Below are 72,089 nucleotides of genomic sequence, written 5' to 3' on the forward strand. Positions count from 1 at the left end.
TTGAACAGAAATGCAATGGTTCATTGGATCAGTCTAAAACGTTGCGCATACACTGCTGCCATCTAGTGGCCACAATCTAATTTGCAGCTGGGCTGGAATAATACATTATGGCCTTTCTCTTGCATTTCAAAGATGATGGTACAAAAAAAAAAAAATTCAACAGTTTTTTCCCCCTTTGTATTATCTTTTACCAGAACTAATGTGTTATATTCTCTTACATTCCTTTCACATTTCCACAAACTTCAAAGTGTTTCCTTTCAAATAGTACCAAGAATATGCATATCCTTGCTTCAGGGCCTGAGCTAAAGGCAGTTGGATTTTGGTATGTCATTTTAGGCGAACATTTAAAAAAAGGGGCCGATCCTTAAGGGCGAAATTACAAGCCCTTGTATTTGGCGGCATGTGACAAATAACATTTGATCTCATTTGATAAATCCAGAGAGTTGTATTAACAGATGATGATGAGGGTATCATAAAGCCAGAGAGTTGTATTAACAGATGATGATGATGATGATGATGGGAGGGTATCATAAAGCCAGAGAGTTGTATTTACAGATGATGATGATGATGATGAGGGTATCATAAAGCCAGAGAGTTGTATTGACAGATGATGATGATGATGATGAGGGTATCATAAAGCCAAAGAGTTGTATTAACAGATGATGATGATGATGATGATGAGGGTATTATAAAGCCAGAGAGTTGTATTTACAGATGATGATGATGATGATGAGGGTATCATAAAGCCAGAGAGTTGTATTGACAGATGATGATGATGATGATGATGATGAGGGTATCATAAAGCCAGAGAGTTGTATTAACAGATGATGATGATGATGATGATGAGGGTATCATAAAGCCAGAGAGTTGTATTAACAGATGATCACTGTCAGGTTCCATCCGTTTCAGTCCCTGTCACCTGTCACCATATTACTATCTCTTTACTTGACATACAGTACAGTTTCTGTAGTCCTACGTTGCTCCATTGGCCATCAGGAAATATTACAACTGACGTTTTCCTGTCCAAATGCATACTTCGAACCTCCACTAGTCAATCAACACGACAAATGATGTCTCGGCTCATAAAGTAAAAACACACACTTGCATCCCTATTGGCACTGTATTTCCTGTTTAGTGCACTGCTTTTTAACCAGGGCCCAAAGGGTTCTCGTCAAAAGTAGGGAATAGGGTGCCATTTGGAAAGTAACCAACGTGTGCTTCTACTGGTGTCTCTTGGTCTTAGATGAAGTACTATTCACTTTCAAACGTCATTTGGACGACTGGGTGCAGTTGAAAAGAGCTACAGCACTGATGGGTTTTAAAGTGCTCCGTTTTCAGCAGCCTTCACAGAATATGCAAATGTTGAGTGGCACCAGCCGAGTTTAAACAAATGCATTGTCGTCATGTCTCATTAAGAAGTGCTGCATGGGGTCAATATCCTCTCAACCCAATGTCTTTCTGCTGCATGGGGTCAATATCCTCTCAACCCAAGGTTTGTCTGCTGCATGGGGTCAATATCCTCTCAACCCAAGGTTTGTCTGCTGCATGGGGTCAATATCCTCTCAACCCAAGGTTTGTCTGCTGCATGGGGTCAATATCCTCTCAACCCAAGGTTTGTCTGCTGCATGGGGTCAATATCCTCTCAACCCAAGGTCTTTCTGCTGCATGGGGTCAATATCCTCTCAACCCAATGTCTTTCTGCTGCATGGGGTCAATATACTCTACTATACAGTGAGATACGAGATCAAATACAATACCAAGATATTCCTATCATTGTAAATACAATACCAAGATGTTCCTATCATTATAAATATAATACCAAGATATTCCTATCATTGTAAATATAATACCAAGATGTTCCTATCATTGTAAATATAATACCAAGATGTTCCTATCATTGTAAATATAATACCAAGATGTTCCTATCATTGTAAATACAATACCAAGATGTTCCTATCATTGTAAATATAATACCAAGATGTTCCTATCATTGTAAATATAATACCAAGATGTTCCTACCATTGTACATGTAAATACAATACCAAGATATTCCTATCATTGTAAATATAATACCAAGATGTTCCTATCATTGTAAATATAATACCAAGATGTTCCTATCATTGTAAATACAATACCAAGATATTCCTATCATTGTAAATATAATACCAAGATGTTCCTACCATTGTACATGTAAATATAATACCAAGATGTTCCTACCTGTAACGGTTTTCTTCTTGGGATGAAGGAGAGGACCAAAATGCAGCGTAGCCAGTGCTCAACATGTTTAATTAAACAATAACCGTGAACACTTAACAAATAACAAAATAACAAACCGTGAAAACCGAGACAGTCCTATCTGGTGCAGAACAAACACAGAGACAGGAAACAAACACCCACAAAAGCCTACTGCCTATGGCTACCTTAAATATGGCTCCCAATCAGAGACAAATGAATGACAGCTGTCTCTGATTGAGACCCAATCTAGGCAGCCATAGACATGACTAGACAACCTAACAAACACTATCCCATACACATACAACACCCATAGACTAACCAAACACACACAACATACAATGCCCACCCCAACTCACGCCCTGACCAACTAAACATAATCAAAATAACATAAAAATAGGTCAGGAACGTGACATAACCCCCCCCTCAAGGTGCGTACTCCGAACGCACCACCAAAAGTCTAGGGGAGGGTCTGGGTGGGCATCTGTCCACGGTGGTGGCTCCGGCTCTGGACGCTGTCCCCACACCACCATAGTCACTCCCCGCTTCCGTATCCCCCACCCAATGACCACCCTCCAACTAAACCCACCTAACTGAAGGGGCAGCATCGGGATAAGGGGCAGCACCGGGATAAGGGGCAACACCGGGATGAGGGACGGCAGCTCCGGGCTGAGGGACGGCAGCTCCGGGCTGAGGGACGGCAGCTCCGGGCTGAGGGACGGCAGCTCCGGGCTGAGGGACGGCAGCTCCGGGCTGAGGGACGGCAGCTCCGGGCTGAGGGACGGCGGCTCCGGGCTGAGGGACGGCGGATCCTGGCTGGCTGGCGGATCCTGGCTGGCTGGCGGATCCTGGCTGGCTGACGGCTCTGGCCGGTCATGGCTGGCTGACGGCTCTGGCTGGTCATGGCTGGCTGACGGCTCTGGCTGGTCATGGCTGGCTGACGGCTCTGGCTGATCCGGTCTGGCGGAAGGCTCTGGCTGATCCGGTCTGGCGGAAGGCTCTGGCTGATCCGGTCTGGCGGAAGGCTCTGGCTGATCCGGTCTGGCGGAAGGCTCTAGCGGCTCCTGTCTGGCGGACGGCTCTAGCGGCTCCTGTCTGGCGGACGGCTCTGTAGGCTCATGGCAGACGGGCGGCTTTGCAGGCTCATGGCAGACGGGCGGCTTTGCAGGCTCATGGCAGACGGACAGTTCAGACGGCGTTGGGCAGACGGGCAGTTCAGGCGCCGCTGGGCAGACGGGCAGTTCAGGCGCCGCTGGGCAGACGGGCAGTTCAGGCGCCGCTGGGCAGACGGGCAGTTCAGGCGCCGCTGGGCAGACGGGCAGTTCAGGCGCCGCTGGGCAGACGGCAGACTCTGGCCGGCTGAGACGCACTGTAGGCCTGGTGCGTGGTACCGGAACTGGAGGTACCGGGCTAAGGACACGCACCTTCAGGCTAGTGCGGGGAACAACAACAGGGCACACTGGACTCTCGTGGCGCACTCTAGGCCTGGTGCGTGGTACCGGAACTGGAGGTACCGGGCTGAGGGCACGCACCTTAGGGCGAGTGCGGGGAGAAGGAACAGTGCGTACAGGGCTCTGGAGACGCACAGGAGGCTTGGTGCGTGGTGCCGGAACTGGAGGCACTGGGCTGGAGACACGCACCATAGGGAGAGTGCGTGGAGGAGGAACAGGGCTCTGGAGATGCACTGGAAGCCTGGTGCGTGGTGTAGGCACTGATGGTACTGAGCTGGGGTGGGAAGGTGGCGCCGGATATACCGGACCGTGAAGGAGGACACGTGCTCTTGAGCACCGAGCCTCCCCAACCTTACCAGGTTGAATGGTCCCCGTAGCCCTGCCAGTGCGGCGAGGTGGAATAGCCCGCACTGGGCTATGCAGGCGAACCGGGGACACCACCTGTAAGGCTGGTGCCATGTACGCCGGCCCGAGGAGACGTACTGGAGGCCAGATACGTTGGGCCGGCTTCATGGCATCCGGCTCGATGCCCAACCTAGCCCTCCCAATGCGGCAAGGTGGAATAGCCCGCACTGGGCTAAGCACGCGTACTGGGGACACCGTGCGCTTTACCGCATAACACGGTGTCTGACCAGTACGACGCCCTCTCACTCCACGGCAAGCCCGGGGAGTTGGCTCAGGTATCCAACCCGGCTTCGCCACACTCCCCTTTAGCCCCCCCCCCCCCAAGAAATTTTTGGGTGAGCCTCTCGGGCTTCCAGCCTCTCTTACGTGCTGCCTCCTCAATCCACCGCTCCTGGGCTGTGGCTGCCTCCTTCTTCTCCCGAGAGCGGCGATTCTCTCCAACCCTTCCCCAGGGTCCTTTTCCGTCCATGATCTCCCAAGACCATTCCTCCTGTGTCCAGTAGTCCTGTGTACTGGGCCGCTGCTGCTCCCCGTTGCTACGCTGCTTGGTCCGGGTTTGGTGGGTGTTTCTGTAACGGTTTTCTTCTTGGGATGAAGGAGAGGACCAAAATGCAGCGTAGCCAGTGCTCAACATGTTTAATTAAACAATAACCGTGAACACTTAACAAATAACAAAATAACAAACCGTGAAAACCGAGACAGTCCTATCTGGTGCAGAACAAACACAGAGACAGGAAACAAACACCCACAAAAGCCTACTGCCTATGGCTACCTTAAATATGGCTCCCAATCAGAGACAAATGAATGACAGCTGTCTCTGATTGAGACCCAATCTAGGCAGCCATAGACATGACTAGACAACCTAACAAACACTATCCCATACACATACAACACCCATAGACTAACCAAACACACACAACATACAATGCCCACCCCAACTCACGCCCTGACCAACTAAACATAATCAAAATAACATAAAAATAGGTCAGGAACGTGACACTACCATTGTACATGTAAATACAATACCAAGATGTTCCTACCATTGTAAATATAATACCAAGATATTCCTATCATTGTAAATATAATACCAAGATATTCCTATCATTGTAAATATAATACCAAGATGTTCCTATCATTGTACATGTAAATATAATACCAAGATGTTCCTATCATTGTAAATATAATACCAAGATGTTCCTATCATTGTAAATATAATACCAAGATATTCCTATCATTGTAAATATAATACCAAGATGTTCCTATCATTGTAAATATAATACCAAGATGTTCCTATCATTGTTGTAAATATAATACCAAGATGTTCCTATCATTGTAAATATAATACCAAGATGTTCCTATCATTGTAAATATAATACCAAGATGTTCCTATCATTGTAAATATAATACCAAGATGTTCCTATCATTGTAAATATAATACCAAGATGTTCCTACCATTGTAAATATAATACCTAGATGTTCCTATCATTGTACATGTAAATATAATACCAAGATGTTCCTATCATTGTAAATATAATACCAAGATGTTCCTACCATTGTAAATATAATACCAAGATGTTCCTATCATTGTAAATATAATACCAAGATGTTCCTACCATTGTAAATATAATACCAAGATGTTCCTACCATTGTAAATATAATACCAAGATGTTCCTATCATTGTAAATATAATACCTAGATGTTCCTATCATTGTACATGTAAATATAATACCAAGATGTTCCTATCATTGTACATGTAAATACAATACCAAGATGTTCCTACCATTGTAAATATAATACCTAGATGTTCCTATCATTGTACATGTAAATACAATACCAAGATGTTCCTACCATTGTAAATATAATACCAAGATGTTCCTACCATTGTAAATATAATACCTAGATGTTCCTATCATTGTACATGTAAATACAATACCAAGATGTTCCTATCATTGTAAATATAATACCAAGATGTTCCTATCATTGTACATGTAAATACAATACCAAGATGTTCCTATCATTGTAAATATAATACCAAGATGTTCCTATCATTGTAAATATAATACCTAGATGTTCCTATCATTGTAAATATAATACCAAGATGATCCTATCATTGTAAATATAATACCAAGATGTTCCTATCATTGTAAATATAATACCAAGATATTCCTATCATTGTAAATATAATACCAAGATATTCCTATCATTGTAAATATAATACCAAGATATTCCTATCATTGTAAATATAATACCAAGATATTCCTATCATTGTAAATATAATACCAAGATGTTCCTATCATTGTAAATATAATACCAAGATGTTCCTATCATTGTAAATATAATACCAAGATTATCCTAACATTGTAAATACAATACCAAGATGTTCCTATCATTGTAAATATAATACCAAGATGTTCCTATCATTGTAAATATAATACCAAGATATTCCTATCATTGTAAATATAATACCAAGATGATCCTATCATTGTAAATACATCGTAAGTTTGACATGTGTATAATGCAATCCTCCATTTAGACTTGTACCTTGGAATTAGCCGGTTGCTCAACCATGTCACCATATTATCTTAACTAAGCCGACAAGTGAGAAGTCTGGAGCAAAACAATGACTGAGCCTTGAGCAAGAGAATGGAGACAGTTGTGTTTTTTTCTCAGCTAATCTGTCAGTTATGAATTGTCAGACGCCAAACCAACTGACATTGAAGGGTTTTTTAATTTTAAACATTACTTGCTAAATAGTCAATAGTCTGTTGATGTTGATGTAAATAGTGCAAGTTTGGGCCTGGGATGAGAGCTCTACGAGCCAGCCAATGTATTCATGGTACAACTGTATTTAAGATAATCTCAGTGTGACTAAGATCCCTTCTGGCTAAATAACATCTAGGTTTCCCTGAAACCTGTGGCTGGATTTATTCAGCAGTCATTTCATATGTTTGACCAAACGTCAGAGCTTTGGCGTCATACAAAAACAATATCTGCTATTGTTAATTGTAAGTGAGCATTCCCAATCTTCCTCAGAGTTATGATTCAATAATGACTAGGTGTGAGACTACGCCACCAGACTACGCCACCAGACTAGAATGTGAATACATACATCCTAATAGAACGCTTCATTCTCAGTAGTGTTGCCTTTGTAACAGAGTCCCAGTCTATCCAAAGGTATACTGTATCTTCATTTCATTCTTCTCTGATAGAGTTCAGTGTGTCAAATCGGAGGGCCTGTTATCCGGGCCTCTGGCAGTCTCTATGGGGGTGCCACAGGGTTCAATTCTTGGACCGACTCTCTTCTCTGTATACGTCAATGATGTCGCTCTTGCTGCTGGTGAGTCTCTGATCCACCTCTACGCAGACGACACCATTCTGTATACTTCTGGCCCTTCTTTGGACACTGTGTTAACAACCCTCCAGACGAGCTTCAATGCCATATAACTCTCCTTCCGTGGCCTCCAATTGCTCTTAAATACAAGTAAAACTAAATGCATGCTCTTCAACCGATCGCTGCCTGCACCTGCTCGCCCGTCCAACATCACTACTCTGGACGGTTCTGACTTAGAATATGTGGACAACTACAAATACCTAGGTGTCTGGTTAGACTGTAAACTCTCCTTCCAGACTCACATCAAACATCTCCAATCCAAAGTTAAATCTAGAATTGGCTTCCTATTTCGCAACAAAGCATCCTTCACTCATGCTGCCAAACATACCCTCGTGAAACTGACCATCCTACCGATCCTCGACTTCGTTGATGTCATCTATAAAATATCCTCCCACACTCTACTCAACAAACTGGATGCAGTCTATCACAGTGCCATCCGTTTTGTCACCAAAGCCCCATATACTACCCACCACTGCGACCTGTACGCTCTCGTTGGCTGGCCCTCGCTTCATACTCGTCGCCAAACCCACTGGCTCCAGGTCATCTACAAGACCCTGCTAGGTAAAGTCCCCCCTTATCTCAGCTCGCTGGTCACCATAGCAGCACCCACCTGTAGCACGCACTCCAGCAGGTATATCTCTCTGGTCACCCCCAAAACCAATTCTTCCTTTGGCCGCCTCTCCTTCCAGTTCTCTGCTGCCAATGACTGGAACGAACTGAAAAAATTTCTGAAACTGGAAACACTTATCTCCCTCACTAGCTTTAAGCACCAGCTGTCAGAGCAGCTCACAGATTGCTGCACCTGTACATAGCCCATCTATAATTTAGCCCAAACAACTACCTCTCCCCCTACTGTATTTATTTATTTATTTTGCTCCTTTGCACCCCATTATTTCTATCTTTACTTTGCACATTCTTCCACTGTAAATCTACCATTACAGTGTTTTACTTGCTATATTGTATTTACTTCGTCACCATGGCCTTTTTTTTGCCTTTACCTCCCTTATCTCACCTCATTTGCTCACATTGTATATACTTATTCTGTATTATTGACTGTATGTTTGTTTTACTCCATGTGTAACTCTGTGTTGTTGTATGTGTCGAACTGCTTTGCTTTATCTTGGCCAGGTCGCAATTGTAAATGAGAACTTGTTCTCAACTTGCCTACCTGGTTGAATAAAGGTAAAATAAAGAAAATAAAGACAGATGAATGACAGGCATGATCAAAAGCTGGGTTGAACAAAGTCTCAAGCCAATATCATTCTGGTATGATATATTTAGTTGTATTGTGTTCATTGATACCTAAATTACATCCTGTTATCCTGTTCTGTTAAAAGGTTTTGACACAATTATTTTCTTTGAGTTGGTTTCACTCCAGAAACATAGGTGTGTGTTAAGCAGTTTAGTGTTGGTCTAGATAGATGATTGACACCTTGGCATACTGCCATCTCTGATAAAGGTTAAAAAAACATGCTATTGACGCACAACGTGGCATCTTAGGGCAGAGTTAGACACACCAAGGTGTGCATTCAGGGATACTAGCTAGGTTTCCATCCAATTGGTGAAAGAGTTTCATGCGAATTTTCAAAATCTGCATAAAAAGAATATGTGCATTTTCCCACCAGAGATCTGTTTCCATCAAACTGACTTTTTGCAGATAAAGATCAGTGATGAGGTAGTGCATACTAAAATATTTTTTGTATTTTTTAAATGAAACTTTATTAAACTAGGCAAGTCAGTTAAGAACACTGATTTACAATGACTGCCTACCATAAGATAAAAGGCTTCCGGCGGGGATGGGGGCTGGGATTAAAAATAAAATAAAAATATAGGACTTAACACACATCACAACAAGAGAGACACCACAACACAACATAAAGATAGACCTAAGACAACAACATAGCATGGCAGCAACACATGAAAACACAGCATGGTAGCAAAACAACAACATGGCAGGAGTAGAAGACGGTAGCAGCCTCAAAACATTATTGGGCACAGACAACAGCACTAAGGGCAAGAAGGTAAGTATGACTTCACTCTGGTAAAAACCGTGGATGGAAATGTGGTTATTGTCACTGAAATATGTTGATTGGGCACAACAGTAAAAAAATATGTTTCTCAAATGGCACCCTATTCCCTATTGAGTGCACTACTTTTGACAAGGGACCATACTGTAGGGCTCCGGTCAAATGTAGTGCACTATGTAGGGAATAAGGTGCCATTTGGGATGCAGTCATTTGTCTAAAAGTAACAACCACAGGTAAATAGACTTCTTAGGAAACGATTTGCGGCCACATCATGTCGCAACTGGCATATGTTACGATAAATGTAATGCAGCCTGCCTTCCCCCTTCCAATACCTTTCACTACAATCATCAACTCACCACTGTAAAATACCTGTCATTAAAGCGTAAAGGTATGAAGAAAATACCTACCTACCGCCAACCTAGTTTCTGTTGCTGTCTCTGCACGTATTGGGTCATTTCCATATGTCTGTAGAAACACACCACCTCTAATGGACTAGCTGGAGGTACTGTCTGTCTGTGGCCGGGTCCCAAATGTTACCCTATTGCCTTTATAGTGCACTACTTTTAACCCCTATCCTATGGGCCCTGATCAAAAGTAGTGCACTACACAGGGAATAGGGTGCCGTTTGAGTAATAGCCATGTGTCTGTGGATTTATAGGAAGGTGTCTGACTGTTAAATATATAATTATTTTCACATTTCCTTCCTGCCTGATACTACCTCTCTCTCCACACAGCTAGGCCTGGAGCAGGGGGCCGGGGGTGCAGAGCAGTGGAGCAGCCGCTGATGGTGTGTGTGTTTGAGGGTGGAGAGCAGAGGGACTGGCTGAGAGAGAGGCCTTATCTGATCCAGACCACTTTGGGAAGGAAAGAGACACCTGTGGAATTCTGGAACGATATATTACCACCTAAGTAGCCATAAACCCAGAGTTAGTGTTATACCTGACTAGGCAATCTGTAACGGCTTCAGGCATCATCCCCTCAGCTCCTCAGTGGAAAAATAGGGTTTTATGCAGCAGACGTGAGGAGGCTGCTTAGCTTAAATGGCATTTAGACAAACAGACAAAAGCATATTTGAAAAATAAATACTGGACAGAGAGACGGGAACATTATTAGTAGAAAATAATGGTAACACATTCTTCTGCATTATAACTACAATTAATAACTAGTATGCTGTAGTTGCCATGGCACCTTGGCAGAGAGCTCATGTCAATTCTGTACATATTTCAACATATTTAAGAATTTGTATCTAAATAGTTTTACATACTTCTGTTTTTTCAATAGCTAAATGAGGGCAGATCAAGTCTTATATCATTAATTGGATTCCTGCCTGTAAATGTATGAAAATCAACATTGTCAACAAGCTAGTTAATGCCAGATAATTGGTGTGTTTTTATTTGAACTACACCTAGTGACTTGAGGTTGGTTTTTACCAACAGTGATCCAAGAGGAGGCTACGCATCCAGAGCTGGCAGCTTTTTCATTGCTCAGGAGGATACTTCTAAAGTAAGGAGTGGGCTGTACTCTGTGGGGAGCTCAAACTTCATCACAGAGTGTCAAACAGAGAATCTGCAGATGAGGGAGATTCCCTGATGACATGGAGCTGCCTGTCTACCTGCCTACCTGGAGATACCTGCCTACCTGCCTGCCGGCCTACCTGCATACCTGGAGCTACCTGCCTACCTGGAGCTACCTGCCTACCTGCCTGCCTGCCTGCCTGCCTGCCTGCCTACCTACCTACCTACCTACCTACCTACCTACCTACCTACCTACCTACCTACCTACCTACCTGCCTGCCTGCCTGCCTGCCTGCCTACCTGCCTGCCTGCCTGCCTGCCTGCCTGCCTGCCTGCCTGCCTGCCTACCTACCTACCTACCTGCCTGCCTGCCTGCCTGCCTGCCTGCCTGCCTGCCTGCCTGCCTGCCTGCCTGCCTGCCTGCCTACCTACCTACCTACCTGCCTGCCTGCCTGCCTGCCTGCCTGTCTACCTGCCTACCTGCCTACCTGCCTGCCTGCCTACCTGTCTACCTGCCTGCCTGTATACCTGTCTACCTGCCTGGCTACCTGCCTACCTGCCTGCCCGTCTACCTGCCTGCCTGCCTACCTGCCTACCTGCCTGCCGGCCTGTCTACCTGCCTGCCTGCCTGCCTGCCTGCCTGCCTGTCTACCTGCCTACCTGTCTACCTGCCTGCCTACCTGCCTACCTGCCTGCCTGTCTACCTGCCTGCCTACCTGCCTGCCTACCTGCCTGCCTACCTACCTGCCTGCCTGTCTACCTGCCTGCCTACCTGTCTACCTACCTGCCTACCTGCCTGCCTGCCTGCCTACCTGCCTGCCTGCCTACCTGCCTACCTGCCTACCTGCCTGCCTACCTGCCTGCCCTCGGACATGCTGACCGGATAACCACACTCTCCATCTAGCTATGAGCTTCCAGATCCTCTCATGTCCACGGCTGCCCATCTGGAGGTTTCAAGAAGCACTCAAACAGACTTAATCTAGAAAAACTCCAACAAACTTGATCTAGAATCAAATGAAATCAAATAAAAATGTATTGGTCACATACACATGGTTAGCAGATGTCAATGCGAGTGTAGCGAAATGCTTGTGCTTCTAGTTCCAGCAGTGCAGTAATATCTAACAAGTAATCTAACAATTCTCCAACAACTACCTAATACACACAAATCTAAAGGGGTAAATGAGAATATGTACATATAAGTATATGGATGAGTGATGGCCGAACGGCATAGGCAAGGTGCAATATTAAATACCATATATACATGTGATATGAGTAACGTAAGATGTGTAAACATTATTTAAAGTGGCATTGTTTAAAGTGACTAGTGATCCATTTATTAAAGTGTCCAGTGATTAAAGTGTCGTGCTCAGTGTAGGCAGCAGCCTCTCTGAGTTAGTGATTGCTGTTTAGCAGTCTGATGGCCTTGAGATCTCTCGGTCCAAGCTTTGATGCGGTGTGAACAGACAGCGGCTCGGGTGGTTGTTGTCCTTGATGATCTTTTTGGCCTTCCTGTGACATCGGGTGGTGTAGGTGTCATGGAGGGCAGGTTGCTGGCCCCCGGTGATGCGTTGTTCAGACCTCACTACCCTCTGAAGAGCCTTGCGGTTGAGGGCAGTGCAGTTGCCATACCAGACTGTGATACAGCCCGACACGATGCTCTTGATTGTGCATCTGTAAAAGTTTGTCAGGGTTTTGGGTGACAAGCCAAATTTCTTTAGCCTCCTGAGGTCGAAGAGGCGCTGTTGCACCTTCTTCACCACACTGTCTGTGTGGGTGGACCATTTCAGTTTGTCTGTGATGTGTACGCAGAGGAACTTTCCACCTTATCCACTGCTGTCCTTTCGATGTGGATAGGGGGGTGCTCCCTCTGTTGTTTCCTGAAGTCCACAACCATCTCCTTTGTTTTCTTGACGTTGAGTGAGAGATTGTTTTCCTGACACCACACTCTGAGTGCCCTCACCTCCTCCCTGTAGACTGTCTCGTCGCTGTTGGTGATCAAGCCTACTACTGTTGTGTCGTCTGACAACTTGACGATTGAGTTGGAGGCGTGCATGGCCACGCAGTCGTGGGTGAACAGGGATTACAGGAGAGGGCTGAGCACGCACCCTTGTGGGGCCCCAGTGTTGAGGGTCAGCGAAGTGGAGATGTTGTTTCCTACCTTCACCACTTGGGGGGCGGCCCGTCAGAAAGTCCAGGACCCAATTGCACAGGGCGGAAGCACTCAAACAGACTTGATCTAGAAGCACTCAAACAGACTTGATCTAGAAGCACTCAAACAGACTTGATCTAGAAGCACTCACTCAGACTTGATCTAGAAGCACTCAAACAGACTTGATCTAGAAGCACTCACTCAGACTTGATCTAGAAGCACTCAAACAGACTTGATCTAGAAGCACTCACTCAGACTTGATCTAGAAGCACTCAAACAGACTTGATCTAGAAGCACTCAAACAGACTTGATCTAGAAGCACTCAAACAGACTTGATCTAGAAGCACTCACTCAGACTTGATCTAGAAGCACTCAAACAGACTTGATCTAGAAGCACTCAAACAGACTTGCTGATCTGGATACTTTTGTAGCCTATATTCAATTAAAAAAATACTTTCTGTTGTATATTTTGCTTAACAAGCGCTTTGAGATTTTGTCTGTAATGTAAGCGTTATATAAGTTTAATAAATAATTTATTATAATTATTAAAACATTATTATAATGCATTATAACACTTGTAATTAGCGTTGTTTTATGATAATCTCATTACGATTCTGACTAAATACCAGATATTTGGAGTAAATCAAACCTGATGTGTTCTACTATTCAGTCTCTATGGGCCTGTCTCCTACTACCAGTCTCTATGGGTCTGTCTCCTACTACCAGTCTCTATGGGTCTGTCTCCTACTACCAGTCTCTATGGGTCTGTCTCCTACTACCAGTCTCTATGGGTCTGTCTCCTACTACCAGTCTCTATGGGTCTGTCTCCTACTACCAGTCTCTATGGGTCTGTCTCCTACTACCAGTCTCTATGGGTCTGTCTCCTACCACCAGTCTCTATGGGTCTGTCTCCTACTACAAGTCTCTATGGGTCTGTATCCTACTACCAGTCTCTATGGGTCTGTCTCCTACTACCAGTCTCTATGGGTCTGTCTCCTTCCACCAGTCTCTATGGGTCTGTCTCTTACTACCAGTCTCTATGGGCCTGTCTCCTACTACCAGTCTCTATGGGCCTGTCTCCTACTACCAGTCTCTATGGGTCTGTCTCTTACTACCAGTCTCTATGGGTCTGTATCCTACTACCAGTCTCTATGGGTCTGTCTCCTACTACCAGTCTCTATGGGTCTGTCTCCTACTACCAGTCTCTATGGGTCTGTCTCCTACCACCAGTCTCTATGGGTCTGTCTCCTACTACCAGTCTCTATGGGTCTGTCTCCTACTACCAGTCTCTATGGGTCTGTCTCTTACTACCAGTCTCTATGGGTCTGTCTCCTACTACCAGTCTCTATGGGTCTGTCTCCTACTACCTGTCTCTATGGGTCTGTCTCCTACTACCAGTCTCTATGGGTCTGGCTCCTACTACCTGTCTCTATGGGTCTGTCTCCTACTACCTGTCCCCTGGGCTCTCTCGTCAGAGACTGAATCTGATCAGTACACACCTTATCACAGCTCTTCTCTGTCTCTCTGGCATGCTCTCTAGGCCAGATCATCGTTCTACAACCTGGTCTTTTAGAGTGATCTGCCAGACACACACCAAGCCCAGCCTGTCAGGAGCCGTGCCCTTTCATCTACTGGGTTTACCTGCTGGCCCAGGTTGAAAGGCTGTTTATTTGACACCTAATGTGTTGACAGGTGTCAGGGCCGTCAGGGTCTAGAAAACCGCCTCTCCCTTTGTCTTCCCCCAGCCAGAGGGAAGGAGTGAAGGAGAGAAGGATGCATCTCCTCCTCCTCCACCTCCTGAAGGCCCTAGGGTGTTCCTGTGGTGGCGTATGTTTCCAGTTCTCTCCCAGGAGGTTATGGGGCTTTAACCAGCCCAAACGGGTCCCCGGGGAACAACATTAAGCCTTAAACACCTCAGTGCTCCTGCTCTGTTTGTTTTGCAGCTGGTCTTTATGTTGATGACTTGTTTGTTTGTCTGTCTGTCCTCTCGCTTGTTTAACGTTGTTGTATTTGAAGGAAGGAAATGTCTTTTGTTTGATGAATTAGAAAAACATAAACGCTTAAAAACACATCAGGCTTAGATATCTTTTATTCTTTTGTCATTATGTTTCATAAAGTTGTATATCTTGTAATTGGCATTACAAAATGTAATTGCAATTTCTCATAATGTCAAATGTTTAGCATAACGTCATATTATGTCGCATCACTAAATGCAATTGTCATGATCTAATAACCTATAGCGTAATGCTCTATGTCAATCCTGTACCGGTGTTCATATCAATTGTCACAGAAAAAAAACACCCTACATTTCTCCTTGACGGAATGACGGTTACCTTCCAAACTGTTTCTAATGCCTGGGAGATGAAAAGCGTCTGACTGACAGAGTGAGTGAACTCAAATGAATGATGAGTCTCTCTGTGATGTTGTGCACACGGAATGATGAGGTAAAAGACGTGTCTCTGTGATGTTGTGCACGGACAGAATGTGGTCAAGCCTGGTCTGTCACTGTTCTGAGGAAAGTGCCACTTATATACACTGATTCACCCGCAAGGCCACAGGCAGGCCGGTCCCTTCAGATGACAGCTTTTCATTTTCAAAATTACTTTCAGTATCAGTACCTAATCTGTGAAAGTGGGGAGGAAACCACTGTCTACGTGTGAGTGAGTGATGGGACATATGTTGTGAGATGGTTTAGACACTGCTTGGGATTCAATGTGGAAGTTCACACCATGCAACCCACCATTGTCCTCTCAACTATCATAGTGTCTCACTGGGAGCACCAATCATAGTGTCTCACTGGGAGCACTGTCCTCTCAACTATCTGACTGCGGTTACTATGGTGTTCGAGACAGAGGAGGGTTCTCTTCAGTCACTATGGTGTTAGAGGCAGAGGAGGGTCCTCTTCAGTCACTGTGGTGTTAGAGTCAGAGGAGGGTCCTCTTCAGTCACTATGGTGTTAGAGGCAGAGGAGGGTCCTCTTCGGTCACTATGGTGTTAGAGGCAGAGGAGGGTCCTCTTCAGTCACTATGGTGTTCGAGGCAGAGGAGGGTTCTCTTCAGTTACTATGGTGTTCGAGGCAGAGGAGGGTTCTCTTCAGTCACTGTGGTGTTAGAGACAGAGGAGGGTTCACTTCAGTTACTATGGTGTTAGAGGCAGAGGAGGGTTCTCTTCAGTCACTATGGTGTTAGAGGCAGTAGAGGGTTCTCTTCAGTCACTATGGTGTTAGAGGCAGAGGAGGGTCCTCTTCAGTCACTATGGTGTTAGAGGCAGAGGAGGGTCCTCTTCAGTTACTATAGTGTTCGAGACAGAGGAGGGTTCTCTTCAGTCACTATGGTGTTAGAGGCAGAGGAGGGTCCTCTTCAGTCACTATGGTGTTCGAGGCAGAGGAGGGTTCTCTTCAGTCACTATGGTGTTAGAAGCAGAGGAGGGTCCTCTTCAGTCACTATGGTGTTAGAGGCAGAGGAGGGTTCTCTTCAGTCACTATGGTGTTAGAGGCAGAGGAGGGTCCTCTTCAGTCACTATGGTGTTAGAGGCAGAGGAGGGTCCTCTTCAGTCACTATGGTGTTAGAGGCAGAGGAGGGTCCTCTTCAGTCACTATGGTGTTAGAGGCAGAGGAGGGTTCTCTTCAGTCACTATGGTGTTAGAGGCAGAGGAGGGTCCTCTTCAGTCACTATGGTGTTAGAGGTAGAGGAGGGTTCTCTTCAGTCACTATGGTGTTAGAGGTAGAGGAGGGTTCTCTTCAGTCACTATGGTGTTAGAGGTAGAGGAGGGTTCTCTTCAGTCACTATGGTGTTAGAGGCAGAGGAGGGTTCTCTTCAGTCACTATGGTGTTCAAGGCAGAGGAGGGTTATCTTCAGTCACTATGGTGTTCAAGGCAGAGGAGGGTTATCTTCAGTCACTATGGTGTTAGAGGCAGAGGAGGGTTCTCTTCAGTCACTATGGTGTTAGAGGCAGAGGAGGGTCCTCTTCAGTCACTATGGTGTTAGAGGCAGAGGAGGGTTCTCTTCAGTCACTATGGTGTTAGAGGCAGAGGAGGGTTCTCTTCAGTCACTATGGTGTTAGAGGCAGAGGAGGGTCCTCTTCAGTCACTATGGTGTTAGAGGCAGAGGAGGGTCCTCTTCAGTAACTATAGTGTTAGAGGCAGAGGAGGGTTCTCTTCAGTCACTATGGTGTTAGAGGCAGAGGAGGGTCCTCTTCAGTAACTATGGTGTTAGAGGCAGAGGAGGGTTCTCTTCAGTCACTATGGTGTTAGAGGCAGAGGAGGGTTCTCTTCAGTCACTATGGTGTTAGAGGCAGAGGAGGGTCCTCTTCAGTCACTATGGTGTTAGAGGCAGAGGAGGGTCCTCTTCAGTCACTATGGTGTTAGAGGCAGAGGAGGGTCCTCTTCAGTCACTATGGTGTTAGAGGCAGAGGAGGGTCCTCTTCAGTCACTATGGTCTTCGAGGCAGAGGAAGGTCCTCTTCAGTCACTATGGTGTTAGAGGCAGAGGAGGGTCCTCTTCAGTCACTATGGTGTTCGAGGCAGAGGAGGGTTCTCTTCAGTCACTATGGTGTTCGAGGCAGAGGAGGGTTCTCTTCAGTTACTATGGTGTTCGAGGCAGAGGAGGGTTCTCTTCAGTCACTATGGTGTTAGAGGCAGAGGAGGGTTCTCTTCAGTCACTATGGTGTTAGAGGCAGAGGAGGGTTCTCTTCAGTCACTATGGTGTTAGAGGCAGAGGAGGGTTGTCTTCAGTCACTATGGTGTTAGAGGCAGAGGAGGGTTCTCTTCAGTCACTATGGTGTTCGAGGCAGAGGAGGGTTCTCTTCAGTCACTATGGTGTTCGAGGCAGAGGAGGGTTCTCTTCGTCACTATGGTGTTCGAGGCAGAGGAGGGTTCTCTTCAGTCACTATGGTGTTAGAGGCAGAGGAGAGTCCTCTTCAGTCACTATGGTGTTCGAGGCAGAGGAGGGTTCTCTTCAGTCACTATGGTGTTCGAGGCAGAGGAGGGTCCTCTTCAGTCACTATGGTGTTAGAGGCAGAGGAGGGTTCTCTTCAGTCACTATGGTGTTAGAGGCAGAGGAGGGTCCTCTTCAGTCACTATGGTGTTCGAGGCAGAGGAAGGTTCTCTTCAGTCACTATGGTGTTAGAGGCAGAGGAGGGTTCTCTTCAGTCACTATGGTGTTCGAGGTAGAGGAGGGTCCTCTTCAGTCACTATGGTGTTCGAGGCAGAGGAGGGTTCTCTTCAGTCACTATGGTGTTCGAGGCAGAGGAGGGTTCTCTTCAGTCACTATGGTGTTCGAGGCAGAGGAGGGTCCTCTTCAGTCACTATGGTGTTAGAGGCAGAGGAGGGTTCTCTTCAGTCACTATGGTGTTAGAGGTAGAGGAGGGTCCTCTTCAGTCACTATGGTGTTCGAGGCAGAGGAGGGTTCTCTTCAGTCACTATGGTGTTAGAGGCAGAGGAGGGTCCTCTTCAGTCACTATGGTGTTAGAGGCAGAGGAGGGTTCTCTTCAGTCACTATGGTGTTAGAGGTAGAGGAGGGTCCTCTTCAGTCACTATGGTGTTAGAGGCAGAGGAGGGTTCTCTTCAGTCACTATGGTGTTCGAGGCAGAGGAGGGTTCTCTTCAGTCACTATGGTGTTAGAGGCAGAGGAGGGTCCTCTTCAGCATTGTGTGTGTGACATAAGTAATCTCAGACACTCCTGCTGAGTAGATTAGATTTGATTAGAATCACTTTATTATCCCTTTGGGGAGATTCTTCTTGTAGTGTTGTGAACAAAATAGGACAATACAGGACATAAACAATCAAACAGGACAAGACCACACAGTGCATTGTTGGGTACTGTCTTCTTCGTCCTGTTGTAGAAGTGTATGGTGCTCTATAAGAGCTCATAGTCCATAAAAACCAAGAGGAGGAAGACCTCTGCTGGAACAGTCATGATGGGCTCACAGACTTCCAGTTTCCGTAATAATTAGCCCCTATCATTGGCCAAGTTGTAGCCTATCGTCGTTGGGGATGTCATGTAGAACGCTATAGAATCACCACATCGTTCACCATGAACCAGAAGGATTCTAGACAGAGAAATATCTTTCCAGAATAGATCTAGAAATGTCAGAAGTTGCCATTTAACTATAATATGTCATTATAGTGACATAAGTAATACGTCATGTTAGATTACATGTGATTTCTGTGGTAAAGTAACGGATACTTTACATCTTATTCAATGCAGTTTTTAGTTTAACGTCTACCTGTAGAAATAGGCACGGTTATCATTGACTATGCAGATCGTTTTGGTGGCAAAATGTCTACATTTTGAAGTATGGGGTCCATTCATTGACGACATCCCACAGACGGTATATTTTTGTTCCAGACCCCAACCAACTGAAATTAGCCAAATGGCTCTTAGTGAGGCCTCCTCAACACTTGTTGTTGTCGTGGACAAATTTCTCCAGGAGGTGTAGTACCATTAGCTAAACTCTGTTTCTCCGACATGTTTTCACCTGTATGAGAGCTATGCCAAAAATGTCATAACTCACTGTTTCCCAGGGTTTAAACTAAAGACATGGCGTTATACCAGGGATGAGCCAGTCGGTAGATGAGGGAGACTGATAGGTTTACCTGTACATGAAACAGAAACAAATAGCTCACGTTCAGGATCTAATCTACACTGTTAATCTGTGTGCGTAATAAATATGTCATTAATTGTGTCATGGCATATCCAGTGACTGGCAGAACAGTAGAAGTGTTGGCAGGTTATTCTGGCAGACAAATGAGAGTAAATATAATTAATTCATCATTGTTGTCTCCAGTTTGAGGGATTTTACAGTAAGAAATAATAGGATTGAAGTATTTATTTTCGTCTATGAGATTGATTTTAGCCATGTAATAAAATACATGATCACGTCAAAAGCTGTTAACTAATGCCATATTAGTATGACCCTAATATCAAGGTTAAAATCTGATTTGTGTCCCTATAACTACCTATTTCTATGTGTATTTCTGTATAAAACTCGGATAAAACAAATATTACATTTTGAATGTCTATATCAGTTTTTCTATGCAAGTTTTCTTCTTGTGACATATCCATAAATCCAGACCCCAAACCATCTTCATCAGTGTTACATCATCTGCTAGGGCCAGATCAGTCATAGGACTGATGTACAGACACAGACTTGAGTGACATGCACCTGGGACAGAGCGGGATTGGGATTCATTGGAAGGCAGGCAGGGCTGCCTCCAAGCCTGTTGATTTATACAGTGTAACTGACTTGTTTAAGCTATTAATCTGCCTTATTTGATGGGACGGCTGAACAAACAACACCACGGTCTCTTACGCTGATGGAAACTAACTACGACCACAAGACAAGACTCCAGTTGTAATACGCTCCGGAACTACACTAGACCTCTAGTGACTACACTAGACCTACACTAGACCTCTAGTGACTACACTAGACCTACACTAGACCTCTAGTGACTACACTAGACCTACACTAGACCTCTAGTGACTACACTAGACCTACACTAGACCTCTAGTGACTACACTAGACCTACACTAGACCTCTAGTGACTACACTAGACCGACACTAGACCCTCTAGTGACTACACTAGACCTCTAGTGACTACACTAGACCTACACTAGACCTCTAGTGACTACACTAGACCTCTAGTGACTACACTAGACCTACACTAGACCTCTAGTGACTACACTAGACCTACACTAGACCTACACTAGACCTCTAGTGACTACACTAGACCTACACTAGACCTCTAGTGACTACACTAGACCTACACTAGACCTCTAGTGACTACACTAGACCTACACTAGACCTCTAGTGACTACACTAGACCTACACTAGACCTCTAGTGACTACACTAGACCTACACCAGACCTCTAGTGACTACACTAGACCTACACTAGACCTCTAGTGACTACACTAGACCTCTAGTGTTTTATCTCAGGAACTCTCTTGAACTCATGTTGCAAGGACAAACAGTACATACCGGTATATACAAATACTGTATGTATATGAACAAATATTAACTATACACATTGTATACAACACATTTGAACATGAATATATTGAACAAAGTATACAGAACTAAAAGGAAAAAAAACATGTGAGATGACCCGTATGTTCAAAGCCTTGTGGACATTTACGTTTGAGTCATTTGTAAATGTAGAAAGCAGAAGATGGGGTTGGACAGGAGGGTGCGAGGCAGACCATCTGTACATGGAGCCCTGCCTACAAGACCATTTGGCTCTGGGTGAGGTGGTATAGTAGGACGTGCTAGTGCTGAATGGCTGGTCATGTCTGGACAGGGTTGGTGCTGGTTAATGGCTGGTCATGTATGAACAGGGTTGGTGCTGCTATATGGCTGGTCATGTATGGACAGGGTTGGTGCTGGTTAATGGCTGGTCATGTATGGACAGGGTTGGTGCTGGTGAATGGCTGGTCATGACTGGACAGGGTTGGTGCTGGTTAATGGCTGGTCATGTCTGGACAGGGTTGGTGCTGGTTAATGGCTGGTCATGTATGAACAGGGTTGGTGCTGGTTAATGGCTGGTCATGACTGGACAGGGTTGGTGCTGGTTAATGGCTGGTCATGTCTGGACAGGGTTGGTGCTGGTTAATGGCTGGTCATGTCTGAACAGGGTTGGTGCTGGTTAATGGCTGGTCATGTATGAACAGGGTTGGTGCTGGTTAATGGCTGGTCATGTATGAACAGGGTTGGTGCTGGTTAATGGCTGGTCATGTCTGAACAGGGTTGGTGCTGGTTAATGGCTGGTCATGTATGAACAGGGTTGGTGCTGGTTAATGGCTGGTCATGTATGAACAGGGTTGGTGCTGGTTAATGGCTGGTCATGTCTGAACAGGGTTGGTGCTGGTTAATGGCTGGTCATGTCTGAACAGAGTTGGTGCTGGTTAATGGCTGGTCATGTATGAACAGGGTTGGTGCTGGTTAATGGCTGGTCATGTCTGCATAGGGTTTTCCTCGCCTCACTTCAGTGTTTTTCTCACAAAGGTTTATCTGGATATACAGAGTAACATAATCAAGTGATGTTTTTTTCACGGTATGTATTGGCCATCAGTTCCTGAAATGAAACACACTGGAGAGAATGGAGAAAATTACTTGCCGAGTTGCATTTTTGTCTGAATTGAAAACAAATAAGGTAAAATAATTGTTAGGATGTCACCAAAATCGACTAAAACCCTAGGCGTGTAGAGAACAGGCAGAATACAGTGAGAGAGAGAGATGGTGGGGGTGACTACACGACAAAGGTTTATCTGGATATACAGAGTAACATAATCAAGTGATGTTTTTTTCACGGTATGTATTGGCCATCAGTTCCTGAAATGAAACACACTGGAGAGAATGGAGAAAATTACTTGCCGAGTTGCATTTTTGTCTGAATTGAAAACAAATAAGGTAAAATAATTGTTAGGATGTCACCAAAATCGACTAAAACCCTAGGCGTGTAGAGAACAGGCAGAATACAGTGAGAGAGAGAGATGGTGGGGGTGACTACACCTTCTTTCCCTCAAAGCTGTTTTCCCCAGGGTGCAATTTTCACCTTTTTTGTTCTAAGCAAATGCGATGAAAAACACCTCAGTTGCCACAAATAGCAGTTGGCAATAACCTACAGAAATGTGCATGAGGTTTTTAATTCCCCACTTGGTAATTTAAGGGGTTATCGTTGCCTGTAATAAAATAATGGAAATGATAATAAATAAAGGCTCTAGAAGGAGTGTATTTCACACGTTATTAATCAGGCATGAAGACACAGAGCAGAGGTAATGGCAACATTATTTTCAGTCGTCTGTTAATGAATATGGGGATATGCTTTTATTTCTGAGCAATTAGCAAATGATGATGAGGCAGGGACAGGTATGGCACTAAATTCACACAGCTAATAATGCACAGAGGGACCAAGACAATTCAGGTGTGTTCAAAACACGGTCATGACACCAGACACAGCTCCTCGTCTCTCTTTGTACTCCACCTCCCAGGAAATATTAATGGTAGAACGGAGGGGTGCTTCTCTGTCGAGACTCCGTTTCACCACGAAGCATTGTGGGCGTTTGGCTTGGTGATAACTTTAATGTTGTTAACCTCTAACAATAAACAAAGACAATTTATAGGAAAAATATAATAGTAAAAAATGAAAGTGAGGAGGAAGTAACAAAGAACAGGTCACCATTTCAGCATTCACAGGTTCAGCCTCCGGTCTAGGGTTAGTTGTCATGCTAGCCAGGCTGCATGTGTCTGTGTGCAGGTGGGGTTGACATGCTCCTCATTGTGACTGGGAGTTGTAATATGATGCTGCAGTGTGTGTCATTGGGGATGTAAACATAGAAAGGTGTTCCTCCCCAGTTCCTCCAGTCCTGTGAAAAGCCCTGGGAACTGGGTGACATCACAGCCAGGGGTTTGACCTGCAGTTAGCGTGGAGCCCAACCAGGTATTGTCCTGGCTTGTCAAACATCCATTGACATAGTGATCTTTTTTACATCCGCTGCGCAAACGGTTTCGCTGCCGGCCGCAAACATGACAGAGAAGGGGGTGAGAGTGCTCCCACTTTCACCTCCTCTGCTCCCCATCTGCCCCGAGCAAAGCACCGGGAAGGGATGGGGGAATCAAGCCCCAGGGTGCAAAAGCCACCAATGAATGTGTCAATCAGCTTCACCTTAGTGGTTGTTGTTAGTCACGTCTAACACCTTTTCAAATCACCTCATTATAACACACAGTGGGAGTGGATGAGGTCATGACTGCAGGGTAAATTAGTGTATAGGTTATGAACTAATGAATAGTTTATTAACAGTTTCTAAACTACTTATAAACCTTTTTCTACATTATAAAGTATACCTTGACGCATTAACAAACATTGTCAGCATCTCTGCTGCACATCCACATCTTCACATTGATTAGATGAATAGATAATGTTCATTATTTCATTATGACGGCCTTTTTCTTTCAGTGAAAACATACCGGAGAAATCAAAAAAGATGACAGTAGAGAAGATACAACGGAAAAGGACACAGCCAAAACGACACTCAACTCTTTCCACCCAACTGTCCTGTTCTGCCCCCTAGCGTTTATCACGGTGAATTACACACAGTATGGAAAAACAACCACGTGCTACTTGTCACTAAAAGCTGTTGTTTAAAAAAATATATATATCTGAGAAGAGCCTTTTGGTATAAATAGGAAGAGAATACACACTAAATAATACAGCTAGAGAATATGACTTCCCCGTTTGTCAGATGGAATATAAAAAGTAAAAAACAATTAACACTAGCTTATTACTCTCGTGTGGCGCAGCGGTCTAAGGCACTGCATCTCAGTGTTAGAGGTGTCACTACAGACACCCTGGTTCAAAACCAGGCTGTATTCACAACCGGCCGTGATTGGGAGTCCCATACGACAGTTGTCCCAGCGTAATCTGGGTTTTGGCCGGTGTAGGCCGTCATTGTAAATAAGAACTTGTTCTTAACGGACTTGCCTAGTTAAACAAATTAATGAACACAATTTACATTTTACATAACCTGCCCCCTAGTGGAGACACTGACACATTTCACACAAACACTTGCAGTTCAGATGCAACTGTTTATTGTGACTTCCTCTCTCCTAGATCTATCCGCTGCCTTCGAAGAGAGGAGCGTTAGCTAAATGATTCAAATAAAAATGTAAAACCAACAAAATGTAAACGCAAGAATAACAAAAAAAATGACATCAACTACCTCTCACATTTAGTACTAGTAAAATACTGATTAAAAGTGCTAGTGCATCAGAAAAAAAATAATATTTTTTTAAACACAGAAATGCTTCTGTTTCATTGTTACTTAAAAAAGTCACAAAAATATCCATTGTACTCATCTGCAAAAAAAATAACAAAATCAAACTGCCAACATGGCAATCTATTTTCCATATTCTATAAAACAAAAGAGTATAAACATATTCCAATACAAAGGCAGTTGTCTAAAGTAACTGTTTAAATTGTATATATTGCATTATATTCTGTAATGTCTATTCCATACTGAGTGATGTAAAACCTAGACACTGCATTTTGATAGACGTAATAGTGTCTCGGCAGGAAGGTAGATACTTAAAAAAAAATGTAGCTACTAAGTTTGTACATCTCTGTCTACAACCGCAAGTCAAACCATCAGAGTGAACACTGTCACATCCACCTAGAATATTCTCAGTTGAACAGTAACACAACTATGAGAATGTCAGTTGAGTAATAATCTCAGTTGAACAACAGGAGTCAGTTAAGTCCAACAGCCCATGGCTATGCCCACTGCCCCCCACCCCCAAAAACAGTCCTTTTGTATGAACACCATACTGCTATAGAAAACATGATGTACTGTAAAGCCACAGCAGGTACAAAACGAGACAAAAAATATTATTTGGCATCAGGTTCCATCAAACATGTGACTATAGCCCTTTGTAAAGGTACCTGGACTTTGGTTGTCAAAGTAGGAATAGGGTTGCAAAAAGTCCCGAAACATTCCCAAAAGTCCCCTGCTTTTTCAGAAATCCCACTTGAAGAATTTCAGGTTGGAGGAATCACTCATTATGTATTCCTTCACGATTCTTAGAAACCTCCAGGCAGGGATTTCTGGGAAAAAATACTTTCAGAATTTTGGGAAATTTTCTGGATTCAGGCTCCATGTTTACAACCCTAGACAGGATTAAGAGGTAACCCTGACTGCCCCGTTCAGATCAGCTGGGGGAGATCTCAGACACTATGGGGAAGGATGGGAAGGTAGAACAGGAGTCTCTGTGCTTCAGTTTAAACATGAGTTGCTCTTTCTCCTGGGTGAGCCTCTGACTGAGACCTGCCTGCCTGTCTAACGCCCCCTGAAGGTCCTGGTGCTCCTTGGAGAGCTGCCTACAGACAGGAGCACAGGGAAGGAGATATATTAGAAGAGAACACATATTTATCAACATTGATAGTTTAGGACAGAAAGACATTGATAATGAGCTAAAAAATAACACATCTGTAGCAAACTACTTTATAATCAATCTTTTGCTGACCTCAAATTACTATTCTTCACCAAAATCCTACATGCATTGTCATAAGTAGACGTAGCACCAAAAACTCATTCAGCATCTATATAAACTACACAAGTTTGGATGGTGAAATTGAATTTTTACACTCAAGTACTGTAAACTGCCATAACCTTCTTCCACTAAGAAATATCCCTTCCACTTTCTCCACCAAGTGGCGCTACATTCACATCTTATGTAAATGCCATAGCCGTTTCCTACATTTGAGTTTGCTTGAACAGAACTTGTTAACTTTGTTAATCTATTTACAGCCTTGCTGCCATGTATTCTTCTACAATGTGACTATCTGGTAACAACATTAACTCCAGGGTAACTGACTGTTCCAACAGAGAGACAGAGACGGTGTGGATATCAAATGGTCTTACTGTAGAAGGCTTTGATGGTTGTCGATACGAACCCTCAGGTCCTCGTTGTTCTGTAGAACATTTATGACCTGGTCTTCTAGAGACAGATTCTTCTCCACCTGACAGGGTAGAAATAAAAAAGTAAGGACCCAATCAACAATCAGGGTGGTGAAGACAACATGTTGACATTCAAAGACTTTGTGAAACTATAACCCAGAGTATTTTTTGGACAACGCAGAGCACCTCAGATTTCTTGTTTCTGTTTGATTTCCTCTGTAAAGTGTATTGAGACTGCGATGATGCCGTTTAAATAATGACTTGAATTAGACTATAGCAGAAATCTCAACGAGTCAGGTGCCTGGACTAGTCTGTCAGCCAGTCCCCAGTCCAAGTCCCAGTCTCTGTTCCCTACCAGACCCTGCATCTGTAGCAGTTTGTTCCCCTGCGCCTGGATACGTTCACTCTTCATCTCAATGACAAACAGCAGACTCTCCTGCTCCCGCTCCCAGAATGGCCCAGGACTGCCGTGGGCCTGGAGAAAGGGAGGGGAAAGAGGGGGAGAAGGAGAGAGGAGGGGAGAGGGAGAAGGAGAGAGAGAGAGGTGTGAGAGAGAAAGGAAGGGGAAAGAGGTGTGAGAGAGAAAGGGAGGGGAAAGAGAAAGGGAGAGAGAAAGAGAGAAAGGGAGGGGAAAGAGGGAGCGAGAAAGGGAGGGGAAAGAGGGAGCGAGAAAGGGAGGGGAAAGAGGGAGCGAGAAAGGGAGGGGAAAGAGGGAGCGAGAAAGGGAGGGGAAAGAGGGAGCGAGAAAGGGAGGGGAAAGAGGGAGCAAGAAAGGGAGGGGAAAGTGAGTGAGAGAGAAGGAGGGGGGAGAGGAAGAGTATGAAATTAACAACATACTAATGAAACCTGGAGACCAGATGTGTAAAAAAACAGTCCAACTAAGTGAACTGGTTACGGGATCATGCACACGCCACGCAGAAACAAACACACTGTGAGACACACACACACACACACACACACACACACACACACACACACACACACACACACACACACACACACACACACACACACACACACACACACACACACACACACACACACACACACACACACACACACACACACACACACACACACACACACACACACACACACCTGAATGTTCCGCTGCAGGTCCTTCTTGAAGGTAGACTCGTCAACTCTCTTCTTTAACTGATTGTACACATAGAGCTCTGTAGTCAGCTCCTCTACCTCCTCCTTTAAAAGAAGACCTGCTGGTCAGTACTGTACTTCCTATTACACAGTTAGAAGGGATGCTGTATTGACCACTGTACATCAAAACAGATGACACAAACTGATCAAGTTAAAGAGACAACTAAACACACACCGTCAACGTTTTCTCAGCTGCCTGGTGGGTCTCTGTTAGTCGTTTTGTCTCTTCACTCTGTATCCTCTGCCGTTCTGTAGGAGATAATAGGGATTCTATATGTAATTACACGGGCCGGAATTACATCAGTCAACGATTACTCATTCTAGAAGCAACAGAATAACGTCAGTCAACGATTACTCATTCTAGAAGCAACAGAATAACGTCAGTCAACGATTACTCATTCTAGAAGCAACAGAATAACGTCAGTCAACGATTACTCATTCTAGAAGCAACAGAATAACGTCAGTCAACGATTACTCATTCTAGAAGCAACAGAATAACGTCAGTCAACGATTACTCATTCTAGAAGCAACAGAATAACGTCAGTCAACGATTACTCATTCTAGAAGCAACAGAATAACGTCAGTCAACGATTACTCATTCTAGAAGCAACAGAATAACGTCAGTCAACGATTACTCATTCTAGAAGCAACAGAATAACGTCAGTCAACGATTACTCATTCTAGAAGCAACAGAATAACGTCAGTCAACGATTACTCATTCTAGAAGCAACAGAATAACGTCAGTCAACGATTACTCATTCTAGAAGCAACAGAATAACGTCAGTCAACGATTACTCATTCTAGAAGCAACAGAATAACGTCAGTCAACGATTACTCATTCTAGAAGCAACAGAATAACGTCAGTCAACGATTACTCATTCTAGAAGCAACAGAATAACGTCAGTCAACGATTACTCATTCTAGAAGCAACAGAATAACGTCAGTCAACGATTACTCATTCTAGAAGCAACAGAATAACGTCAGTCAACGATTACTCATTCTAGAACCAACAGAATAACGTCAGTCAACGATTACTCATTCTAGAACCAACAGAATAACGTCAGTCAACGATTACTCATTCTAGAACCAACAGAATAACGTCAGTCAACGATTACTCATTCTAGAACCAACAGTATAACGTCAGTCAACGATTACTCATTCTAGAACCAACAGAATAACGTCAGTCAACGATTACTCATTCTAGAACCAACAGAATAACGTCAGTCAACGATTACTCATTCTAGAACCAACAGAATAACGTCAGTCAACGATTACTCATTCTAGAACCAACAGAATAACGTCAGTCAACGATTATTCATTCTAGAACCAACAGAATAACGTCAGTCAACGATTACTCATTCTAGAACCAACAGAATAACGTCAGTCAACGATTACTCATTCTAGAACCAACAGAATAACGTCAGTCAACGATTACTCATTCTAGAACCAACAGAATAACGTCAGTCAACGATTACTCATTCTAGAACCAACAGAATAACGTCAGTCAATGATTACTCATTCTAGAACCAACAGAATAACATCAGTCAATGATTACTCATTCTAGAACCAACAGAATAACGTCAGTCAATGATTACTCATTCTAGAACCAACAGAATAACATCAGTCAATGATTACTCATTCTAGAACCAACAGAATAACGTCAGTCAATGATTACTCATTCTAGAACCAACAGAATAACGTCAGTCAATGCTTACTCATTCTAGAACCAACAGAATAACGTCAGTCAATGCTTACTCATTCTAGAACCAACAGAATAACGTCAGTCAATGATTACTCATTCTAGAACCAACAGAATAACGTCAGTCAATGATTACTCATTCTAGAACCAACAGAATAACGTCAGTCAATGATTACTCATTCTAGAACCAACAGAATAACGTCAGTCAATGATTACTCATTCTAGAACCAACAGAATAACGTCAGTCAATGATTACTCATTCTAGAACCAACAGAAAACAAAATAATCAATATGGTTATTAGATCAACAGAAGTTACTTCACATGCTCTAGACTTGCCTTCCAGCCATCTCTCGTGCTGCTCTGCAGTCCTCTGGCTCTTCTCCCCGTAGAGAACAGTCAGGTCAGCAGCCGTCTCTATTTTCACCTGGAGATGATCAACACAAGGACAGGATTGAAGCCATGTACAGCCACACTTGTCATAGGAGCTAGACAAAGTGAATATCAAATATAAGCAACAGTGAGATCTTTGTTATATAAACAAGTGTATAATACCAGATGAGCCAGCCATAACTCACTGTTGTACTACCAGGTGTATAATACCAGATGAGCCAGCCATAACTCACTGTTGTACTACCAGGTGTATAATACCAGATGACTCAGTCATAACTCACTGTTGTACTACCAGGTGTATAATACCAGATGAGCCAGTCATAACTCACTGTTGTACTACCAGGTGTATAATACCAGATGAGCCAGCCATAACTCACTGTTGTACTAGCAGGTGTATAATACCAGATGAGCCAGCCAGAACTCACTGTTGTACTACCAGGTGTATAATACCAGATGACTCAGCCATAACTCACTGTTGTACTACCAGGTGTATAATACCAGATGACTCAGCCATAACTCACTGCTCAACCAGGCCATGCCAATATGAGGACAGGCAACATTTAACAATCCAACTGGCTGCTACCAACCAATCACTCAATACACCATAAACCTTCCAAGACTTCTCACTTCTCGTTCTTACTTTGTCAACTATGTTTGCACAAATCACTGCCCCCCCCATCCCTTCTGGAAAGGCATTGTGATCCCAAAGCAGCCAAACAGGTCTAGGCTACAACCCAAACTGAACCCTATTCCCTACTTAGAGCGCTACTTTTGAGCAGAGCCCTATGAGATGCTGTGTCCGCAATGACACCCTCTTGCTCTGTTGACAGGAGGTTTATAAATCCATGGCCAGAGAACTATGCAGGCAATCGCACAGGCGTCACGCACCCACTGTAGGCAGTCACAATACACACACACACACCAAATAGGCAAAGATTGTGTAATGGAAAAGCATGTGTTTATTATCTCCGACAGCTGTAAAATATATGACTTGACATCATCATGTTACTGTGCTGCTCTGGTTATTCTCAACTTGAAGCTGCACAGGATGTAGGTAGTGTCCCAAATGGCACCCTATTCCTTATGTAGTGCACTACTTTTACCAGGGCCCATAGGGACTATATAGGGAATAGGGTGCCATTTTGGACACAAACACCAGGAGACCTCAATTCAAAAAGATACTTTGTGTAATTAAAATGCAAATCCCAATGCAATCCTGCAGGAAGAGCAGAAGGACGTTTTTTAAAATCCTGCAGGAAGAGCAGAAGGACGTTTAAAAAAAAAATCCTGCAGGAAGAGCAGAAGGACATTTTTTTTAAAATCCTGCAGGAAGAGCAGAAGGACGTTTTTTAAAATCCTGCAGGAAGAGCAGAAGGACTTTTTTTTTTTTTTTTTAATCCTGCAGGAAGAGCAGAAGGACATTTTTTTTTAAAAAATCCTGCAGGAAGAGCAGAAGGACGTTTTAAAAAAAAAATCCTGCAGGAAGAGCAGAAGGACGTTTTTTAAAATCCTGCAGGAAGAGCAGAAGGACATTTTTTTTAAATCCTGCAGGAAGAGCAGAATGACTTTTTCTGATCTGCTTCGTAATAATAATGTCCACATATACCTTTAGTAGTGGCTTTGTGGTTCACACTAATTAAATACTAATGCCCTTTTCATACTATTGTGCCAACTGTACTGTGTTGGCATGGATATTTTCTTTTCACATTGTCCTCTCCAACCCGGTTCCGGCAACTGGAGAGGATATACTGTATAACCAGGCCAGCACAGTACAGTTGGCTAGGCTCTGCTCAGCAAAGTAGTGTGGAAAGGGTACATGGTGAATGTACACTGAACAAAAATATAAAAACGCAACATGTAAAGTGTTGGTCCAATGTTTCATGAGCCAAAATAAAAGATGCCAGAAATGTTCCATCCGCGCTTAAAGCTTATTTCTCTCAAATTTTGCACAAATTTGTTTACATCCCAGTTAGTGAGCATCTCTCATTTGCCAAGATAATCCATCCATCTGACAGGTATGGCATATCAAGAAGCTGATTAAACAGCATGATCATTACACAGGTGCACCTTGTGTCAGGGACAATAAAAAGGCCACTAAAATGTGCAGTTTTGTCACAATGCCACAGATGTCTCAAGTTGAGGGGGCACACAATTGGCATGCTGACTACAGGAACATCCACCAGAGCTGTTGCCAGAGAACTTAATGTTAATTTCTCTACCATAAGCTGCCTCCAACGTTGTTTTAGAGAATTTTGTAGTACGTCTAGCCGGCCTCACAACTGCAGACCATGTGTATGGCATCGTGTGGGCGAGTGGTTTGCTGATGTCAACGTTGTGAACAGAGGGTCCCATGGTGGCATGGTATGGGCAGGCATAAACTACGGACAATGAACACAATTACATTTTATCAATGGCAATTTGAATGTACAGAGATACCGTGATGAGATCCTGAGGCCCATTTTCGTGCCATTCATCCTCCGCCATCACCTCATGTTTCAGCATGATAATGCACAGCCCCATGTCTCAAGGATCTGGACACAATTCCTGGAACATGAAAATGTCCCCGTTCTTCCATGGCCTGCATACTCACCAGACATGTCACCCATTGTGCATGTTTGGGATGCTCTGGCTCGATGTGTATGACAGCGTCTTCCAGTTCCCTCCAATATCCAGCAACTCCGCACAACCATTGAAGAGGAGTGGGACAACATTCCACAGGCCACAATCAACAGCCTGATCAACTCTATGTGAAGTAGATGTGTCGTGCTGCATGAGACAAATGGTGGTCACACCAGATACTGACTGGTTTTCTGATCCGCGCCCCTACATTTTTTTAAAGGTATCTGTGACAGATGGATATCTGTATTCCAGTTATGTGAAATCCATCTATTAGGGCCTAATCAATTAATTTCAAATTGACAGATTTCCTTACATGAACTGTAACTCAGTAAAATCTTAGACATTGTTGCATGCTGCGTTTATATTATTGTTCAGTGTAAATGGTACAGGTATATAAACTCAGCATAAAAAGAAAACATCCCTTTTTCAGGACCCTGTCTTTCAAAGATAATTCATAAAAATCCAAATAACTTCACAGATCTTCATTGTAAAGGGTTTAAACACGGTTTCCCATGCTTGTTCAATGAACCATAAACAATTAATGAACATGCACCTGTGGAACGGTCGTTAAGACACTAACAGCTTACAGACGGTGGGCAATTAAGGCCACAGTTATGAAAACTTAGGACACGAAAGAGGCCTTTCTACTGACTCTGAAAAACACCAAAAGAAAGATGCTGTAAGGAGGCATGAGGACTGCAATAAAATGCAATGTCCATACTATGAGATGCCTAAGGCAGCGCTACAGGGAGACAGGACGGACAGCTGATCATCCTCGTAGTGGCAGACCACGTGTAACACCTGCACAGGATCGGTACATCCGAACATCACACCTGCAGGTACAGGATGGCAACAACAACTGCCCGAGTTACACCAGGAATGCACAATCCCTCCATCAGTGCTCAGACTGTATGTAATAGGCTGAGAGAGGCTGGACTGAGGGCTTGTAGGCCTGTTGTAAGGCAGGTCCTCACCAGACATCACCGGCAACAACGTCGCTGGACCAGACAGGACTGGCAAAAAGTGCTCTTCACTGATGAGTCGCGGTTGTCTCACCAGGGGTGATGGTTGGATTCGCATTTATCGTCGAAGGAATGAGCGTTACACCGAGGCCTGTACTCTGGAGCAGGATCGATTTGGAGGTGGAGGGTTCGTCATGGTCTGGGGCAGTGTGTCACAGCATCATCGGACTGAGCTTGTTGTCATTGCAGGCAATCTCAACGCTGTGCGTTACAGGGAAGACATCCTCCTCCCTCATGTGGTACCCTTCCTGCAGGCTCATGACCCTGACATGACAATGCCACCAGCCATACTGCTCATTCTGTGCAGGATTTCCTGCAAGACAGGAATGTCAGTGTTCTGCCATGGCCAGCGAAGAGCCCAGATCTCAATCCCATTGAGCACGTCTCGGATCGGAGGGGGAAGGCTATGGCCATTCCCCTCAGAAATGTCAGAGATCTTGCAGGTGCCTTTGTGGAAGAGTGGGGTAACATCTCACTGCAAGAACTGGCAAATCTGATGCAGTCCATGAGGAGGAGATGCACTGCAGTACTTAATGCAGCTGGTGGCCACACCAGGTACTGACTGTTACTTTTGATTTTGAACCCCCCCATTTTGTTCAGGGACACATTATTCCATTTCTGTTAGTCACATGTCTGTGGAACTTGTTCAATTTATGTCTCAGTTGTTGAATCTTGTTATGTTCATACAAATATTTACACATGTTAAGTATGCTGAAAATAAACTTAGTTGACAGTGAGAGGACGTTTCTTTTTATGCTGAGTTTAGTATATAATAAACGGTATATGGTGAATGTAAAATGGTATAGGTACAAGGTAAAGGGTATATGAAGGGCTGGAGGTAAAACTCCAGCTGGAGAAGAGGCTTGGGAAACACTAGTGAGCTGAGGGGTTGGGGTTAGGGTGAGGGGCTAGGGTGAGGGGTTAGGGTTTAGGGTGAGGGGTTAGGGAAGGGTGCTAGCAGTTACTACCTACCTTCTCAGCAGGGCCGGTCCTTGCCGTTCTGCCACAAAACTAGAATAGTCCCAGTAAGCAAAATGACGTTGAAAAGACAGGTAAAAAACATTTTCCAGACGTTGAAGTTAGGTTCAATTTAGGTTCTGAATGAAAGGTGAAAAATACATTTTCTGTACGTTTTAAATACATATTTTCCAGGTGGTTGAAAAGGTGTCTTTTCTGGATGTTGAAATCAGGTTCATTTCTGGTTCTGAATAAAAGTTTAAAATGCTAATTTTACCGATGTTGAAATCAGATGTCTATGATTGGTTCAGATTATGTCTGGACCGGACCAAAACCAATGTCTGTGGATATAGAAATCAAGGCCGGTCTGGACTGCACAAAAAAAAAAAAACGATTGAAAGGCATCAGCTTGGGTCCGTGCTTACCAAGGTGTAGCCTACAGTGTTGCCTGAAACGGAATTGTATGATGTGGTTGGCCTACCATTTTTTTAAACGGGCATTGCATTGGCTTTATTAGTCTTGATTCCTGTGACCAATCAATTTGGCTATTTAAGCACTGAATAGCAGCTACCCAACTTTATCAGGAGTTATCGTGAGCCTATTTGCAATGTGTTTACACAGCAGGAAAACGCAGAAGAATTTTCTTTTTCACTATGATCAGCTTGTCAAAAATGTATGGATACAAACTTGAAGCCTCTGATCATGACAATGGGGTGAGCCTTAGACCACAGATGATGCATTTCTGTTCTAACCAAATAGATAGATAGGATGGGTAACCAGGATGGGTAACCAGGATGGATAGGTAACCCTTTAAACCATAAATCCACTACTACATTAAGTGTGCTCTGAACCACAGCATCACGGAGAAGCACAGCCGGCCCGCTCATTAGGCAGGATTAGGCAGCCGCTTGCGGCGGCAGATAGACGAGGGCAGTATTTTCTGACCGTTGAGCCAGTAACAGAAAGGTTGCTGGTTCGAATCCCCGAGCTGACTAGGTGAAAAATCTGCCAATGTGTCCTTGAGCAAGGCACTTAACCCTAAATAGTCCTGTATGTCGCTCTGGATAAGAGCATCTGCTAAAATGACTAAACTGTTTAATGTTATGAGCTCAATTCCCTGGTTCACCAATTCCCTGGTTCCCATCTTTGGAAAGGATTCAGATTTTGTTAGGTTACAGCCTTACTCTAAAATTGGTTAAATAGTCCCCCCCCCTCATCAATCGACACACAATACCCCATAATTACAAAGCAAAAAACAGGTTTTTAGAAATGTTTGAAAATGTATTACAAATAAAAACAGAAATACCATATTTCTGAAGTATTCAGACCCTTTACTCAGTACTTTGTTGAAGCATCTTTGACAGTGACTACAGCCTTGAGTCTGTCAAAATACACCTGTATTTGGGTAGTTTCTCCCATTCTCCTCTGTATATCCTCTCAAGCTCTGTCAGGTTGGATGGGGAACGTTGATTCACAGCCATTTTCAGGTCTCTCCAGAGTTGTTCAATCGGGTTCAAGTCCGGGCTCTGGCTGGGCCACTCAAGGACATTGAGACTTGTCCCGAAGCCACTCGCCGCTGAAAAACAGCCCCACAGCAGAACAGAGATTCTTGTTTCTCATGGTCTGAGAGTCTTTAGGTGCCTTTTGGCCAACTCCAAGCGGGCTGTTATGTGCCTTTTACTGAAGAGTGGCTTCTGTCTGGCCACTCTACCATTAAGGCCTGATTGGTGGAGAGCTGCAGAGATGGTTGTCCTTCTGGAAGGTTCTCCCATCTCCACAGAGGAACTCTAGAGCTCTGTCAGTGACCATCGGGTTCTTGGTCACCTCCCTGACCAAGGCCCTTCTCCCCCGATTGCAGTTTGGCCGGGCGGCCAGCTCTAGGAAGAGTCTTGGTGGTTCCAAACTTCTTCCATTTAAGAATGATGGGAGGCCACTGTGTTCAATGCTGTAGAAATGTTTTGGTACCCTTCCCCCAGATCTGTGCCTCGACACAATCCTTTCTCGGAGCTCTACGGACAATTCCTTCGACCTCATGGCTTGTTTTTTTTTCTGACATGCACTGTCAACTGTGGAACCTTATATAGACAGGTGTGTGTCTTTCCAAATCATGTCCAATCAATTGAATTTACCACAGGTGTTCTCCAATCATGTTGTAGAAACATCTCAAGGATGATCAATGGAAACAGGATGCACATTACCTCACTTTCGTGTCTCATAGCAAAGGGTCTGAATACTTTTGTAAATAAGGTATCTGATTTTTATTTTTAATACACCCGTTTTCACTTTGTCATTATGGAGTAGTGTGTGTAGATTGCTGAGGATTTTTATTTTTTATTTAATCCATTTTAGAATAATGCTGTAACGTAACAAAATGAGGAAAAAGTAAAGGGGTCTGAATACTTTCCAAAGGCACTTTACCTTCTCAATGATGTTGTGGACCAGGATACATAGCTCTCTATGGGGTTAGCTACCTTCTCAGTAATGTTGTGGACCAGGAAACATAGCTCTCTATGGGGTTAGCTACCTTCTCAATGATGTTGTGGACCAGGGCACAGAGCTCTCCTTGGGTTGGGTCTTTTAGTAGCTCCTCCCTCTCCTGGGTCCCAGATGCAGACAGCACCTCCCGTAGGATCTGCAGCTGCCACTCATACTGACCCAGCTGCTTCTCCGTTTCTAGATCCACGTTCAGCTCCTCCAGAGGGACTTTACCTGGAGGGGAAACCAGGGTTGTATTCAGTAGGTAACAAACAGAAACAGGGAGGGACTACCTGGACATGTCCAGTAACAAATGCTTGTTTTACATGGCAAAATCCTACATTACAATGCAGCTGAATATGACCCAGTGCTGTGGTTATCAAGGCAAAACGTTGCTGGAATGTCTTCTCAGATAGAAATGTTGTGAATAGAGCTGACATGATTTCTTATCCTACATGTCTACATAATAGATGTATCTTGTTCAGTATGTTCCACACAGTGGGCAGAGGGTTTGAACCAAACCAGACCTGGCTGCAACATCTACTGGTCTGACTAGACGCAGTACAACACCAGTAGAATATACAATCTGTCGCCTATAAATAAAATACCGGGGGAGTGCCGGTCCAACTTCTGAGGAAGTCATGTAATGGACTAGTTTGGTGAACCACGTTCCGAGTGATGATTGACCTTCCTGAGACATGGAGACTTGTGCTAGGTCCACTAGCTAATGCCTAGGTTTTACCTCAGCAGGCTAGGCTAACACAGTCTTGTTCACTTAGGCAGTTGTTGAAGGCATGATCCTGAGACCCATAATTACATGGCAACAGAGAACACTTCAAGTACAACAGAGTACACAAGACAGTACTTGTTGAGTATTCTAATGCAGACAGCACTGTGTTGACACAGTGTTTGCAAAGCCATCTCAGTATCCAAAACTGACTGGTTGAAATTAGGTAAATGTGATGTCACTTTAATGAGTAATTCCAACCCGTTTCTGGGAGTAGTGACATCATTTCAACCACCGGGATCATGACAAAGTATGTATCAGTTAACCTTTTAAATGTAATGGCAAAAAGTAGATTTCCAAAATAGACATACCCAAAAGTAACTGCTATTCATGTGTAATTACACGATTTTGACATGCCAAAACTTATATGTATATTTGGAAAGACGACATCTGGGAGATGAGGAAATAATCAGAAGAGAAGGTTACATAGTTCAGAATACACAAGATCAAGCACACACAAAATAACCGGTATTTAGTTTTTTTATTTTGAAAGTCATCTTTCATTGACAAGCTATAAGTTAAGTGACTTATTGATGCCCAGAGCAGGAAACACATCAGATGGCTTCCACAACATGTGCACAATATCAGAATTTTTTTGGGGGGGGATTGATAGACCTAACAACTCAAAATGGGTAGATGTTTTAGTAAGTGGTGTCAGGTGTGGTCACAGGACAATTCCAAGTGTCCCTAAACCTCTCCAAAGTGGCATATGTCTGTAAATTAGATAATTCCAGTGCTATTACATATTTGCAATTCCTAAATGCTATTTGTTCAGTATAAAAACAATATCTACCATATCAACCTCACTCAAACATTGTGGTTGTGTTATGGGGTGTCCAGGGTAAATTCAAGTGTCCTTTCAACCTCTCCAAAGTATCCGAAAGTGTCCGAATTTGGTAACTGCACTGTTTTTGCACACTGGATGTGCCTAAAAGTAACTAGCTACTATTGTTCACTATAAAAACTAAACTTCTACAACACCAACCTCTCTCAAACATCGTGGTGGTTTCAGGGGCACTCTCCAAAGTGCCTGAACATTTAGCCTAGGCATATCTAATGTATTGGTCCCACATACAAATTAACTGTTCACAAAAACAATAGAAAAAGCAACAGATAAACAAAAAAAATATATTTTTTAAAAAGTATTATCAAACACAAACTTGGTTACACATGTGTCCCTCACATTTTTTTTTTTTTGCAAAAACATAAATAAGCTGAACACCTTACAAATGGCATTCGTGTTTGTTTTACATCCCAGGTGTAGATGATTAGATTTCACCCTTCACAGCAGCTTGTGCGTGTTGTGATAGTCTTTGAAGCAGTCCCTCTCTGCCAGGAAACAAAAAGTGAACTGGCATTTCTGACATGGTTACTTCCCTAGAGGCAGTCCTTTTGATTTTTTCAAGAGGTCTTTGATAAGTGGATGCAGAACCATCAGACGGGGTGATTGACATAACAGTGGGGGGGTGAAGACCTTGACCGGCGGGGGCGCTTGCTGGGGAGGGGTGGCTCCCAAACATCATCCAAATACTCTGCTTCCTCCTGTGGTGAATAAAATAAAGGAATATATTGTTGTAAGACAAACAGAATTACAGTTGACTAAATTTACAAAAAACACATTACTGTAAAGTAAAAACACTATTTGTACAGTGACTCACATAGGTGTGAAGCACACACACACACTCACTCACTCACTGCAAACAGTAACACTTTGGAGACAAAGCCAGAGGTGAGAACCACAAATAAACAATGGCCATGAGAGTTTAGTGGCCTCTCCAAAGTTACAAGGATGAAACTTAGAACAGCAAACTAATATGAAACAGACAATAACTACTTTGGAATGATTTAACATTGAAATGACTTGTTACATAGGCCTATGTAAACTAAATCCAAAGCACAAAAAGCAGACAACTTATAAAAAACAAATACATATAGTAAATAAGCTATATAAAGTCATGAAAATAATGTACTTACAGATCTAAAAGTGGATCCAATCCTTCTAGAAAGCAATCTTTGTCGGCCAAGTCGAAATCCTTGTTGTCCAAATCGCTCCACTGATCCGAGTCCGTCCAGTATTTTATTCAAAGCTTCTATGTCGGTATACTTACTCATAGCTACCTTCTTTTTAGCTTCCTGTTCAATATTCTTATTCTTACCCCCCCCTTGAGAAGCAATCTTTTATGTTAAAGCGATGAAATATGTTTACAATGTAATTGGTGCGTCTCGTGTCTGAGCCAGGTAACAATAGTTCACATTACGCATAAAAAAAGGTTCTAAACCTTGTTTTATTCCACCCAGGTCAACTGCATATCCCTGAAAGGCTTATCTCATTGGCTACAAGATTGTCAAGGTGCCATAGTAGCCAATCCCGTGTGTAATGAATGCAGGCAACGTAATTTTTTTGTTGTGCAAAGATATAGTCACTCGGTGGACGTTCGATGTGGCCATTAAGTCATACATGATCAGATAACATTAGCAAATAGACTAGATCTGTTCCTACCAACCTAAGGATTAAACTTCATACCCCTACATATGGCTATAGCTCAAACACAGACCTAATCGAAGCTTACCTTGTAAGATGTTTGGTGAAAACTTTGTGTAAAATAAACATTTTGACTCTCGGGGCCGGTGATCAATAACGGTAGGTCACAGGCAGATAAATAACACACCGTCATGATCTGTGGAGTCCCGGCTTTCGATGTGTATCGACGTATTCCGTGTTTATTTAGTTTATGCTTCACAACGCTGACCGGAATGTAGGTAGCAGCCATCTTGAAATGAGGTCGTCGACTCAGCCTGCCGTTATACATTCGGATGCTCATATATACAGTGGGGAGAACAAGTATTTGATACACTGCCGATTTTGCAGGTTTTCCTACTTACAAAGCATGTAGAGGTCTGTAATTTTTATCATAGGTACACTTCAACTATGAGAGACGGAATCTAAAACAAAAATCCAGAAAATCACATTGTATGATTTTTAAGGAATTAATTTGCATTTTATTGCATGACATAAGTATTTGATACATCAGAAAAGCAGAACTTAATATTTGGTACAGAAACCTTTGTTTGCAATTACAGAGATCATACGTTTCCTGTAGTTCTTGACTAGGTTTGCACACACTGCAGCAGGGATTTTGGCCCACTCCTCCCTACAGATCTTCTCCAGATCCTTCAGGTTTCGGGGCTGTCGCTGGGCAATACGGACTTTCAGCTCCCTCCAAAGATTTTCTATTGGGTTCAGGTCTGGAGACTGGCTAGGCCACTCCAGGACCTTGAGATGCTTCTTACGGAGCCACTCCTTAGTTGCCATGGCTGTGTGCTTCGTGTCGTTGTCATGCTGGAAGACCCAGCCACGACCCATCTTCAATGCTCTTACTGAGGGAAGGAGGTTGTTGGCCAAGATCTCGCGATACATGGCCCCATCCATCCTCCCCTCAATACGGTGCAGTCATCCTGTCCCCTTTGCAGAAAAGCATCCCCAAAAAATGATGTTTCCACCTCCATGCTTCACGGTTGGGATGGTGTTCTTGGGGTTGTACTCATCCTTCTTCTTCCTCCAAACATGGCGAGTGGAGTTTAGACCAAAAAGCTCTATTTTTGTCTCATCAGACCACATGACCTTCTCCCATTCCTCCTCTGGATCATCCAGATGGTCATTGGCAAACTTCAGACGGGCCTGGACATGCGCTGGCTTGAGCAGGGGGACCTTGCGTGCGCTGCAGGATTTTAATCCATGACGGCGTAGTGTGTTACTAATGGTTTTCTTTGAGACTGTGGTCCCAGCTCTCTTCAGGTCATTGACCAGGTACTGCCGTGTAGTTTTGAGCTGATCCCTCACCTTCCTCATGATCATTGATGCCCCACGAGGTGAGATCTTGCATGGAGCCCCAGGCCGAGGGTGATTGACCGTCATCTTGAACTTCTTCCATTTTCTAATAATTGCGCCAACAGTTGTTGCCTTCTCACCAAGCTGCTTGCCTATTGTCCTGTAGCCCATCCCAGCCTTGTGCAGGTCTACAATTTTATCCCTGATGTCCTTACACAGCTCTCTGGTCTTGGCCATTGTGGAGAGGTTGGAGTCTGTTTGATTGAGTGTGTGGACAGGTGTCTTTTATACAGGTAACGAGTTCAAACAGGTGCAGTTAATACAGGTAATGAGTGGAGAACAGGAGGGCTTCTTAAAGAAAACCTAACAGGTCTGTGAGAGCTGGAATTCTTACTGGTTGGTAGGTGATCAAATACTTATGTCATGCAATAAAATGCAAATTAATTATTTAAAAATCATACAATGTGATTTTCTGGATTTTTGTTTTAGATTCCGTCTCTCACAGTTGAAGTGTACCTATGATAAAAATTACAGACCTCTACATGCTTTGTAAGTAGGAAAACCTGCAAAATCGGCAGTGTATCAAATACTTGTTCTCCCCACTGTATATATTAGCAAATCACACCAAAGATTTTAAGGAACAGCTCAATAGCCAAGATCCTCAGCTTTCCGCAGACTGTGAATACCGTTCTCATACCAGACTGAATTGAACTAAACAATCTAATAGAGTCCCCAAATATGAATCAAACTCACAATCCTGGAGTTGCAAGCACCATGCCACTGCAGCTATACAGGAGGACAGTTATTATGTACGGGTTATTAGTGGGCCCAATAATAAAGAGGACACGTCAGTATGGGCGCCTAGCTTTTATAATGCTTCAAAAGAGGCAGATCGAGGGTTTTACACATCAGAGATGTAATAAAGAAAACCGGACAAGCAGTAGGAGAGGAGGAGTCACAGTGTCAGTTTACAACACTACAGGAAAACACACCACTCACCTCCATCTTGATGGTCGTTAACCTTCCTTCTACACCACTCACCTCCTCCATCTTGATGGTTGTTGACCTTCCTTCTACAACACTACAGGAAACCACAACACTCACCTCCTCCATCTTGATGGTTGTTGACCTTCCTTCTACACCACTACAGGAAACCACACCACTCACCTCCTCCATCTTGATGGTCGTTAACCTTCCTTCTACAACACTACAGGAAACCACACCACTCACCTCCTCCATCTTGATGGTTGTTGACCTTCCTTCTACAACACTACAGGAAACCACACCACTCACCTCCTCCATCTTGATAATTGTTGACTTCCTTCTACAACACTACAGGAAACCACACCACTCACCTCCTCCATCTTGATGGTTGTTGACCTTCCTTCTACAACACTACAGGAAACCACACCACTCAACTCCTCCATCTTGATGGTTGTTGACCTTCCTTCTACAACACTACAGGAAACCACACCACTCACCTCCTCCATCTTGATAATTGTTGACTTCCTTCTACAACACTACAGGAAACCACACCACTCACCTCCTCCATCTTGATGGTTGTTGACCTTCCTTCTACAACACTACAGGAAACCACACCACTCACCTCCTCCATCTTGATGGTTGTTGACCTTCCTTCTACAACACTACAGGAAACCACACCACTCACCTCCTCCATCTTGATGGTTGTTGACCTTCCTTCTACAACACTACAGGAAACCACACCACTCACCTCCTCCATCTTGATGGTTGTTGACCTTCCTTCTACAACACTACAGGAAACCACACCACTCACCTCCTCCATCTTGATGGTTGTTGACCTTCCTTCTACAACACTACAGGAAACCACAACACTCACCTCCTCCATCTTGATGGTTGTTGACTTCCTTCACCGTTTTCTCCTCCTCCTTCGCTTTGTTTTTCCTCTAAAAATATAGAGAAAAGACAATGTTGTCATTGATCAACTCTGGTCTAGTTCACACAATATTAAACATCGTCTTATTTAACCATATCTGGTTAAATTAGAGGAGATTATGGTACACAAAATACCTAAAGACAGTTCTCACCCCGTTTCACTTTGTTTTTCCTCTACAAGGAGAAAAGAGTGTGTGGTCTGATATAGGCATAATGTATTCCTATATCTCAACATATTATAGATATACCAAAGTACTGAGAATACCTCAACACTATTTGAGACGTTTTGAAGTTACCAGGGAAACCATAACTTTGTAAACTAAAGCAGGGTAGGAGCTTATGTAAAGCTTCTGATGGGTGCTTGACCCATATTGCTCTCTTACAGGGAGTGATTAGTACCCACATGACTGGAAATGAATCATTTGTTTGTTCAAAAGTTATATAACATGTCCATGCTACAGTGTTCATACTATTTGTACAATGTGATACACTGATTTACTTCAAACTGATCATACCAGTACTTATGGAGTCTTAATAAACATTTCTGCATTAGATACATTACATTGTTGTAGAAATAGGGCAATTCTAGCATAGGTCACTCCTCTATACCAAACTATTCCTAAACTGTCAAACAATACCAAGGTTCCTGACATTACTAGGATACCAGATCACACATTACATTGTGTCCTGTCCTCACTGTGTAGACTGAAGAATTAAGTCTGTGTAGACTGTAAAAAAAATAAAAATAAAGTTGTATTGTCACAAACAGCAGATAGGAGCAGTGTAATGTGTTGTTTTACAGGGTCAGCCATAGTAGTATGATAGGTGTTGTTTTACAGGGTCAGCCATAGTAGTATGATAGGTGTTGTTTTACAGGGTCAGCCATAGTAGTATGATAGGTGTTGTTTTACAGGGTCAGCCATAGTAGTATGATAGGTGTTGTTTTACAGGGTCAGCCATAGTAGTATGATAGGTGTTGTTTTACAGGGTCAGCCATAGTAGTATGATAGGTGCACTGGAGCAAATTAGAGTTAAAGGCACCGAAAGATTTTTCACTTTGACGGCTCAGGCATTCAAACCAGCGACTTTTCGGTTACTGGCCCAACGTTCTAGCCGCTAGGCTACCTGCCACAATACCGTATGGCGGTCCATGGAGACCAGCCTCCTCCTGACATAACACAACGTTATTCCACCACCACTAACGCTGTATGAACACACAGAAACACGCCAAACATGGCGTACCAGTTTTATTTGTGCCTGGAAAACAGAGTGTGTGTCCCAAACGGCACCCTATTCCCTATATAGTGCACTAATTTTGACCAGAGCCCTATGGACCCTGGTCTCATAGGGAGTTCACTACAACGGGAAGAGTGTGTCGTATGGGACACTAGCCCAATAAATACCATAATATCCCAATAAGAAAATCTAATTTTCCAATAAAAACTATAATATCTAATATTCCAATAAGAAAATCTAATTTTCCAATAAAAACTATAATATCTAATATTCCAATAAGACAAGTGACTCCAGGAAGACAATGTAGAGACCAGTACAGCATGAGGTTCGTTTTATTACCTTCTTTAAGTCCCAGTAAAGGATCTTAAATATACAAGTCCAGGAGCATATGTTGAAGAGGGGCTGGAAAGGCTCTCTAACACAACCATAAATCACATCTTCACTCCCTTCTCAGTATGCACATCCCAAACGGCACCCTATTCCCTATATAGTGCACTACTTTTGACCAAGGCCAATAGATCAGTGCCCAAAGTAGTGCACTAGAGAGGGAATAGGGTACCATTTGGGACAGACAGCCCATCTCCACAGTCTTTTTAAACATAGGAGAAACTGCAACGTGGAGGCATGTCTTCACTGACTAAACTCACAGGGAACATCCTAGCCCCATGGCAAACTGTAGCCTACACCGGACTCCTAATGTTTACAAGTTCTTCCTGGCCTCAAGAGCACAAGGTTAAGATTGAATGTTTTGTGAGAAACATCTAGTTCAGCTATGCTCTCACAAGAGTTGAAACTTTCCAAGAAGAGTGTAGAATAAAGACGTGTCCTCTCAAAGGGCCATACATAGGAGACAGACATGTACCCCAGGCTGATAGAACTAGAAAAACAGCCCCTAAACTCAAAAGGAAATTCAGAAAAGTAAAACCACATCTTCAATACAACAAAGGACATTCAGACTTAGTTAATAAGGGATATTTAATTTAGACTGTGGTTGAGTCTAGCAGAGAAACAAATGTTCCTTGAGATGTCATTAACACTTGGCAGAGTCTCTTCATGTGGCATTTTCATCATGGTCCATATGGAGCCATATTGCTGTGTGTGTGTGTGTGTGTGTGTGTGTGTCTCTCTCTCTCTCCAGGCCCTCTCTAGCAGAACTTCACACTTCTCCAGTTGCTTACGTCAACCAGCCAAACAGATGGTTTTGTGATCTGCCCTGCAGAAGCTGCCGTACAGCTTGCCAGTGGCTTGCAGTACCTCTAAGTCCTTGCTTACTTTGTGTAGAAGAAAAATATTTTCAAATCTCAAGGAGAGTTAGGAGTGTTTATATCAAGCACCACCAGGTACCATTGATAAATGAAGGAATCCACTCACATAGAATATTGGCTAAACAATCAAATAATTCCCTCTGCTTTTAAACTGTGTAAGTGGTCTCACTTATCTGGCAAACAGACACATTGAAATGAGATCCCCTCCAACTCAACGATTTATCTAGTCTACCTACTCTATGCCTCCGGGAAGTAGTACAAATCTGGGGTATCATTTCTGGATGTCACAAATCTGGGGTATCATTTCTGGATGGTACAAATCTGGGGTATCATTTCTGGATGTCACAAATCTGGGGTATCATTTCTGGATGTCACAAATCTGGGGTATCATTTCTGGATGTAATATAAACCTGTGCCACTGGTTGTAAATGTCAAAGAGGCAGTACTAGTACATGAATTAACTGTAGCCTAAAAACGACATTTAGTTGCATATTAAATATTACAATTGCTATATCCACAAGTCACTTCCGTTTGTAGTCATTGGTAGACGTCATAGAAAACATGAACTGATTATGTAAAACCATGTAGAAACACACAACTCAAATGGCCAGAAAGTAGAAACTTTGACAGATGTAATCCAATGACTACGCAGGCTACAGGGTGTCAACAAATACAATGTACAATTTACTGGTGATGACGATACAATGACACAGTGTATCAATGATCTCATCCTTCAGTGTCATCAAGTGACTGTCAATGTCTGGCCAACCTGCAATTTCTTATAAGTAATTCGGGAAGAATTACATCAGATGAGTCCCGCTCCGCTACAATAATTGACAAGTACATTTCAAACTCGTGGGATAGTCAGTATCAGAGGATCGACTGCATGTCTTAAGTTATTTTCAGTTGTTTCAAAACGTAGAACACTTTGCACAAATTGACTGATAGCCTAAATCACGCGTTTCAAAACATTGATGTTAATGAATGTGTAATCTCGGTTGTAAAATCCACGAGATTAAAGCACGTGGGAAATTAGGCTAAACTAACAAACAATTTTGCTTGATCTATTTAAAAGGTTATCAACACGCCTGTGTTGTGCCAGGAATCGGTGCGACAATGGCAGCTACAATAGCAAAACAGCACTTGGTTCGCTAATTAACTTCCTAGATTATTTCACAACAAATATGAATAAATACATTTTTTTTTAGCAAATTCCGCCACACACCTTGCTGTGGCTGCAACCCATGCCTGCCCCGCGTCCACTCGTCAACCCTACCAGTCCTTTCCTAGAGTTACCAACTCTTCTGAACGCCGGGATGTGGTCGGGTCTCTCAAGACGTCTGTGCAGCTCACTCACAACAACTCACTCAAATCTACCAGATGGGCGGTTATTTTTCAAAACCACAATCACTGATTTTAAAACAATCTGGACAAACCTAAATACCCACGCTCAAGAAGGGGAAACAGTGTAGAAGTCAGTGGATTGCGCATCCTGTTGCGCACCATTTAGGTTTGTGGGTGTTTCAAATCTATTGATTTGAAATTTTACCGTAATACACCGAAAACACGACCCATCAGACAATACAATGATTTACAACGCAAATAATAGGTTACCTTATCATGCGTTTCATCCATGGAAAATGTTTCCTTTTGCCTAAGCTATTTAATCATAGCAGGCCTATAATGTGCCCCGGAATATTGAATTCTCACTGTAATAAGACAAAAATAAAGAATTGTACGGATTGATATGAATCTGTAATTTTGTTTATAATACATGTTGGGGAACAGTCCATGTGAAAAACACACAAACAAGTCCATGGAAATGTAATAGACACAGAGTAGATCCATCCATCCATTCATTATCCATCCATCCATCCATCCAGGGAGGGAGGGCTGTGAGAAGGGCATGGACCATGGACCTTCATGTTTTTACTTTACAGACTAACTCCTTCTCTGAAGATGAGGTCATGTTGATCTTACCGGGAGGGGTAGCCAGCTGTAAAGACTCCATATCAAAGCCTTGCCCCTGTAGGCTGCACATAGCCCTCTGGGATAACTTACCAACCTACAACATTTCATCCTGTCTCATAGCTAAGAATTATTGTTGCCCTCATGACTTACAAATCAAATCACAACAAATTGTATTGGTCACATGCTTTGGTGTAGACTAACAGTGAAATGCTTACTTAAATTCCCAACAACGCAGAGAGAAAGAAAATAGAGAAATATTAGAAAAGTAAAACATGTAACAATAAAAGTGATAATAAATATATAATGAATAACGATAACTTGGCTATATACACGTGGCACCAGTACAGAGTCGATGTGTAGGGGTACGAGGTAATGGAGCTAGATATGTACATATAACTAGGAATAAAGTGACAGATAATAAACAGTAGAAGCAGCATATATGATGAGACAAAAACGTTAGTGGCTGTTAGTTTACAATCACATTTCCCAACGGTGACATCGGTTAAAATGCAAAACTACAAGAGGTTAAAACAGATATGCCTCTGACAGTTGGCCCTCTTACAAAAATAACTTTCCCTGCAATTAACATTCAATCATTTCAACAGTGGACAAAGAGATGTTATCTCATTGATATTACTCAAGACACGACTTTGAAAGTTGCCCCCCTTACAAAATACCTATATTATCTCAATCAACAATTACATGATTTCAACTTTAAACAATAGAGACAGTCTCTTTCAAAATAGAAGACAAAAAATATATAAACAAAAGACTACAGAACAATGTATTTCAGTGTCGTTCTTTACTCTGACACACCAGCTGTCTTCTTCACCAGGCAATGAGTTCACTGAAACACTGAGTCTATTTTTGGCCTTGGTCTCTGCTAAGTTTATACTAAGCATAGATGTGTCACCTCTACAGTACTAAAGGCCAGACCATAGATGTGGTACCTCTACAGTACTAGGGCCAGATCATCCGTGGAATCCCTAACACTTTCATTTTTTTTGTCAAAACCCTGTCTATTTATATATAGGTTAGTGAGCTCTAATCCCACATGAAAATATAGAGCAGTTGTTCATTGAGAACTGTGTGTGAACAGTGAAACTTTCCATAGCAGTAGCAGCTGCAGTGTCTCAGTTACCACTGGACCTATAGGCCCAGTACACACTCCGGTTATACAACTGATCTGCAACACATTTGTAACAATGGTTGTGACACAACTGATATTTTTTTGTGATACAACAGAGAGTTTGTCTATCTAAAAACGTTTACACAACCATTGTGTGGTGTCTCCACAGTGCTTGTGTGATTATTGTTGTGCAGAAAAAAAACTCTGTTGTATTACAACCATTGTGCCAAATGTGTTGCAGATCAGTTGCACAACGTAAGTGTGTACAGGGCCATGTAATTCCCTTGGTTGCAATCAGAGTGACAAGCTGTCGGATGCAATGTCGAGTTTGCAATGCTTTCTACAGGATAAACAATATGTCATTGTCATTCTAACATTTATTCAACACAATCTGACTAAACACAGAGATCATCTGGAAGGGTCATTGTCGTCGGTAGGCCTAATCATTTATCTGAGAAAGAGGGCCTCAATGTACACTGGAACGCTGGAAAGAGAGAGGCCACATCCTTCCTTTTCGTTACTAGTCACTAGGATAGGACATTTTGACTCTCTCAAAGTGATGGTGGAAAGGAAAGATAAGATTATAGGGTCATGCATTTTTTAATACCAACCCTATAATCCTATGCTACAGTGCTGATCACTTTGAAGACCGGGTGTATTAAGGGAAAGACTACCAGTTATAGAATGAACAGTAGACTAAGACTATCTAGTTTATAGTATGTGTGAACAGGGTGTTTTTTAACGTAAGAGCCAATAACTGTTTATGCATGCTGGATACTTAAGTTTCACACCGACTCACAGAATACATTTTCTCCTTTGTGTAAAAGTTTATGTGATACACTTGAACTGCACTGTTGGTTAAGGGCTTGTAAGTAAGCATTTCACGGTAAAGTCTACACTTGTTGTATTCGGAGCATGTGACTAATAAAGTTTGATTTGATATGTGAAAATCCATATCCACCATGTATGAACACTTATTAGGGTTTAAAATCCCCTATTCACAAATACAATGAATTCAATAGTTTTACACCAAATATTTGGATTTTTGAAGTAGTCTACTGTAGCCTAATAGACATTGTCTTTGAAGTGATCAGCAGTATAGTGTATGACTATAGCACTTGGTATTTGGAAAAGCATGCCCCAGCCCTAGAATAAACAGTGTGTGATTGTCGGGACATAAAGGGAAAGGCATGCCCCAGCCCTAGAATAAACAGAGTGTGATTGTCAGGACATAAAGGGAAAAGCATGCCCCAGCCCTAGAATAAACAGTGTGTGATTGTCAAGGCATAAAGGTCTTGGATATAATAAACCCTCATAAAGCCGAGGCACGGAACGCGGGGCAGCAGGGTAGAAAGACCAGACATCAGGAGGGTAGGAGGACCAGACATCAGGAGGGTAGGAGGACCAGACATCAGCAGGGTAGGAGGACCAGACATCAGGAGGGTAGGAGGACCAGACATCAGGAGGGTAGGAGGACCAGACATCAGCAGGGTAGTAGGACCAGACATCAGCAGGGTAGGAGGACCAGACATCAGGAGGGTAGGAGGACCAGACATCAGCAGGGTAGGAGGACCAGACATCAGGAGGGTAGGAGGACCAGACATCAGGAGGGTAGGAGGACCAGACATCAGCAGGGTAGTAGGACCAGACATCAGCAGGGTAGGAGGACCAGACATCAGCAGGGTAGAAAGACCAGACATCAGCAGGGTAGGAGGACCAGACATCAGCAGGATAGGAGGACCAGACATCAGCAGGGTAGGAGGACCAGACATCAGGAGGGTAGCTGTCCCTCCTCAGAGATTTAACACCAACACCAGCAATCTATCCACCGCTGCATTTACATAACCTGTATCGTCCAGCACCAGGTAGAGGTGATTGAGAGACACACTTTTTACAGTTCAATAACAGGCCTGTAAAATATATCTGATTGTTAGCTAGGGGGGGTAAATGATTGTACTCGACTGTATCTTGGCCCTGGATCAATCTGCAGCAGGTGGGTGGAGAGGAGAGAGTAGAGAACACACTTTCAGGCTATATGACAGGGTGTTCCAGGGTTCCCCAGCTAGCTCCAGTCCTGGAGGAGAGTTACTGAGGTGTGCAGGCTTTGGTTCCTGCCCATCACTAACACAGCTATCACATAATCAACTGATCATGATCTTCAGTCTGGATCTTTAGTTGAATCAGATGTGTGATTGCGGAGCTGTAACAAAAGTCTACACAGCCAGTATCTCTCCAGGACCACTCAGAGCTACAGCAAGCCCTGTTGAGATAGCCTGGCTGAGGCCTAAAGGAGTGAGTGGATATAGCAAGCCCTACTGAGATGAGCCTGGCTGAGAGACAAAGACAGAGAGAGACACTACAGAGCACCTGGACATCTGTTAGTGTAAAGTGAATTGAAGTACACCCTGGACAATCAGGAAAGAGGAAAATGTTGTCAATTTGAGAAGAGTCATCTGGACTGAGCAGCATTGTACTAGGAGGACAGTGTATCCATCTGCAGACCGGCTGGTCAACACATCAGACAGATTAGTACTGAGATATCCATAACATAACCCATTTTTATATTTAACTAGGCAAGTCAGTTAAGAACAAATTCTTATTTACAATGACGGCCTACCCCGGCCAAACCCTAACGACACTGGGCCAGTTGTGCGCAGCCCTAATGGGACTCCCAATCACGTCCGGTTGTGATACAGCCTGGAATCGAACCAGGGTCTGTAGTGACGCCTCTAGCACTGAGATGCAGTGCCTTAGACCGCTGTGCCACTCGGGAGCCCAAACTTGCACCATAATGTTAAAGTAAGTAATCAAATTACAGTACTTCAGAACTCCACATAATTTGCATGGCATCTTTTCAAGAAAATACCAAAGTTGGTAGACTGGAGCCAGGAATAAGTCTCAATCTCCCATGACCCAATGTCATGTCATCAACATTTAACCACCAGTGCCATCTTGTGGCCATCCTGTGAAACTGCAGAAGTTCAAATCACAATTGAAAAATACAGTCATAAATTTCAGAAAACAAAGATTTACCAACATATTGGATATTACTTTATTTAAAAGAAGGCTTTTACAGTGAAATATTGGCAAGCAATGCTGATTTGTTACAGTAGTATTGTCATTTCTAAATAATCAAGGCGCAATTTTTCATGTTGATTCCTAAAAACTTCAATACTTGATTACCATTTCATTTGAATTTTGATTGAAGAACTGGTTATAGAATAGGATTAGGCGTTTGGTATTATAAGGAGGGAATTGATTGCCTGTATTAATCCCTTTGAAACATCACACAGTCGCACTTGATTCGTAGACCTCAATTCCAGCAGGTCTACTTAGGCACTTTGAATATGTCAACAATAAAAACACCTTCAGAAAACAACAGATCAATACACAAATCAACAGGAAGAACAACATATTCCCAGGGGTTCTAAAATCACAAGTGTCACCACTAGCAACAGGAAGTAGCATTACAATCCATAGAACCAAAAACAAATGACACAGTAAGAGTCATCTGAAACGACTATGGCACAATAAAAACTCCTAGTCATGTGACCAGCACCTTACCCAGGGTAGAAGCCAATGAGCAATAGAAGCATACCCACAGCCATTCACCCTCGACAAGGAATCTAATCAAATTCATTCTGTATAAAAAAAGACAGTGTAAAACATTCTGAAAAATAATCAAACAGGCGATGACAAGTTCATAGCAGTACAGTAGGAAGCCAGTACGTAGCCATGCAAATCACGCAAACGGTTTGACCTGAAAGTGATTTGTGTCCTAAACTACAGTAGCAGCTCAGTTACTGCTCATTTGGTACAGGGCCAGTATCCACAAAGTATCTCAGAGTGCTGATCTAGGATCAGGTCCACCCTCCTATTCATTACGATTGTAAAGGTAAAACCGATCAGTACTCCTACTCAAAAAGACTTTGTCTATACAGGCCCCGTTCTCAATTGTCAGTTTGATGAGATGAGAAGAGAGGAGCGCAGAAGTTCCCTTGAGAATCAAGAAGACAAAAGGTTCAGTATAGCAGCTCACTGAATGGCACATTATGTTCCCCGTGTCCACCATTTAATTAGAGTGGAAAGAGAAGGTCATTTAGTTATTAGAGTGGACAGCAAAGGTGATTTTGAGGCAGCCCAGTTCTTTTCCCATAGCTCCCAGCACTCCCTGTACCCTATAGTGTCCGTTGGTCAGCCAATAGGGCAGGTCAATGTGAGGGACGTGGAAGTCTGACTCTGGTAGTGTGTACATCCCCTTAGAACAGACAGGAAATAGAGGTTAACCAATACACTTTCACTATGTCCCAAATGGCATCCTATTCCCTAGATAGTGCACTACTTATGACCAAGGCTCATAGGGCTCTTTTCAAGGGTAGAGCACCTTGGTCAAAGTACTGTATATTTAGGGATAGGGTGTTATTTGGGAAACAGCCTTTGAGTGAAGCATGTTTTACTGTATAGAAAAGGTATGCACCCGTAGGAGACAGAAAATAGGTCATTTGAGCCCAATAGACATGAATTGAGTAAACAGAATACTTTTGTTGTTGTTGAGAAAAACAGAATGAGTAGTGAGCAACAGAACGTTAAGTGCACATGTTCAAAACATTCAGAGAACGTTTATTTTTTACTTTGTTGTTTGGCCAACTGCTGTTCAACAAACATCACTCTGTTACCAATCATTCAGAGTGCTATCAACGGACATTCACTACATTGCACTGAACAGAATATGAAAGAGGGAAGTAGCCTAAGCATTAACCACTGGAGGAACAGGTTCTTCCTTGGGGGTGGGTTCAAAAGGCAACAAACGGAAGAAAATGGACAGACAGGCTTATAGAGGGACTAACAGGACTTGTCCAATAAGAAATGGCCATGATCATTTGTCATTGCAAAACCGTTTCAAATGATTGTGCCCTAATGAACACAACCATAAACAATAAACTCACAGCTTTAAAGGGACAGTGGCAGGGGATGCCATAGGTGTGTAGAGGTTCAGGACAGTCCTGTCCTGGCGGTATCAGCTGGTTGAGCAGGTCACAGACGTCTGGATAGTGGCAGCTCCCGATCTCTTCCACACACGGCACATCAATCCAGAACCCTGCCATCTCCTTCTCCAGTGTCACGTTCACCTAAGAGGAGAGAAATACAGTACCAATCAAACGTTTGGACACACCTACTCATTCAAGGGAATAGAATACTAGTGAAGGAATCAAAACGATGAAATAACACATATGGAGTCATGTAGTAAGCAAAAAAGTGTTAAACAAATCAAAATATATTTTATATTTGAGATTCTACAAAGTAACCACCCTTTGCCTTGATGACAGCTTTGCATACTCTTGGCATTCTCTCAACCAGCTTCATGAGGTAGTCACCTGGAATGCATTTCAATTAACAGGTGTGCCTTGTTAAAAGTTAATTTGTGGAATTTCTTTCCTTCTTAATGCATTTGAGCCAATCAGTTGTGTTGTGACAAGGTATGGGTGGTATACAGAAGACAGCACTATTTGGTAAGAGACCAAGTCCATATGATGTCAAGAACAGCTCAAATAAGCAAAGAGAAACGACAGTCCATCATCACTTAAGACATGAAAATCAGTCAATATGGAACATTTCAAGAACTTTGAACGTTTCATCAAGTGCAGTCGCAAAAACCATCAAGCGCTATGATGAAACTGGCTCTCATGAGGACCGCCACAGGAAAAGAAGACCCAGAGTTACCTCTGCTATTGAGGATAAAGTCATTAGTTACCAGCCTCAGAAATCAGCAATTACTGCACCTCAGATTGTAGCCAGAGGAGACGGCGTGAATCAGGCCTTCATGGTTGAATTGCTGCAAAGAAACCACTACTAAAGGACACCAATAAGAAGAGACTTGATGGGTCAAGAAACATGAGCAATCGACATTAGACCGGTGGAAATCTGTCCTTTGGTCTGATGAGTCCAAATGTGAAATTTTGGGTTCTAACCGCCGTGGCTTTGTGAGACGCAGAGTAGGTGTGTGGTTCCCGCATGTGTGGTTCCCACTGTGAAGCATGGAGGAGGTGCGATGGTGTGGGGGTGCTTTGCTGGTGACACTGTCAGTGATTTATTTAGAATTCAAGGCACACTTAACCAGCATTCTGCAGCGATATGCCATCCCATCTGGTTTTTGCTTAGTGGAACTATACTTTGATTTAACAGGAAAATGACCCAAAACGAACTTCCAGGCTGTGTAAAGGCTATTTGACCAAGAAGGAGAGTGATGGAGTACTGCATCAGATGACTTGGCCTCCACAATCACCCGACCTCAACCTAATTGAGATGGTTTGAGATGAGATGGACCACAGAGTGAAGGAAAAGCAGCTAACAAGTACTCAGCATATGTGGGAACTCCTTCAAGACTGTTGGAAAAGCTTTCCAGGTGACTACCTCATGAAGCTGGTTGAGAGAATTCCAAGAGTGTGCAAAGCTCTCATCCAGGCAAAGGGTGGCTACTTTGAAGAATTTGTTTAACACTTTTTTTGGTTACTACATGATTCCATGTGTTATTTCATAGTTTTGATGTCTTCACTATTATTCTACAATGTAGAAATAGTAAAAAATAAAGAAAAACCCTTGAATGAGTCAGCGTGTCCAAACTTTTGACTGTTACCAGGACCAGTTAACTGGGATGTCTGGATCAACACAGTAGGCTACAGTAACAGTATGCCTATCCACAAGGTAGGCCATCACACAATTACGTTTACCTATGGACAAAATGCTGTTATAACCTGGGTGGTTCGAGCCCTAAATGCTGATTGGCTGACAGCCGTGGTATATCAAACCATATACCACATGTTAACTGGGATGTTATAAAAAATGAAGTATAGGTCAATAAAACTATTTTACAGACGTACCGCCAGGCTTGGTCAAGTTACCTAAGAGGAGACAATAGGACCAGTACGGCAGTGTTTTAAAAATCTTGCCTAATGTCAGGCTATTCTTGACTTGGACACTGCACCCTAGCTGTTTGCAGCAAAGCAGAAACTGGTTTATTCCTCCATTGCAATGATGTCACCGATGTTATAAAGAAATATAGGTAGGAAAGAAAGGAAAAATCTGACACTGATCTATGTGATTGATTTCTAGGAAGAACAGGCAAGTCAGTCTTTTCTCCATTGCATCAACTAAATACGAGTTGGGAACAACAGACTGTCCAGTATGTGAAAGCTGTCTGTTGCAAAAACGTTCAAAATACAACAATATTATTACATTAGTGCATTCTTGATCAGAACATTGCCAATACCACTGTCAATGCCATCCCTTCTCTTGTGAACTCTGCTTTTTAAGGGTGAGCATTGAATCAGGAAGTCTACTGTATATTATATCTATATTTGGACCATCGGTGTAACAGAGCAGGCGTTTATGTGGTGAGCTGCTCACATGAAGCTCATCCTTGAGTCAGACATACCTCCCCAGCCAAGTTTCTACCTGTTTAACAACACAGCACCCTTTAGCCACCCAGAAGAACCCAGAGCCAACAATTGACACACACAGGCAAAGTGGAATAGGCTATCACATGGCTGAATAGGCCTACAGACTGATATGGCAAAGTAATAGCTTTCAATTCACTGTTGGTAAGTTTTTCAGGAGGAAGTAGAACTTCAGGAGGAAGTAGAACTATAGTGTTTCAAACTTGATTTGATTGTGACCATTTTTATCCACGAAGAGCCTATTCATTCTATATATTTGCCTAGTGGTTAAGAGCGTTGGGCCAGTAACTGAAAGGTCGTTGGTTCGAATCCCCAAACCAACTAGGTGAAAAATCTCTCGATGTGCCCTTGAGCAAGGCACTTAACCCTAATTGCTCCTGTAAGTCGCTCTGGATAAAAGGGTCTGCTAAATTACTTTTATTTTTATAAATATGTACTGCATAGACACAGGAAGTAGTTTGAGGCGGGGGTGTTCTTAATTATATAACTACCTTTTTTGCCAAGCACTACAGATGTCTATATCTCTGCTTATACAGGACTAGTAAAGGCCCAGTGCACTACATTTGTAAAAAATATATATATATATTTTTAAAATATGTTTTTGTTATTATTCTGATTATTCAGGGGGTGCTGCAGTACCCTCACTTCCCGTGGCTATGTACAGTGGGGAGAACAAGTATTTGATACACTGCCGATTTTGCCGATTTTCCTACTTACAAAGCATGTAGAGGTCTGTAATTTTTATCATAGGTACACTTCAACTGTGAGAGACGGAATCTAAAACAAAAATCCAGAAAATCACATTGTATGATTTTTAAGTAATTCATTTGCATTTTATTGCATGACATAAGTATTTGATCACCTACCAACCAGTAAGAATTCCGGCTCTCACAGATCTGTTAGTTTTTCTTTAAGAAGCCCTGCTGTTCTCCACTCATTACCTGTATTAACTGCACCTGTTTGAACTCGTTACCTGTATAAAAGACACCTGTCCACACACTCAATCAAACAGACTCCAACCTCTCCACAATGGCCAAGACCAGAGAGCTGTGTAAGGACATCAGGGATAAAATTGTAGACCTGCACAAGGCTGGGATGGGCTACAGGACAATAGGCAAGCAGCTTGGTGAGAAGGCAACAACTGTTGGCGCAATTATTAGAAAATAGAAGAAAATAGAAGAAGTTCAAGATGATGGTCAATCACCCTCGGTCTGGGGCTCCATGCAAGATCTCACCTCGTGGGGCATCAATGATCATGAGGAAGGTGAGGGATCAGCCCAGAACTACACGGCAGGACCTGGTCAATGACCTGAAGAGAGCTGGGACCACAGTGTATATACTGTATGTATATATTAAAGACAGTCAATACCATATGCCTACCTCGAAAACGAATGGTTGGTTAATAGCAAAAACTTCAACAAACAAGTATACTTTATAAGTAATCAAATAGCATTCAATATCTAATTTTAACATTTGAGGAGGAGACCCTTGGTGCATGCTTAGTACTCACAGCGAGGGGAGCGGCCAGCTCGACCGTTGTGTTCCCGGACGCACTGGCCTTTAGGTCCCCTGGAACTGTGATGGGATCCGGGGACAGGGTTAGGGTCTTCAGAACCGCTGGGTCGTCTGGCTTACCGCAGTTCTCCCATGAGAACCCAAAGATCTGTGCAAGAATATTGAATAGTCTACGTTACTGTACTAAACATAATGAATTGATAGAGTAGGTTAATGAACAACATTTGACTAAAAGTTAAGATATTTCACTCACCTTCGCAGAATATGCTGTGCGCGTATTCTCGAAAACCAAAGCGCAATTCACCTGCATTACAATGCATAGCATTATCACATTAACAATAATACATTTCATTGTGCTCAACTAATCTACAACTGAACTAGAAATAATTACGGTTAATTCAAGATAACAGAAAGCGCGTAAACTAAGACCGTGCACAGCTAAAACGAAACGAAAATGACTGAGTCACAACACGTTGACACGGTGCAGTAACTATTTGTTTCCATTCCATGAGGTCTAGTCTCACTTCCGTGTTTATATAATCACTCCCGAGGCTCGTGACAGACTTCGCGAAGAGCAGATATTGAGATTTTCCTATTTGTATTTGCGCCTCCTTTATAGAAATAAAGGAGATTAAAGACCAATTTCCTATAGAAATAAAGGAGGCGCAAATGATAAAATCTCAATATCTTTCTCCTCGCATCCTCATCCTCGCCTCCTTCTCAAACCCCATTGGAGGAGAAGGTCAAATTGGGCGGAACCTCTGGCTCTCTCATCCAATGGAGTTTGAGAAGGAGGCGAGGAGAGAGAAGAGAGGACGCGAGGAGTATGCAGGTGAGACCTTCCCACAGTCAGAAGCATACTTACTGGATGTATTAGTTTTGGTAATCAATTTAATAACTACAATCAGGATATTGGTCTTTAATTTTTAGATTAACAAATTGTGATACAGGCTTTTGTGAAAAATCTAGTCCATAGCCTGTCCCCAATATAGAGAAAATGCAGTGGTTGCCAAATTTTGTGATACCTTCGGCAAGTAGCCACACAAAACTGCCAGCCATTAGTATCCCACCCAAGTTCCAAAACAAGCATTTAGCATTGCAGCTAAAGCCATGGGATAGACTTAATTTGTTGCTAGCCTGAGGCACTGTATTTTGAAGACAACACTCTGAATGCCTACACTGGCTTTCTAGCCTATAGTAGTGGACTTGCCTATGGGCCAGCTTATTCTACAGTACTGTTGATCTGCTTCTCTCCACAAGATGGAGATGTTGTCCTTATTTCCTCACCTCTGTGAACACCACGGCGTGGCCTCACCTCCCTGTGAACACCACGGCATGGCCTCACCTCCTTGTGAACACCACGGCATGGCCTCACCTCCTTGTGAACACCAGGCGTGGCCTCACCTCCTTGTGAACAACAGGCGTGGCCTCACCTCTGTGAACACCACGGCATGGCCTCACCTCTGTGAACACCACGGCGTGGCCTCACCTCTCTGTGAACACCACGGCGTGGCCTCACCTCTGTGAACACCACGGCGTGGCCTCACCTCTGTGAACACCACGGCGTGGCCTCACCTCTGTGAACACCACGGCGTGGCCTCACCTCTCTGTGAACACCACGGCGTGGCCTCACCTCTCTGTGAACACCACGGCGTGGCCTCACCTCTCTGTGAACACCACGGCATGGCCTCACCTCTCTGTGAACACCACGACGTGGCCTCACCTCTCTGTGAACACCACGGCGTGGCCTCACCTCTCTGTGAACACCACGGCGTGGCCTCACCTCTCTGTGAACACCACGGCATAGCGTACCCTCAGAGCTTTAGCCTTGTAGACAATGTTGAAGGCTAAGTCCAGCAGGACAGTGTCTTGCACAAGTTGTTTGAAATGAAATGTTGAAGTGACCTTTTCAATTCCTTTCAGTGTTATTTTCAGGTGTTATAACACTATAGTAGTGCTTTATAGTAGTGCCTAGTCAGTCATATAGCCTATACCTAGTCAGTTATATAGTCTATGCCTAGTCAGTCATATAGCCTATTCCTAGTCAGTTACATAGCCAATACCTAGTCAGTAATGTAGCCTATTCATCGACCTGGCCAAGGCTTTCGACTCTGTCAATCACCACATTCTTATTGGCAGACTCGACAGCCTTGGTTTCTCAAATGATTGCCTCCCCTGGGTTACCAACTACTTCTCTGATAGAGTTCAATGTGTCAAATCGGAGGGCCTGTTGTCCGGACCTCTGGCAGTCTCTATGGGGGTGCCACAGGGTTCAATCCTCGGGCCGACTCTCTTCTCTGTATACATCAATGATGTTGCTCTTGCTGCTGGTGATTCTCTGATACACCTCTACGCAGACGACACAATTCTGTATACTTCTTGCCCCTCTTTGGACACTGTTAACAACCCTCCAGACGAGCTTCAATAACATACAACTCTCCTTCCGTGGCCTCCAACTGCTCTTAAACGCAAGTAAAACTAAATGCATGCTATTCAATCGATCACTGCCCGCACCTGCTCGCCCGTCCAGCATCACTACTCTGGACGGCTCTGACTTAGAATACGTGGACAACTACAAATACCTAGGTGTCTGGTTAGACTCTAAACTCTCCTTCCAGACTCACATTAAGCATCTCCAATCCAAAATTAAATCTAGAATCGGCTTCCTATATCGCAACAAAGCATCCTTCACTCATGCTGCCAAACATACCCTCGTGAAACTGACCATCCTACCGATCCTCGACTTCGGTGATGTCATCTATAAAATATCCTCCAACACTCTACTCAACAAACTGGATGCAGTCTATCACAGTGCCATCCGTTTTGTCACCAAAGCCCCATACACTACCCACCATTGTGACCTGTACGCTCTCGTTGGTTGGCCCTCGCTTCATACTCGTCGCCAAACCCACTGGCTACAGGTTATCTACAAGTCTCTGCTAGGTAAAGCCCCGCCTTATTTCAGCTCACTGGTCACCATAGCAGCACCCACTCGTAGCACGCGCTCCAGCAGGTATATCTCACTGGTCACCCCCAAAGCCAATTCCTCCTTTGGTCGTCTTTCCTTCCAGTTCTCTGCTGCCAATGACTGGAACGAACTGAAAAAATCTCTGAAGCTGGAAACACTTATCTCCCTCACTAGCTTTAAGCACCAGCTGTCAGAGCAGCTCACAGATTACTGCACCTGTACATAGCCCATCTATAATTTAGCCCAAACAACTACCTCTTCCCCTACTGTATTTATTTATTTAGCTCCTTTGCACCCCATTATTTCTATTTCTACTTTGCGCATTCTTCCACTGCAAATCTACCATTCCAGTGCTTTACTTGCTATATTGTATTTACCTCGCCACCATGGCCTTTTTTTGACTTTACCTCCCTTATCTCACCTCATTTGCTCATATTTTATATATACTTATTTTTCTACTGTATTATTGACTGTATGTTTTGTTTATGTGTAACTCTGTGTTGTTGTATGTGTCAAATTGCTATGCTTTATCTTGGCCAGGTCGCAGTTGAAAATGAGAACTTGTTCTCAACTAACCTACCTGGTTAAATAAAGGTTAAATAAATAAATAAATAGGAGGACCAGACATCAGCAGGGTAGGAGGACCAGACATCAGCAGGGTAAGAGGACCAGACATCAGCAGGGCAGGAGGACCAGCCATCAGCAGGGTAGAAGGACCAGACATCAGCAGGGTAGGAGGACCAGACATCAGCAGGGTAGGAGGACCAGACATCAGCAGGGTAAGAGGACCAGACATCAGCAGGGCAGGAGGACCAGACATCAGGACGGTAGGAGGACCAGACATCTGCAGGGTAAGAGGACCAGCCATCAGCAGGGTAGTGTTGACCAGACATCAGCAGGGTAGGAGGACCAGACATCAGCAGGGTAGGAGGACCAGACATCAGCAGGGTAGGGGGACCAGACATCAGCAGGGTAGGAGGACCAGACATCAGCAGGGTAGGGGAACCAGACATCAGCAGGGTAGGAGGACCAGACATCAGCAGGGTAGGAGGACCAGACATCAGCAGGGTAGGAGGACCAGACATCAGCAGGGTAGCTGTCCACCCTGCTGGCCAACAGATAACATTCTTAACAACAATGCATCCCAAATGGCACCCTGTTCCCTATATAGTGCACTACTTTTGACCAGGGTCTATTGGGGAATAGGGTGTCATTTGGGACGCACACATTGCCCTCTGAGACTGAGTGAGAACTCTCTGGAAGGGTAACACAGTGCTTTATATTTCCCTGTAGCCACAACAGAGGACAGTAGGATACTGTACACAGTGCTTTATATTTCCCTGTAGCCACAACAGAGGACAGTAGGATACTGTACACAGGGCTTTATATTTCCCTGTAGCTACAACAGAGGACAGTAGGATACTGTACACAGTGCTTTATATTTCCCCGTAGTCACAACAGAGGACAGTAGGATACTGTACACAGTGCTTTATATTTCTGGTACATACAGGAAGTTCATAGACATGAGGGGAGGGTACATACAGTAAACAGAATATACATGCAGGGCTTACAGGAAATCATAAACCTGTTAAATGTCTAAGAATACACAACACTAACAAACAGTTTGCAGAAGCAAACAGAACGTGTAAAATCTTGCTTTCTATTTCATATCTGAGTTATAAGGGGAAACACAACTTCAGAATCATTAGTATTATTACTGCGATCAGTTGCAAGCTATAGGAAACACACTCGGCTTCTTAACTGAGACATCTACTCTGAGACATGTTTTGATAAAGAGAGAGGAACAGAGAGAGTGAGACAGAGCAAGTGAGAGAAGTACAGAGATAGCGAGATAAAGAGAGGCAGGGGGGGGGGGGGGGGGAAGAGGGATGCAGAGAGAGACTCAGTCTGTCTCCCTCAACATCAGACACAATACATCACCTCCACTTGCCATGTCCCTCAGAGATTTAACACCAACACCAGCAATCTATCCACTGCTGCATTTACATAACCTGTATCATCCAGCACCAGGTAGAGGTGATTGAGAGACACACTGTTTTACAGTTCAATAACAGACCTGTAAAATATATCTGATTGTTAGCTAGGGGGGGGTAAATGATTGCACTCGACTGTATCTTGGCCCTGGATCAATCTGCAGCAGGTGGGTGGAGAGGAGAGAGAGTAGAGAACACACTTTCAGGCTATGACAGGGTGTTCCAGGGTTCCCCAGCTTGCTCCAGTCCTGGAGGAGAGTTACTGGGGTGTGCAGGCTTTTGTTCCTGCCCATCACTAACACAGCTATCACATAATCAACTGATCATGATCTTCAGTCTGGGTCTTTAGTTGAATCAGATGTGTGATTGCGGAGCTGTAACAAAAGTCTACACAGCCAGTATCTCTCCAGGACCACTCAGAGCTACAGCAAGCCCTGTTGAGATAGCCTGGCTGAGAGACAAAGACAGACACTACAGAGCACCTGGACATCTGTTATTGTAAAGTGAATTGAAGTACACCCTGGACAATCAGGAAAGAGGAGAATGTTGTCAATTTGAGAAGAGTCATCTGGACTCTGGACGGAGCAGCATTGTACTAGGAGGACAGTGTATCCATCTGCAGACCGGCTGGTCAACACATCAGACAGATTAGTACTAAGATATTCATAACATAACCCCCCCCCCCATTTCATTTTTTTTATTTAACTAGGCAAGTCAGTTAAGAACAAATTCTTATTTACAATGACGGCCTACCCCGGCCAAACCCAAACGACGCTGGGCCAGTTGTGCGCAGCCCTAATGCCACTCCCAATCACATCCGGTTGTGATACAGCCTGGAATCGAACCAGGGTCTGTAGTGACGCCTCTAGCACTGAGATGCAGTGCCTTAGACCGCTGTGCCACTCGGGAGCCCAAACTTGCACCATAATGTTAAAGTAAGTAATCAAATTACAGTACTTCTCATAGAACTCCACATAATTTGCATGGCATCTTTTCAAGAAAATACCAAAGTTGGTAGACTGGAGCCAGGAATAAGTCTCAATCTCCCATGACCCAATGTCATGTTATCAACATTTAACCACCAGTGCCATCTTGTGGCCATCCTGTGAAACTGCAGAAGTTCAAATCACAATTGAAAAATACAGTCATAAGTTTCAAGAAAACAAAGACTTACCAACATATTGGATATTATTTTATTTAAAAGGCTTTTACAGTGAAATATTGGCCAGCAATGCTGATTTGTTACAGTAGTATTGTCATTTCTAAATAATCAAGGCGCAATTTTTCATGTTGATTCCTAAAAACTTCAATACTTGATTACCATTTCATTTGAATTTTGATTGAAGAACTGGTTATAGAATAGGATTAGGGGTTTGGTATTATAAGGAGGGAATTGATTGCCTGTATTAATCCCATTTCCCTTTGAAACATCACACAGTCGCACTTGATTCGTAGACCTCAATTCCAGCAGGTCTACTTAGGCACTTTGAATGTCAACAATAAAAACACCGTCAGAAAACAGATCAATACACAAATCAACAGGAAGAACAACATATTCCCAGGGGTTCTAAAATCACAAGTGTCACCACTAGCAACAGGAAGTAGCATTACAATCCATAGAACCAAAAACAAATGACACAGTAAGAGTCATCTGAAACGACTATGGCACAATAAAAACTCCTAGTCATGTGACCAGCACCTTACCCAGGGTAGAAGCCAATGAGCAATAGAAGCATACCCACAGCCATTCACCCTCGACAAGGAATCTAATCAAATTCATTCTGTATAAAAAAAGACAGTGTAAAACATTCTGAAAAATAATCAAACAGGCGATGACAAGTTCATAGCAGTACAGTAGGAAGCCAGTAGGTAGCCATGCAAATCACGCAAACGGTTTGACCTGAAAGTGATTTGTGTCCTAAACTACAGTAGCAGCTCAGTTACTGCTCATTTGGTACAGGGCCAGTATCCACAAAGTATCTCAGAGTGCTGATCTAGGATCAGGTCCACCCTCCTATTCATTACGATTGTAAAGGTAAAACCGATCAGTACTCCTACTCAAAAAGACTTTGTCTATACAGGCCCCGTTCTCAATTGTCAGTTTGATGAGATGAGAAGAGAGGAGCGCAGAAGTTCCCTTGAGAATCAAGAAGACAAAAGGTTCAGTATAGCAGCTCACTGAATGGCACATTATGTTCCCCGTGTCCACCATTTAATTAGAGTGGAAAGAGAAGGTCATTTAGTTATTAGAGTGGACAGCAAAGGTGATTTTGAGGCAGCCCAGTTCTTTTCCCATAGCTCCCAGCACTCCCTGTACCCTGTAGTGTCCGTTGGTCAGCCAATAGGGCAGGTCAATGTGAGGGACGTGGAAGTCTGACTCTGGTAGTGTGTACATCCCCTTAGAACAGACAGGAAATAGAGGTTAACCAATACACTTTCACTATGTCCCAAATGGCATCCTATTCCCTAGATAGTGCACTACTTATGACCAAGGCTCATAGGGCTCTTTTCAAGGGTAGAGCACCTTGGTCAAAGTACTGTATATTTAGGGATAGGGTGTTATTTGGGAAACAGCCTTTGAGTGAAGCATGTTTTACTGTATAGAAAAGGTATGCACCCGTAGGAGACAGAAAATAGGTCATTTGAGCCCAATAGACATGAATTGAGTAAACAGAATACTTTTGTTGTTGTTGAGAAAAACAGAATGAGTAGTGAGCAACAGAACGTTAAGTGCACATGTTCAAAACATTCAGAGAACGTTTATTTTTTACTTTGTTGTTTGGCCAACTGCTGTTCAACAAACATCACTCTGTTACCAATCATTCAGAGTGCTATCAACGGACATTCACTACATTGCACTGAACAGAATATGAAAGAGGGAAGTAGCCTAAGCATTAACCACTGGAGGAACAGGTTCTTCCTTGGGGGTGGGTTCAAACGGCAACAAACGGAAGAAAATGGACAGACAGGCTTATAGAGGGACTAACAGGACTTGTCCAATAAGAAATGGCCATGATCATTTGTCATTGCAAAACAGTTTCAAATGATTGTGCCCTAATGAACACAACCATAAACGATAGACTCACAGCTTTAAAGGGACAGTGGCAGGGGATGCCATAGGTGTGTAGAGGTTCAGGACAGTCCTGTCCTGGCGGTATCAGCTGGTTGAGCAGGTCACAGACGTCTGGATAGTGGCAGCTCCCGATCTCTTCCACACACGGCACATCAATCCAGAACCCTGCCATCTCCTTCTCCAGTGTCACGTTCACCTAAGAGGAGAGAAATACAGTACCAATCAAACGTTTGGACACACCTACTCATTCAAGGGAATAGAATAATAGTGAAGGAATCAAAACGATGAAATAACACATATGGAGTCATGTAGTAAGCAAAAAAGTGTTAAACAAATCAAAATATATTTTATATTTGAGATTCTACAAAGTAACCACCCTTTGCCTTGATGATAGCTTTGCATACTCTTGGCATTCTCTCAACCAGCTTCATGAGGTAGTCACCTTTCCTTAATGCATTTGAGCCAATCAGTTGTGTTGTAACAAGGTATGGGTGGTATACAGAAGACAGCACTATTTGGTAAGAGACCAAGTCCATATGATGTCAAGAACAGCTCAAATAAGCAAAGAGAAACGACAGTCCATCATCACTTAAGACATGAAAATCAGTCAATATAGAACACTTCAAGAACTTTGAACGTTTCATCAAGTGCAGTCGCAAAAACCATCAAGCGCTATGATGAAACTGGCTCTCATGAGGACCGCCACAGGAAAGGAAGACCCAGAGTTATCTCTGCTGTAGAGGATAAAGTCATTAGTTACCAGCCTCAGAAGTCAGCAAATAACTGCACCTCAGATTTCACACCATCTCCTCTGGCTGCATCAGGCCTTCATGGTTGAATTGCTGCAAAGAAACCACTACTAAAGGACACCAATAAGAAGAGACTTGATGGGCCAAGAAACACGAGCAATCGACCAGTGGAAATCTTTCCTTTGGTCTGATGAGTCCAAATGTGAAATTTTTTGTTCTAACCGCCTTGGCTTTGTGAGACGCAGAGTAGGTGTGTGGTTCCCGCATGTGTGTGGTTCCCACTGTGCAGCATGGAGGAGGTGTGATGGTGTGGGGGTGCTTTGCTGGTGACACTGTCAGTGATTTATTTAGAATTCAAGGCACACTTAACCAGCATTCTGCAGCGATATGCCATCCCATCTGGTTTGTGCTGAGTGGAACTATAATTTGATTTAACAGGGCAATGACCCAAAACACACTTCCAGGCTGTGTAAAGGCTATTTGACCAAGAAGGAAAGTGATGGAGTACTGCATCAGATGACTTGGCCTCCACAATCACCCGACCTCAACCTAATTGAGATGGTTTGAGATGAGATGGACCACAGAGTGAAGGAAAAGCAGCTAACAAGTACTCAGCATGTGGGAACTCCTTCAAGACTGTTGGAAAAGCTTTCCAGGTGACTACCTCATGAAGCTGGTTGAGAGAATTCCAAGAGTGTGCAAAGCTCTCATCCAGGCAAAGGGTGGCTACTTTGAAGAATCTCAAATATATTTTGATTTGTTTAACACTTTTTTTGGTTACTACATGATTCCATGTGTTATTTCATAGTTTTGATGTCTTCACTATTATTCTACAATGTAGAAATAGTAAAAAATAAAGAAAAACCCTTGAATGAGTCAGCGTGTCCAAACTTTTGACTGTTACCAGGACCAGTTAACTGGGATGTCTGGATCAACAGTAGGCTACAGTAACAGTACGCCTATCCACAAGGTAGGCCATCACACAATTACGTTTACCTATGGACAAAATGCTGTTATAACCTGGGTGGTTCGAGCCCTAAATGCTGATTGGCTGACAGCCGTGGTATATCAAACCATATACCACATGTTAACTGGGATGTTATAAAAAATGAAGTATATGTCAATAAAACTATTTTACAGACGTACTGCCAGGCTTGGTCAAGTTACCTAAGAGGAGACAATAGGACCAGTACGGCAGTGTTTTAAAAAACTTGCCTAATGTCAGGCTATTCTTGACTTGGACATTGCACCCTAGCTGTTTACAGCAAAGCAGAAACTGGTTTATTCCTCCATTGCAATGATGTCACCGATGTTAGAGAGAAATATAAGTAGGAAAGAAAGGAAAAATCTGACACTGATCTATGTGATTGATTTCTAGGAAGAACAGGCAAGTCAGTCTTTTCTCCATTGCATCAACTAAACCAATACGAGTTGGGAACAACAGACTGTCCAGTATGTGAAAGCTGTCTGTTGCAAAAACGTTCAAAATACAACAATATTATTACATTAGTGCATTCTTGATCAGAACATTGCCAACACCACTGTCAATGCCATCCCTTCTCTTGTGAACTCTGCTTTTTAAGGGTGAGCATTGAATCAGGAAGTCTACTGTATATTATATCTATATTTGGACCATCAGTGTAGCAGAGCAGGTGTTTATGTGGTGAGCTGCTCACATGAAGCTCATCCTTGAGTCAGACATACCTCCCCAGCCAAGTTTCTACCTGTTTAACAACACAGCACCCATAGCCACCCAGAAGAACCCAGAAGAACCCAGAGCCACCCAGAAGAACCCAGAGCCAACAATTGACACACACAGACAAAGTGGAATAGGCTATCACACGGCTGAATAGGCCTACAGACTGATATGGCAAAGTAATAGCTTTCAATTCACAGTTGGTAAGTTTTTCAGGAGGAAGTAGAACTTCAGGAGGAAGTAGAACTATAGTGTTTCAAACTTGATTTGATTGTGACCATTTTTATCCACGAAGAGCCTATTCATTCTATATATTTGCCTAGTGGTTAAGAGCATTGGGCCAGTAACTGAAAGGTCGTTGGTTCGAATCCCCAAACCAACTAGGTGAAAAATCACTTTACCCTAATTGCTCCTGTAAGTCGCTCTGGATAAAAGCGTCTGCTAAATTACTTTTATAAATATGTACTGCATAGACACAGGAAGTAGTTTGAGGCGGGGGTGTTCTTAATTATATAACTACCTTTTTTTGCCAAGCACTACAGATGTCTATATCTCTGCTTATACAGGACTAGTAAAGGCCCAGTGCACTACATTTGTAAAAAATAAATAAATATTTTTTTATATGTTTTTGTTATTATTCAGGAGGTCCTGCAGTACCCTCACTTCCCGTGGCTATGTATATACTGTATGTATATATTAAAGACAGTCAATACCATATGCCTACCTTGAAAACTAATGGATGGTTAATAGCAAAAACTTTAACAAACAAGTATACTTTATAAGTAATCAAATAGCATTCAATATCTAATTTTAGCATTTGAAGAGGCGGCCCTTGGTGCATGCTTAGTACTCACAGCGAGGGGAGCGCCCAGCTCGACCGTTGTGTTCCCGGACGCACTGGCCTTTAGGTCCCCTGGAACTGTGATGGGATCCGGGGACAGGGTTAGGGTCTTCAGAACCGCTGGGTCGTCTGGCTTACCGCAGTTCTCCCATGAGAACCCAAAGATCTGTGCAAGAATATTGAATAGTCTACGTTACTGTACTAAACATAATGAATTGATAGAGTAGGTTAATGAACAACATTTGACTAAAAGTAAAGATATTTCACTCACCTTCGCAGAATATGCTGTGCGCGTATTCTCGAAAACCAAAGCGCAATTCACCTGCATTACAATGCATAGCATTATCACATTAACAATAAAACATTTCATTGTGCTCAACTAATCTACAACTTAACTAGAAATAATTATGGTTAATTCAAGATAACAACAGAAAGCGCGTAAACTAAGACCGTGCACAGCAAAAACGAATCGAGGATGACTGAGTCACAACACGTTGACACGGTGCGGTAAATATTTCTTTCCATTTCATGAAGTTCAGTCTCACTTCCGTGTTTATATAATCACTACCGAGGCTCGTGACAGACTCCTCGCCTCCTTCTCAAACCCCATTGGAGGAGAAGGTCAAATTGGGCGGAACCTCTGGCTCTCTCATCCAATGGAGTTTGAGAAGGAGGCGATGAGAGAGAAGAGAGGACGCGAGGAGTATGCAGGTGAGACCTTCCCACAGTCAGAAGCATACTTACTGGATGTATTAGTTTTGGTAATCAATTTAATCACTCACTTGATACCTACAATCAGGACATTGGTCTTTCGTTTTTAGATTAACAAATTGTGATACAGGCTTTTGTGAACAAATCTAGTCCATAGCCTGTCCCCAATACAGAGAAAATGCAGTGGTTGCCAGATTTTGTGATATATTCGGCAAGTAGCCACACAAAACTGAAAGCCATTAGTATCCCACCCAAGTTCCAAAACAAGCATTTAGCATTGCAGCTAAACCCATGGGATAGACTTAATTTGTTGCTAGCCTGAGGCACTGTATTTTGAAGACAACACTCTGAATGCCTACACAGGCTTTCTAGCCTATAATAGTGGACTTGCCTATGGGCCAGCTTATTCTACAGTACTGTTGATCTGCTTCTCTCCACAAGATGGAGACGTTGTCCTTATTTCCTCACCTCCTTGTGAACACCACGGCATGGCCTCACCTCCCTGTGAACATCACGGCATGGCCTCACCTCTGTGAACACCACGGCGTGGCCTCACCTCCCTGTGAACACCACGGCGTGGCCTCACCTCTCTGTGAACACCACGGCGTGGCCTCACCTCTCTGTGAACACCACGGCATAGCGTACCCTCAGAGCTTTAGCCTTGTAGACAATGTTGAAGGCTAAGTCCAGCAGGACAGTGTCTTGAAGTGACCTTTTCAATTCCTTTCAGTGTTATTTTCAGGTGTTATAACACTATAGTAGTGCTTTATAGTAGTGCCTAGTCAGTCATATAGCCTATACCTAGTCAGTTATATAGTCTATTTCTAGTCAGTTATATAGCCTATACCTGTATCACCATGTACTAGGGGCTGGTAGGGCTGTAACACCATGTTCTAGGGGCTGGTAGGGCTGTAACACCATGTTCTAGGGGCTGGTAGGGCTGTAACACCATGTACTAGGGGCTGGTAGGGTTGTAACACCATGTACTAGGGGCTGGTAGGGCTGTAACACCATGTACTAGGGGCTGGTTAGGCTGTAACACCATGTTCTAGGGGCTGGTTAGGCTTTTGGGGCTGTATGATGGTAGGAATGCATGCTGATGCCACAGCTCACTGTTGAGTATTTTTTTATGTATATTTTTTTATTTAACCTTTATTTAACTAGGCAAGTCAGTTACGAAGAAATTCTTATTTACAATGACAGCCTACCCCGGCCAATCCTGGACGACACCGGGCCAGTTGTGTGCCGCCCTATAGGACTCCCAATCACAGCCGGCTGTGATGCAGCCTGGATTCAAACCAGGGACTACAATGATGCCTCTTGCATTGAGATGCAGTGCCTTAGACCTCTGCGCCACAAAGGGAGTATGTGCTCTACAAACACCAACAAACACCAACAAGACCATGTCTGTGTCTGAAATTGCGCTCTATTCCCTATATAGTGCAATACTTTTAACCGTCCCCCATAGGGCTCTAGTCAACAGTAGTGCACTATATTGGAAGTTGGGAGCCATTTTGGACACAGAATAAGGCTGTCTGGCACACATCCAACTGCCTGGTGTGGCTGTAGCCAGACTAGCTATAGTATAAGAGCAGTTTGTTCTGTGTTTTCTATTTTATGCAGGACTAAGCCTCTACAGTAAACACAAACAAATGAGCTCCTCAAGATTCCCAGACCGCTGTAGGCCTGTATGGGTTCTGTTGGAGCGTAAGCACATCTGTGATGTTATCAAACAGTCCACTCTTTTTTTCTCAGTCACTCAGACAGACGGTAGGACAGGGTGTAACAGACAGGCTCCTCTCTCTGGCATCCCCAATGTGCGTCCCTAAACGGCACCCTGTTCCCTAAATATTGTATAGTACTATAAGTAAAGCAGTGCACTAAATAGGGAATGGGGTGCCATTTAGGATGCATAACCAAGTCTCATCTTGCACCTTACCTTGATTGTCTGAGCTGATCTTTCATCACTCGTGCCTCTCCTCTTCCAACCTCTCTCTGCCATTAGGAAATCACTCACGCTAA

The 72,089-nt window shown here is 43.3% G+C and overlaps 3 protein-coding genes and 1 long non-coding RNA gene across 5 annotated transcripts; all 4 read right to left on the bottom strand.

Moving 5' to 3' along the window:
• Positions 1-24,735: 24,735 nt before the first annotated feature.
• On the bottom strand, positions 24,736-47,368 carry LOC139574793 (coiled-coil domain-containing protein 69-like). Of its 2 annotated transcripts, XM_071399677.1 has the most exons (10): positions 47,192-47,368; positions 43,410-43,476; positions 36,985-37,169; positions 34,476-34,514; positions 29,809-29,896; positions 27,948-28,021; positions 27,716-27,817; positions 26,973-27,092; positions 26,582-26,679; positions 24,736-26,037 (listed from the first exon to the last, which is right to left on the bottom strand). In XM_071399677.1, exons 1-10 carry the CDS (start codon positions 47,210-47,212, stop codon positions 25,869-25,871), a joined length of 963 nt encoding a protein of 320 aa, XP_071255778.1. In that variant the 5' UTR covers positions 47,213-47,368; the 3' UTR covers positions 24,736-25,868. The 2 variants fall into 2 exon arrangements, with proteins under 2 accessions (XP_071255778.1, XP_071255779.1); XM_071399678.1 differs by lacking the exon at positions 34,476-34,514 and having other exon boundaries at positions 47,192-47,364.
• Positions 38,185-40,285, bottom strand: LOC139574794 (uncharacterized). The gene is made up of 2 exons (XR_011674832.1): positions 39,697-40,285; positions 38,185-39,264 (listed from the first exon to the last, which is right to left on the bottom strand). It is a non-coding gene; the product is annotated as an uncharacterized lncRNA (long non-coding RNA).
• A 4,726-nt stretch (positions 47,369-52,094) lies between the features above and the next one.
• On the bottom strand, positions 52,095-58,732 carry LOC139574795 (ganglioside GM2 activator-like). Its single transcript, XM_071399679.1, has 4 exons — positions 58,289-58,732; positions 58,031-58,183; positions 54,013-54,195; positions 52,095-53,324 (listed from the first exon to the last, which is right to left on the bottom strand). Exons 1-4 carry the CDS (start codon positions 58,385-58,387, stop codon positions 53,166-53,168), a joined length of 594 nt encoding a protein of 197 aa, XP_071255780.1. The 5' UTR covers positions 58,388-58,732; the 3' UTR covers positions 52,095-53,165.
• Positions 58,733-64,167: 5,435 nt separating this feature from the next.
• LOC139574796 (ganglioside GM2 activator-like) lies at positions 64,168-69,915 on the bottom strand. Its single transcript, XM_071399680.1, has 4 exons — positions 69,628-69,915; positions 69,370-69,522; positions 66,084-66,266; positions 64,168-65,395 (listed from the first exon to the last, which is right to left on the bottom strand). The coding sequence occupies exons 1-4, from the start codon at positions 69,724-69,726 to the stop codon at positions 65,237-65,239; spliced, it is 594 nt and encodes a 197-aa protein (XP_071255781.1). The 5' UTR covers positions 69,727-69,915; the 3' UTR covers positions 64,168-65,236.
• Between the last annotated feature and the right edge of the window lie 2,174 nt (positions 69,916-72,089).

The sequence above is a fragment of the Salvelinus alpinus genome, chromosome 4 (genome assembly GCF_045679555.1).
Source record: "Salvelinus alpinus chromosome 4, SLU_Salpinus.1, whole genome shotgun sequence".
NCBI classification, from domain to species: domain Eukaryota; kingdom Metazoa; phylum Chordata; class Actinopteri; order Salmoniformes; family Salmonidae; genus Salvelinus; species Salvelinus alpinus.

What these genes read in the sequence shown, in the direction of transcription:
- LOC139574795 (XM_071399679.1), bottom strand. Translation starts at nt 58,387, where the DNA reads ATGAAATGTATTATTGTTAATGTGATAATGCTATGCATTGTAATGCAG. An exon ending in GCACAGCATATTCTGCGAAG is followed by an intron (nt 58,184 to 58,288) that starts GTGAGTGAAATA and finishes ATTCTTGCACAG; the next exon opens with ATCTTTGGGTTCTCATGGGA. An exon ending in AGCTGGCCGCTCCCCTCGCT is followed by an intron (nt 54,196 to 58,030) that starts GTGAGTACTAAG and finishes CTCTCCTCTTAG; the next exon opens with GTGAACGTGACACTGGAGAA.
- LOC139574796 (XM_071399680.1), bottom strand. Translation starts at nt 69,726, where the DNA reads ATGAAATGTTTTATTGTTAATGTGATAATGCTATGCATTGTAATGCAG. An exon ending in GCACAGCATATTCTGCGAAG is followed by an intron (nt 69,523 to 69,627) that starts GTGAGTGAAATA and finishes ATTCTTGCACAG; the next exon opens with ATCTTTGGGTTCTCATGGGA. An exon ending in AGCTGGGCGCTCCCCTCGCT is followed by an intron (nt 66,267 to 69,369) that starts GTGAGTACTAAG and finishes CTCTCCTCTTAG; the next exon opens with GTGAACGTGACACTGGAGAA.
- LOC139574793 (XM_071399677.1), bottom strand. Translation starts at nt 47,212, where the DNA reads ATGGGTTGCAGCCACAGCAAG. An exon ending in GCACGAGAGATGGCTGGAAG is followed by an intron (nt 28,022 to 29,808) that starts GCAAGTCTAGAG and finishes TATCTCCTACAG; the next exon opens with AACGGCAGAGGATACAGAGT. An exon ending in CAGCTGAGAAAACGTTGACG is followed by an intron (nt 27,818 to 27,947) that starts GTGTGTGTTTAG and finishes CTTCTTTTAAAG; the next exon opens with GAGGAGGTAGAGGAGCTGAC.